The following is a 68,988-nucleotide window of genomic DNA, read 5'->3' on the forward strand; positions in this document are numbered from 1 at the left end:
TCCCTCTATTGTCCGTCCTAAGCCGCTTGATTTTCTTGCCGGTCGGTTTTCGATCATAGTTTTCCATTTAAGAAAAACTCCAAGCACTTCATCCTTAGTTCTCATGGTATACACCCAAACTCTTCTGGAAAAGTCATCAACAAAAGTAACAAAGTAGTGTTTTCCTCCCAATGAAGGTGTCTTGGAAGGCCCTCACACATCTGAGTGAACATATTCCAAAATACCTTTTGTATTATGGATAGCAAGTCTTGAATTTCACTCTCTTTGCTTTCCCGTAACACAATGCTCGCAAAATTTTAATTTGCAAACCTTTGCACCTTTCAACAATCCTTGCTTTGCCAGAATTTGCAAGGATTTTTCGCTGGCATGTCCCAACTTCATATGCCACAACTGCATTGAGTCCAATTCTTTGTTATCAGAAGCTGCAGCGACTGCTCTAATAACTGTACTACTTTGGTAGTAATACAAGTTATTTTTCCTGATGCCCTTCAATATCACAAGTGCGCCAGATGTCACTTTCAAAATTCCATCTCTCATAGTAACAACTGAACCATTGGATTCCAAGGCTCCCAATGAGATGAGATTTTTCTTCAAACTGGGCACGTACCGAAAATCAGTCAAAGCTCTGATTGATTCATCTTGGTTCTTTAATTGGATTGAACCTATCCCAACAGTTTTACAGGCATTGTCATTGCCCATATAAACAACTCCTCCATTTAGTTCTACTAAATCAGAGAACCACTCCTTGTTAGGGACATATGATAGGTACAACCCGAATCCAATATCCACTCATCTGAATGGAACGACAATGATGATGCAACCAGTGATAGTTCAGAGTCACTGGTATCATGCTTTGCAACACAAGCATCTACAGCAGCTTTTCCCTTATTCTTCAGCTTTGGACAATTTTTCTTCCAGTGGCCTTTCTCATGACAAAAGGCACATTCATCTTTCCCGAGTCTGGACTTTGACTTTGATCTCCCTTTCTGAGTTTTCTTCCGAGTGTATGAATGAACTTGGACTACTAAAGCTTCTGTATCTCTGATTGAGTTTTTCTGTTTGTCATTCTTTCTCTGTTCATAATCAGATAAGGCCGCATGCATTTCGCCGAGATATATCACTCTCGCCATGAAGTAGAGTAGTTTCTAGGAACTCAAACTCCTCGTGAAGTGACCCCAACAAGATCAAAGCCAAATCTTCATCTTTGAATGTCTCATCCAGATTTAGCAAATCAAGAATTAACGATTAAATTTGGTGATGTGATCATTCATTGTGGTACTGGGACGTAAGTGAAGTTAAACAGTCTTTTCTTCAAGTGGAGCTTATTTTGACTGCTTTTTCTTCAAAAATTTTCTTCAATGCCACCCACAACTTATTTGCGAAGTTTCCTTTGAAAAGCATACCTCTGCTCTCGAGAAAGGCATGATCGAATTGTGCCACATGCTAATCGATTGATCGCCTTCCAATCTTTCTCCTGACATCATCCGGTTTCTCTTCATCAATGGCAATGTCTAGACCCTCTGAAAAGGGCATCTAGAACCTCACTTTGCCACATACCAAAATGGCCCGTGCCATCAAAGATCTCCACGGCCAATCTTGCATTTGCAATTATCGGTCTTGTCCACATGGACGATGTTGAAGCTCCTACACCAACCGTTTTCTCCATAATCTTTCAATATACCTAAGGAAGTCTTTTCTGATGTGGAAGATCAGTTTAAACTGCAACCATAGAGCATACTACGATTAACCTTCAGCTCTGATACCACTTGTAATTCCAATAAGGTGGGAAGCGTGTAAATTATTGTACTAAAAAATCACACAAAGTTCAATTCCCAAGGACGAGAGGTGGATCACAAGGATCTCTTAAATACCAAGTCTTTCCTTAGTCAGAATATCCCTTCTATAGTAATTTAATAGCACAATTAAATACTACTATTATACCCTCAAATATTGAAAGAAAAATAGGACAAGAAAGAACACAAGAGTTTAACGAGGTTCGTAAATTATACCTACGCCCCGGCACTAACACCAGATGATAACTTTACTATTTCCAAAATATTACAAACAAATAGAATTCCTTAAGAATTCTCAAATGGGAGAAGAGAGAAAACTAAGAGAGAAAGATTGGTTGGGATAGTTGAAATGAAAAATGAGAAGGTCTATTTATAGTTGAAGTTCAGGGACTAACTTACAAATGGCCTAAAAAATTAGGGACCAAAATTGCAATTATCCCATTCAACTTTTCAACATTCGATGCAACTTGCTTCACCTTTTTAACAAGTTGCTTCCTACCTTTGTTGACTTTTCAACAGTTTTCACTTACTTGTTCATATCAATGATTTTATTATGTTCTCGATCTTATAGGTTCTTGTTATGACACCCCAAATTCTGTTGGATGCCTTGTGGAAAGCATTCTTGAGTTTAGAGATGGTGTCCTTAATGATAATCGACGAGTGCCACCATGCTACCGGTAACCATCCGTACGTGAAAATAATGAAGGTCGGGAATCCGAAGGTCGGGAATCCGAACCCTGTTATTTTTGATATTTTCATCTGTTTGTTTTCTGATTAATAGTGGTGAGATTGTTGTGTTCTTATTTTGGGTTAGGAATTCTATCACAAATTGAACAACAAACCGAAGATTTTCGGGATGACGGCATCGCCCGTAGTTAGCAAAGGTAAGTTTTTGTTATTACTTTTTTCTTTCCATCTTATATTGAATTGATCTTATGCTTTTAATGGTTTTTGGTAACTCAACTTTGTGTAGGTGCATTATCCAACAATGATTATGAGGATCAAATTTCAGAACTTGAAAATGTTATGGATTGCACGATATTCATTATTTCTGTTCCTTTAAAATCTTTTTCGTTAGATTGAATCGGTTTGCTCGAAAAATCGTATGTTAATATGTGTTGATACATATATATACAATTGAAGATATGACAGAGATGGAAACATATGTTCCTACAGCAAAAAAAAGTTGTAGGTTTTTCGATCCAACACGATTTTATAGTTCGGGTTTGAAAGCAATGATCGAAGCCTCATGGTTAAAGGTATCTTTTCACTTAATATAAGTGATGCAAATACAAGTAGGAATATACTTTGTTAATGTGAATGTGAATGCATCTTGCAAATGTATATAGATGGATGCTTTATTGTCAACGTTGCAAGGCTCGATTCATACTTCTTATACAGATATGGATGATAAGTTTCAGGCCCTCCATAAACGGTCATCCAATGACCATGCTAAGATTCTGCATTGTTTCGACGATCTTGGTCTCATATGTGCTTATGAGGTATGATCATGTTATGCTCTTGTAACACAAACACGGTTTGTTCAGGCTTTACATTGTTTGTTTCGTGTTTCATAGGCTGTTAAAGTCTGTCTTGAGAACATCCCTGATACAAAAGAGGAGAATGAAGCACATAGAGTAGGTGTATTGCAGTGTAAAAGGTTCCTCAACGAAGTGCTACAGATAATCGGGGAATCCCTTCCCCTCGGTATACTATGCTGTAACTCTTATCCTACTTCATTTGGTTCGCACCGTATTTAGAGAAGTTAACTCATCTCATCTCTTCAGGTGATGAAAATTTTCTGAATTCCGGGTTTGACTACTTAAAGGCGGTAGATTCAGGCTATATATCTCCGAAACTGCATGAACTAATTGAACTTTTATTATCACTCGGGTAATAGGAAGCCTTAATGGTTAGTTTCTTTGAATATGATAACAATGTTGGCTTAATCTTACTTACTTTTCGATGTTGCAGAGAACCTAGTCAAGTATTGTGCCTCGTTTTTGTTGAAAGAATTGTTACCGCTAAAGTAATCGAAAGATTTGTGAAGAAAGTAAGTTGTTTATCGTGTTTTGTGGTTTCGTGTTTGACTGGAAGTAATACGTCAGTTGATTCCATGGCACCAAAGATCCAAAAGGAAACTTTGGAGTCATGTCAATCCGGGAAGGTATGTGATCTATATGATAGCTAACTTATATGCACTGATGATTAGATATTTTATGGTCAATGATTGTGGAGTTTGCTCAGGTGAATCTATTATTTGCTACCGATGTGGTCGACGAGGGAATTCATATACCAAACTGTTCATGTGTGATACGTTTTGACTTGCCGAAAACAGTGTGGAGTTATGTACAATCTCGAGGAAGAGCTAGGCAAAGTGGTTCCCAATTCATCATGATGCTAGAGAGGTTAAATCGTGTTCCTTGTTATGCATGCATGCAATGCTCGTCCATTATACTTCTGACTCTATTTACGGTACTACAGTGTAGAATCTAACCGATGGATTGACAGGGGAAATGAGAAACAAAGAGATCAACTATATGATATAATTCGGAGTGAACATTCAGTGACGAATACAGCTATGAATAGAGATCCTGATATATCTCTCCCGGAAAACCGTACATTGGAAGAAGCAAATGTTTCTATCGTGGCTGCTACTGGAGCTTCTGTTACTGAAGCTTCCATTGAAGAAACTTCCAAAAATCGTTGTGCTTCTAAAGGAAAAGATCCCATTTTCGATTCAGGTCTAGGTATATATAGATAAACTTTCAAAGTCTAAAACTTGTGTTTAACGATAGAATATGGCATGTAATAAGTATTGTTGTCTTGAGTTCAAACCGGAACCATATGGCTCATTACTATGATCGATTTCCGTGTTCACTTGTTTAATTTCCGCATGTAAAATTGTGTCCAGGTCGCCTTACTTATTGCTTTTGCTTTTCATAGTAAATTAGCTTCATATTCCTTTCTTTTGTGTGGTTCAAAGGAACTACAAGACGGAAGGAGCTGCACGGAACAACTCAGATTCGTGCATTATCCGGGAGCTGGGGAGAAAAAGCCGATGCTTCGGTTTTCTTTGCCTATAAAATTGACTTTTCATGCAATGTTGTTAGCGATGTTTACTCCGAATCTGTTCTTCTAATTGAATCGAAGCTTGCTGATGATGTGGGGAACATTGAAGTAGATCTTTACTTGATCGGAAAGATAGCTAAGGCTCGTGTTTCTTTTTATGGGAAAGTACATTTGGATGCTGTACAGGTATAACCATAGTGTTAACATTGTTCATGTTTTTGTTGGGTATGGGTCCCACTACGTGGGAAACCATATTTTCTGCCATAATATTTTGTCTTTCTTTGATTTTGTCAAAAGTCAAATTTTTTTGGCAGCCTTTCTATTATTATTGAGTGTCAAATTCTCAATTTAAAAGAAGAGAAAAACAGAGAGTGAGATTGAAGCTCGTTGGAGAAAAAGAGAGAATAGAAAAATCAGTATTTCAAGCTTGGTGCAGCAGTGATCAACTCCTCGATCGAAGGTCCATCCGTGGTTCGATTGAGCTGATTTTTGGACAGCAGCTAGGTGATAAGGTGTTCTTGACTTTGTACGGTCGGATTTTTCATCCGAGACTTGTAGAGTCGGAAATACCCATTTTTCAGTAGCTACGTTTTTGGTGATGTTCTCTCATTTTTCTCTCTTTTGCTAAAGATTACATATTGTTAGCCTTGTCGGAGTTGAATGCTTGTTGTAGGCTTGATATTGTGATCTTGTAGTCGAACATTTGATGATAGTAGAGCTCTTTATCGGACTCTAAAGTCCCGTGGTTCTTACCCTTGATTTAGAGGGGTTTACCACGTAAAAATATCGGTGTCTCTATTTATTTTTGTTGTGGTTGCATTAGTTGATTTGTGGTTGATTAAGGTTGCTAGAGAACATATCTTGTGCTATTGTGCTTGCCATAATTTTTGACAGGAGTTATAAGGAGAGAAAGAACACCGGTTGTGCTTTCGCTTTGTTTCGGTTGTTCGGTTTCTTCCCAACAGTTTTTAACCCCTGATGAAGTACTTACAGTTAATCTTGTTATTTGTTTTTAATTTTCTTCACTCTAGATTACGGCAGCAAAGCGTTTTCAGGAAATTTTCTTTAATGGCTTGTTCGGGAGGCTGTTTGTTGGATCATCCGGAACATCAAGGGAACTTTTATTTCATAGTAAAACGAGCTTGTTGTGGCATCCATCGAACATGTATTTGCTTCTGCCCCTAGAGGATAGTTTGAGTAATGAACTGAGAATAAACTGGCCTGGGATAACAGCTTGTACATTTGCTGTAGAGTTTTTAACTGCTGACGGTAACAGAGGTAATCCGTCATTGAACCAAACTGATTCATCCGTGACAGAACACAAGGAGACCAATGTAATCCACTTTGCTAACAGATCTATAGATGTTAACAATATCAGCAACATCGTAGTATTGGCAATTCATACCGGAAGAATCTATTCCACCATTGAATTAGTTCATGATACATCCGCCAAAAGTTCTTTCAATGACATTGCTGATTTGAACTCATCGAAGTTAGCGACCTTCTCCGAATATTACAACAGAAAGTAAGTCATTGGTGATTTTAGCAAGTGTTGTTTTATCCACATGGTTTTTAGGGTTCCACTGACAACAATAGCTTTGATCAGGTACCGCATCGTGCTGAAACATCCAGGACAACCTTTATTGCTGTTAAAGCAGAGTCATAACCCGCACAACTTGCTGGTTGATTTTAACGATGAAGGTTGGTTCATTTGCTACCTGTAATCTGTCGAAAAATAGTACTAACTTATTATACCTTATGTTCTACTGATTTCTAATATTTTCCCTTTACTAAGCAGATTTTTCAGCACAAGCATTACAAGCAAGCTCGGTTAATGAAAAGTCATGGAATAATATCCACATGCCACCTGAGCTTTTGCTCGTCCTTGATGTCCCGATCTATGTTCTAAAAGCCTTTTACTTACTACCATCATTGATGCACCGGCTCGAGTCCTTAATGTTGGCTAGCCAACTTAGGGAAGAGATTGATTTTCATTCAAGCAACTTCGATATACCGAGCTCATTGGTTTGCTTTATTGCTTTCATAACTTTGATTGTTTTGGAAACAAGTCCTTCCTTTAATAATAATTTAATATCTTTTTATGCTATAGATCCTGGAAGCGTTAACAACGCTTAGATGTTGTGAAAGCTTTTCGATGGAGAGGCTGGAATTGCTCGGGGATTCAGTTCTGAAGTATGCTGTGAGCTGCCACCTCTTTCTTAGAGATCCCGAGAAACATGAAGGAGAATTATCAATGATACGTTCATTGGCACTGAGTAACTCGACGCTGCATAAGCTGGGAACTGACCGCAAATTACAGGTTCGTATTTTGTTGTATCTGCTTGAACCCTTCTTGCTCATTACCAGGATATCATGGTTTTTAATGCTCATTGTGCGTCTAATATCTCGATATATTGTCGCCTGTATAATATGTTTACTTCCCATTGTTGCTATTATCGAATATTGGAGTCTATAACTAGGCAATGAAGTATCTGCTAATTGGCTACATTGCTTTGATTTCCTATATAATAGGGTTACATTAGAGACAGTGCTTTTGACCCCCGACGTTGGGTAGCTCCAGGACAACTACGTCTTCGGTCTTTTCCTTGTAACTGCAGGGTGGACTCTCGAGAAGTTCCTTTAGATAAAAAGTTTCAGACTGAAGACCTGGAAATTAAGGTCAGTATATCTTGTGATAGAGGCCACCGATGGATGTGTTCGAAAACCATATCAGATTGTGTTGAAGCTCTCATAGGAGCATACTATGTAAGTGGTGGACTCATTGCTGCTCTTCATATGATGAAATGGCTCGGGATCGATGCTGAACTTGATCCCTCTTTGGTAGCTGAAGTCATTAATCGTGCATCCCTACAATCTTATGTCCCTAATGATGAAATCCAGATTATAGAATCGAAAATTGGATACAAATTTTCTATGAAGTTTTTCTTACAGGAGGCCTTGACACATGCATCGGCGAACGAGTTTTACTGTTACCAGGTAGTTATGGAACTTCTCTACTTGTCATTAAAACTTCATTGAGTTGTCAAATTGGCCGAATGATATAAATGCAAGTGCATGGTTCGTATGTGAACTCACCTTCTTTTACTTGTTTAAAATTATCTATAGAGGCTTGAATTTCTTGGTGATTCCGTGTTGGACTTGCTGATAACCCGATATCTCTACTGCAATCACACCGATATAGATTCAGGAGAATTGACTGACCTCCGATCGGCTTCAGTTAGTAACGAAACTTTTGCTCAAGTTGCTGTCCGTAATGACCTTCATAAGCATCTTCGACATTGTTCACCTTTACTATTGGACCAAATAAGTGAATATGCACGGTCCTTCCCTGAATCTTGGGACACTACACGATCAGTACCCGGCATAAAAGGTCCAAAGGTATGTTCAAGTGTCATCTTTTTTATACTAAAGAATTAGAGATACAGTTTCCATTTTTTATGCAACTTCCATGTAAACCATTTGGCTACTAGAACATTTATCAGCCATTTGAGATTGTACTTTACGGTCTCTACTTTCTTTGCAACAGGCTCTTGGAGAACTTATTGAAAGTATCGTCACGGCAATCTTGATCGATACAAACCTGAACCTTGACGAAGTTTGGAGAATTGTTGAGCCATTGTTATCTCCGATCGTGACTCCCGATAAGCTCGAGTTGCCTCCACTTCAAGAACTGAATGAATTATGTGACTCTCTCGGGTATTTCATAAGGGAAAAGTGTGTTAATACGGGAGAAATGGTGCATGCCAAGCTTTGGTTACAGCTGGATGATATTTTGTTGGTCGGAGAGGCATTCAATCGAAGCAAAAAGGTAGCAAAAGGAAAAGCAGCTTTATATCTATTGAAGGAACTCGAGGTATGTGCCTATTACGATTTACAGCTTTCCAAGATACGGAAAATGAGTGAGGGTAGTAATGTTGAGATCAACAATTGATCCATAAGTATTTTTCAGGATAGAGGGATCTCCCGAAAGAGAACGAAACAGGGTCATGCCGGTTCGAGTGGAACCACTGATGATGGTTTGTTAGAGCCAAAAATGTGTAAGAAGCAGAAGATAGCTGAGATTCCTTCTCCGACTAACGATTCTTCAAGGACAGCATATGGAGTTGAGATTCCTTCTCCGGCTAACGATTCTTCAAGGACAGCATATGGTTTTAGCTCCGACGCCCTAGGTATGCAACATTCAGTTTAGAATTTGGTATTGAAACCGTATGATTTTCAACTTTTCGTCATCACGAAGATCTGCATTATGCAATCTACCATAGTGAATTTAGAACATAACGAGTACATTTCTCTCTTTCCGTTTTTATAGTTATTGCAAGGATAAACACGAATAAAGGACAACCGAGGGCCACTCTTTACGAGACTTGTCGGAAACAGTTATGGCCTAGGCCTACATTCGAAACAACAGAAGAAAGATCACGGTATGTCCTTCTCGTTTCTTTATTTTAAGGTTTTGGTTTTTGATCTGCTACCGCTTTGCCCTGCAGTTCTCCCATGGAAATCGGCAAAGGTGCAGACCGAAAAATCGGGTTTAACAGCTTTGTAACGAAGATCACCTTGAATGTACCGAGTTCAGGCATTATTGAATGCACCGGAGATGTAAGAGCCGATAAAAAGAGCTCTTGGGACTCTGCAGCAATCCTTATGCTTTACAGCCTTAAAGAGCTAGGGAAGCTCATCATCCGCGAATCCTACTTCCGAGACATCAAGAACGGTGTAGTATCGTCCGGCAGTCATCGACCACTGCCTTACAATAATAAAATAATTTTTTTCAATTTAGACAATCATATTTATTTTTGACCCGAATTCGAATAACATTAGTTTTCTATCATATTTAGCGGCTTACATTAATTAAGTTTAAATACTTTGCTAGTGAAATATATTGAATGCTTTGATGGCAGCCATTGATGACTTTGATTAAACCTTAACTGCCAACTACAATTAAACATTAACCAGCCAATACATGGACCATTAAAATCTTGAAAGCTACTTTTCTCTAATTGCTGTCAATTTGTCCGCTGGTTTTTTTCTGACTTTTTTTTTTTTTTACAATATTGATGATGAGACACGTAATATTCGGACATAAATACGAAAATATGAGTGTGATTTTTTGAAGGTAAATAGTTAGTGAGCATGTAAAGTACCATAGCATGAAAATGAAATTGAAAATTTATCCAATAAGGAGTTTATAGGAATGCGACGTTTGTGAGACTATTGAAAAAGATCGAATAGATAAGATATTAAATTTAATTTTGATAGTCATGTTCACGGTGAGCAATGCCCGCAGTCACTCTCGCTTAACTTCTTCAAACGTACTTGGTTTCATTATTTTGTGTGGCAGCCTGCACGGCACTTTTCAAAAAAAAGGAAAGAGAGCTTTCGATTATCGATTGGTGTTAGTGGTGCAAACAAAGAAGGGCATATAACAGCGCTTTTAACAACCTAGTAACTTAAATAAAAACTTTTCTATAGTTAGTGATCATTTTACAATAATATTTTGAAGTTGAGTGACCAAAATGTAAATTTATTAATAGTTAGTGACTTTAAGTATACCTTGCCCTACAAAATGTGTCTCAACACAATTTTACTAAAAAGAATTTTACACATGTTCTTAACATACATAACATGATGTATTATTAAAGTCTTATCAAAATATCCATTGAAATAGAGGAGGAAAAAGAATGCAACTCGAATTTGTTCTCCTTGTGACAATATGATGTAAGATCTTTGAGTTTACGTATTTCAATTTTGTATATTAACTTTTCAAATATTGAAGTAACCAATGCTTTAGTGATTATATGAGCCAAATTATCACTTGAATGGATTTGTTGAACATCTCTATCATTATTATTTTAAAGGTACACCTAAAGAAAAACTTTAGGAAAATATGTTTCATTTGATCTCTTTTAATATGCATTGTTCTTTCAATTTGTCTTTATAACTGTTGTCGAATTTTTTTTATTGGTAAGAAAGAGTAACTTAGGCTAAGGACTATCTAACATAATAAACAGCGGTTATCTCAGATAGCGCATGATGCATGCCTGTTTCTAAAATTTGTCGCACATAATCATAAAAAATAATCAATTGATCCAAATTTCTATTTGGCCTTAATTTTTTTTCCATTTATCTTTATAACTGTTGTTGAATTTTTTTTATTGGTAAGAAAGAGTAACTTAGGCTAAGGATTATCTAGCATAATAAATAGTGGTTATCTCAGATAGCGCATGATGCATGCCTGCTTCAAAAATTCGTCGCACATAGCAAGGTGGATCATAAAAAATAATCAATTGATCCAAATTACCTGTAGCTTCCTTCACCATACAGTCAATAACTTTGTTATTATCTCTCGAGATGAGTCTATACCTCTTGTCAATTTTTTGTATCTCATGTATGAATCATCCTAACTTCAACAACACTGTTGGTTCCAGCTAATCCATTTCGCAGGATATCGACTAAAAAAGCATTATCACTCTCCATTTCCACCTGATGGAAACCACGTGCCCAAGCTATCTTTAGACCTTCAAGCATTACTCTAACTTCAACCTGAAATATATCAGTCATCTTCTCACAATTCTAAATCCCACAAGCCAGCCTCCAATAGGTCCTCTTATTGCTCCACCTAAGGCAGCCTTCGATCTTACCATTGAAATTGAGCCATCCACATTAACCTTGGCCCATCTGACATCTAGAAGTTGCCACCACCTCCTTAAAGCAAATGTAGCTGCCCAAGCTTGAGACAAACCTTTGGTGTTCAAAAACTCAGTCCAAGTGGCCACCGAAGCAATAAGATCATGATTATTACCACTAGCATGATTGAAGATAAACTCATTTCGATTCTCCTAAAGGAATCAACAGACAATTGAATAGAAAGAACCCCACTCACCACTTTGGAAATTCAATTTCCCCGCATTTCTAATATTCCAAATAATCCATTTGACAAGTGAAAGGTTAAAGAAAACATTCCAATTAAACCTTGAAACCACAGATTTCCAAATGACATGAGCCAACCGACAATCTCTAACAACATGAGTTGTAGATTCCACAGACAAGCCACAACATTCACAGAAGGGATAATTGGACATACCTCGCATTGTACGTTCCTTATCAGTTAAGAGTTTTCCCTGGGCAAATAACAAAAGAAAAAAAATGAACTTTTTGTCGTGCCAAAACTTTCCAAGTGAATGAGTCACTTTCGAACTTCCTTTAGACGTTAGGAGCAAGCAGATTCTTGTACATTTGTGTAATAGAGAAAACACTTGCCGACATCTATATCCAAGTTAAATAATCTTGACCAACAGCTTCCATTGGTGGATGGCAACCCAATATCTGCTCAACAATCTCACAAGAAAGAACCGAATGTAGCCAATCTACATCCCACGAACCATCAGTATTTATAACATCACAGACACGTAGGGAAACTTGAATAGGTTCGTTGCCGATGTAATATTGTGCCAAAGGCGTCGACTCATTAAGCCAAGTATCAAGCCAGAAATTAACCAGAGGACCATCTCGAACCGCTCAGATGAGACCCTTCTTTACATCCTCCCAAACATTAGCTATGGACCACCAAATGTAAGAGCAGTTATTATGATGAATATCATCGGTCAAGATCCCATGAATATTATATTTATTCCTCAAGATCCGAAGCTAGAGCATTTAAGTATTAGTCATCAGGTTGAACCCTAACTTTAAAAGGAAGAGTTTTTTATGATCTTGAAGTCTCTTAATCCCTAAACCCCCATTAAAACTTGGTGTACAACAAGCATCCCAGTTAACCAGTAACACTTTCTTTTCTGATGTTGATGATCCCTACAAAATAACTACTAGCCAACTTATTAATTTCATAGCAGACTAACATTGGAATTCTAACAGTAGTCATAAAATAGTTAAGGATCATAACTAATACACTCTTAACCAGAGTAAGACGACTAGCCAACGAAAGTTTTCGAAAATCCCAGCCACTAAGTATAGATCGACCTTTGTCAACTAGAAATTGAAAAGTGCCAACCTCACTTTATTATGAAAGAAAAGGACACCAAGATACTTGCCTAGATTGCCGACTTTAGTAAAACCAAGTTTAGAATTTAACCTTGAAGATACCTCATCAGAAACATTCCTTGAGAAAAATACTTGGGTCATCAATCTATTCACACGATGATCTGAGTAATGACAGAAGGTATCTAGGACATGTTTGAGACAATCAACTCCCCTATCATCAGCTCTACAAAAGAGCAGAAGGTCCTCTACAAAAAAAAAGAGATAAAAGAAGACCTCTACGAGAAAGTAACAAAAGTTTCCAAAACCCCTTTTCCATAGCCACTTCAATCATATGCCCAAGCCTTTTCATTACTAACACAAACAAATAAGGAGAGAGGGGATCCCTCTGTCTGACTCATTTCGATGGAATGAATTTCTCTATTAGAACATTGTTCTATCAAATTTACATAGATGATGACGTGACACAATTCATTATTACACGAACCATAACTTCAGGCAAACTAGCATCGTATAAGGTATCTTGTAAGAAATCCCATTAAACCCGGTCATAGGCTTTATCCAAATCATCATTGATTGTCGTTCATCCCTTTTTGCTTTTAGTTGTCTTCATCGTGTGAAGAGCCTCTTGAGCAATAATGATGTTATCAGAAATAGAGCTTGAAGCTATAAAACTTGATTGACTCTTTTTCACAATAACTTTCATCATCTATCGAAGACGAATAACGATCATTTTAGTAATGATCTTATACAAAACAGTACAAAGACTGATAGGTCAAAATTGGCTTATAGAATCTACATCGATAACTTTCGAAATCAAAACCAAAAGGGTCCTATTAAGATCCAAATCCAGCTGCCCACCCGTGAGGACATGCCTAACCATCTTCAAATTAACAATCGATCTAAATTAAATTATACCGTTGGATCTGAGTGACATTAATTATAAATAGAGACTTTCCCCTCATTTGTAATAATCCATTGTATTCCATTCAAAGCTAGCAAATATATTTTGAGAGAATTTACTCAAACACCTTGTGAGTGATGTTTTCTTATGGAATTTTCTGTTCTTTCGTTGCTTTTTTATCTTTGAGTTGCTTTCACTTTATTTTTGGTGCCTTGGAGAATTTCTATTGAAAATTCTCATTTTGCGAGAGGTAGGTTAACTTAAACGGATTTGAAATAAAAAAATCGCCTAATGTCACACAGATTGTAAGACTACCGTTCTAACTCCATAATACAATAAATAAATTGACAAAAACTAAAAGGTGTTTAGGAATCCAATTGTCTTCAATATTATACCCGATACTCTTTCCAACTTCATCTGAAAATAAATATGTATTAAATAAATATAACTTTTAAAAATTTTAAAAATATATTTAAATGTTTTCATAAATATTTTATAAAATAACTTTACAAAATATATATTACAATAATAAATCTGATTTAATATATGAAAATTGAAAATACCCATTAAAAATTGAAGGGATAATATTATATGTATCTTAGTGCATAAATCTCATACACTATCAATGAATCATATTAAGTCACATCATTAATAAATAAAACAGAAAAATATTAAACAACTTAAAATAAATATTGATAAGTTTATTTAAATATAATTAACATGTAAAACCTAAAGAAAATAAGGACAAACCTTCTAAACTCACTCATCTCTTTTCTAGTTCATTATGCAATTCAATTTTTGTTGAAAGTATTTATTGACAAGCATGATTTAGCACGTACATAGTTTTGGGATTTTAGGTTTTAGGATTTCTTTTGAAAAGATATAATTATTTCATTAATTTTTAATCATTGTTAAGCTATTTTAATAGAGATCTAAACTTAGTAAGTATGGCTCTTCTAATTGATTCTTTTCCAATATTTTAGAAAATAGTTATATGTGTGAACTATAAATCACATGGGTTTTATGGAGTTATGCTTCGTATTTTTTTGGCTTTTCTTCTTCTACTTAAATTATATTTTGGTACTTTGATTAGCATATGTTATTTTAATATTATTTAGCTTACAGAGATAAGAAACTTGCCTCTATTCCTGAAAACACCCATAGTTAAACAGAGGAGACATTGAGATCAAAGGTACTGTTTGATGTAGCCTTCAATGGGAGAAATTTTCGATCGGCCTCAGGGGTAGTGGTGCGGGACCAGATGAGGATGTTTAAAGCTTCAAAGACGACTCTCCATGAAAATATCTCCTCTTCATTCGTAGCCGAAGCTCTTGCAGGGTTAGAGGCCATCAAGTTAGTAACATCAATGAGTTTATCTTCAGTAATAATAAAGGGAGACTCGAAGACAGTTATTAAGAAATGTAAATCGCAAAAAGTAGACAAATCCGTTCTTGGAGCAATTATTCCAGATATTCAGAGCAAAAGAGTCAGTTTTCAAGATGTTATTTTCCAGTTTATTCCTAGACCGGAGAATGTTCAAGCAAATAACCTAGCAACAGGAGCACTAGAGAAAAGGGAAGCATCATACCTGGGGAGGAAAGGGAGGAGTCACAGCACGACAGATCCAGAAGGAAGATGGAGAGAAGAACCAGATTGATTTGCTTTGAAATGGGGAAATGAGAAGTCATAATAGCTGATATCTGGAAAATCTTAGAAAAGTTATCTTGGAATCGATGTGACTATTGACAGGAAGAGAAGATCGATGTAATGTTGGCTAGGCTATCTTTGATTTGACTAGGTTTATTAATTAGTTTTACTTTTTCTCCAGATATTTTAGTTTGAGCACTAAGTTTTCTGTTTTTTGGTTTTTTTTCAATGTTCGGGCTCCTTCCTTTAGTTAAAAAGTAAGTCTAGTTTTCTTTTATTTATGTTTTTTCATATGGTCCTAAGCTCAGACGTTAATTGTTTTGGGTTTTGTTTTTATTATTCTCAATAAATAAAAGCCCAGTCTCTATATTCAAAAAAAATTATTTAACTTACAAATTTAGCTTATAAATAGGTTATTTTTCTACCTTAGAAAGATAACTCATTACACATTTAGGTATTAGTATTTACAAGCTTTTAGAGAATTTTGTATTTATGTTTTGAGGGTTCTTATTTTGGGTTTTGGGGTTTAGTTTATCTCTATTTTTTGTACTATTCATTTTTGCCGTTTTAGTGAAATTATCTTTGCCCGTGATTTTTATCCTCTTCGGAGAGGTTTTTCCACGTAAAGATTTGTGTTCGATATTTTTAATCACTTCATTATTTTACTTGTTTATTGCTTAAATTGGGTTTATTCCCAATAAATTGGTATTAGAACTAGTTTGATTTCTATAATCAACCCGGTGAGAAATGGTAACAACAATATTTGATATTGATAAATTCAATGACATCACAAATTTCAAACTGTGACAAGTTTGGATAATGGCAAATTTGATTTAGAATAATCTTGAGAATGTCCTTACAGTGGAGAAACTTGCAGACATGGATAAATCAAAATGGGATAGGTTAGATAAAAAAGGCTTTATCCATAATTCAATTATGTCTAACAAATAATGTGTTGCAGGAGGTTTTGATGGAGAAAATGACATTCACCTTATGGAAAAAGTTAGAAACCCTTTAAGCGAAAAAGTATCTGACTAATCGATTAGTACTGAAACAATAGTTGTACACGTTTCGCATGAACGAAGGTGAGCACCTTAGATATCACATCAGTCAATTTATTACTCATTTGAATGATTTAAAGAATTTTGAAGTTCAGATTAACGATGAAGATCAGGCTATATTATTATTGTGCTATTTACCTTATTCATACAATTCTTTCAGAAAGACCCTAATTTATGGCAAAGATAATCTCTCATTCGAAGATGTGAAGGATCATCTGTTGAGTAATGACAAACACAACAATTAGTTTGGTTTGACTAGGAAATCAGATAGGCAAGTCTCGATATTGGTAGCATCAAAGAAGCAAGACAAGAGATGTCGCTATTGTAAGAAGTGAAGTCACATCAAGGCATATTGTTGCAAACTGTGAAATAAAAAGGCTGCTGAAAGCAACAAGGAAGATTTAACTGGTGCTAATTTAGCTAATGACAAGGGTGATGATTCATTGTTGGTGTCAACAAGTAAAAACTCTGAGCTTACGTCCGAGTGGATCTTAGGTTTAGGGTGTTCTTTTCACATGTGTCTCAACAGGGATTGGTTCTCTACATGCAGTTCGGTTGAAAGTGGAGTTATGGCATGGGGAATGATTCACCCAATAAGGTAATCAATATTGATACTTTTCAGATTAGGATGTACGATAAGATAATTAGGACATTGTCAGATGTTAGGCATGTGTCTGATTTAAAGAAAAATCTCATCTCCTAGGAAATTTTGGATTTGAAGGGCTATAAAATTAACATCGAGTTAATGTATCCTATGGGGATCTTTTTTTGATGAAAGATAAAAATATTTGACAATCTTTATATTTTGGAAGGGTCAATGGTGACCGGTGAAACAGGATGCCCCTCGTCTGTTAAGGAGTTGAAGTCGACTCATTTGAAGTAGAGACAACTTGGTCATCGGATAGAAAAATGTATGATTGTTTCGTATAAGAGAGGTTCTTTTTTGGATGCAGGTTTTGAAAAGATAAGGCACTATATTAGTGGAAATCAGACCCGAGTAAATTTTGATTTGGCAGTGCACAAGTCGAAGACTAGAAGACTTCTAGCTTCTAAGCACATCTTCGACTCAGTTAATATCCTGCATAGTTTGAGATAAGCTCGTGGTGGGCTTTGGCAAAGGAAACATTGTAGAAATACGAGTTAAGGTGGAGATTTGTAGAGTTATGGCTCGTACTTTTCAGTTTTTGTTCTCCCAATTAAACTTTATTTTTAGTTTCTCACTTAAACTCTGATTAGTGGAGGTTATTTTAATATTATTTTACCTACAAATTTAGCTTATAAATAAGTCATTTTTCCACCCTAAAAAGATAACTCATTACACATTTAGATATTAGCTTTTATAAGCTTTCAGAGAATTTTGTGTTTACGTTATGAGGGTTCTTATTTCGGGTTTCAGGGGTTTAGTTTTATCTCCATGTTTTGTACTATTCATTTCTGTTGTTTTAGTGAATTTATCTTTACCCATAGTTTTTATCCTCTTTTGAAGGTTTTTTCTACGTAAAATATTTGTGTTCGATCTTTTTAATCTCTTCGTTGTTTTACTTGTTCATTGTTTAAATCAGGTTTATCCCAACATTTTTTTTATGGATTATTTGTAATTAGATATTCCTATTATTGTCAATTGAGTCTTAACTCAATTGGTATGTGTATTGTTGTCAATGCAGGAGGATGTGAGTTTCAGTGCACTGAAGCGCATTATCCTCCTATTTATGGGTTAAGAAGAGATTTGATAAGTCGAAATTTATATATATTTTTATCTCATGCTTAGTACATTTTCGGATGAATTATCATTAGATTTGTGAAATTTGATACTCCTAATCCTTTAATTTTATGTTTTATACTTAAGTGAGCATAGGAGAGTAAAAAGAGCGAGAAACGGGCCAAAAACAGAGAAAATGGGTCAACATGGAAAATCAACACGGCCTGGACTTCCTCACACGGGTAGACCACACGCCCGTGTCTATTTAGCAGACTCTAACACGGCCTAAACCACCCCATACGGGCCTGTCACACGGGCGAGTCCCTGTCGAGCCCAAGTCTAGTTCTACTCAAAAAAGGTCACTTTTGAAGGTTTTGAAGCATTCTAAAGTCTGTATAAACACCCGAAGAGGCACCTAAAGAAAACACACGGAGTGAGAGGGAAAAAATTACTCGAAGAAAGCCGACTGATCCATCTCAGAAGCCAGATTCTCCTTCAAGACTGAATATCTCCCTTCAATTTTCTTCAGGGTTTTTGGGTTTCTTTATGTTTTGTTATTATTATTCTTCTGAGATGTTATCTTTTACACATATGAACTAAATCCCCTAAATACCTAAGGGGGATGAAACCTAAGACGGATCTTATTACTATTTTCTGAATTATATAATAAATACTTGATTTGTTCTTAATTATGTGTTCGTAATTCTTGCTTTAATATTCCAGGATATTGATTCAAGTGTTGATGTGCTTATTCAGAGGAGCAAAAGTCCCTGCCTAAGAGTATATCTAGTATAATTAAGCGCAGTTGATTGCACCCTTAGACATAGGGCGACATAAATCTGTCGGATTAAGGTCAAACCTAATAAGGGAATCCATAGATCGAGTTAATGCAACACTAGGGGTTTTAATTAGAAAGAGATTTCAATTAATCAACCTAGGGTTAGACGTTGTTAGTCTTGAGAGAGATAATAATATAAATTAGGGATTTCGACGGATCAAGTCAAGTGAATAAATCGTCTAATTCAGAATCAAATAACAAGTGAAGTCTAGGTGGATTCTTTCTTGGGTATTGTCTAAATCAATTAGTTTTCCCAAAAGTATTTCCCCAATTTACTTCCTGTGCATTCTTAGTTTAGTTAATTAGTTTAGATAAAGCAAATCCCCTTATTTTTAGGCTAAATAATAAAAAGAAGGTTAATTCTAGTACTTTTAGTTGCTGTGGGTTCGACATTCTGGTCTTGCTATAAACTATACTACTGTTCAATAGGTGCGCTTGCCTTTATCGTGATAATAGTTAGTCTTCAAGTACGATCAATCATAATTATAAAACTTACCATGAACATCAAAGCTATAGGTAGTTCTATGTATTGTGTCAAAAAGAAAAGATATGAGTAAAACCTATAATAAGATTATTTAAAAAAAAACTATTCTTATTATTGATTTTCTTTTTAAGATTTTAGAGAACTTTAACTGAAACTTATCAATTTTGTCCATTGAGTAGGAAGGAGATGAGAAAATAATACTTTAAATTATTTTAATTATACTTAAATAAATTTATCAAGATTTATTTTAAGTCCTCAAAATTTTTTATTTTACTTATTGATGAGGTGATTGAATATGATTCATTGATAGTGCATAAGACTCATACAATAACGATTCATTAAATATTATCCCTTATATTTATTTATTAAGTTGCATTAGGGATGGCAATGGGGCAAGACAAGGGCAAAGGTGAATGTTGCTAAATCCACCATCGTTCTATAGTTGGCTGTTATGCTCCACTATGGATGTATAACCACCTCTATAGATGTTGCACGCATCCATCCAACTTCACTTCACTTCAATTTAATTTTTGCTATTTATTTTAATATTTCTAATCTTTTAAATTCAAGTAAAGATTCAATGATAATTCTTTAAAAGAATTTGAACATAAAATATATGAATTTTTTCTATAATACGTTACTATATTTCTACCCTTCTAATACGTTATATATAAAAATAAAATGATAATTTCATATAATATAATGAGATGGGACAAAATGAGATAAGACAAGTAATTATTATAACCGTTTCATATCTAAAATCAAAAAAATGAAAATCCACAACACCTTGCTCGGCAGTCATTTTCGAGAAAAAAATATCTTAATTCGAAATTTATTGGATAGTTTAAGTTTTGTGGCATATACATTTTAACCAAATAAAAAAAACCATGCAGTGGGTTATTAATGGAAATCCAACCGATTGCCTGAATCTGAACCATACCCTGAACTTGAAATCGGGCAGGATTTCCTGTTCCACAAACCCAACATGTTGAACCAAAGAATCCAGAACCTTCTCTATTCGGTGTGCAAGTGGTGCTTTGTGGTTTAGACCTTTAAGTCTGCTGCTTTACTACTACCTATTTATTTCAAGTAAAGATGGTGGTTATGTATTTTTATAGATATGTGCAACTAAGGCTTAAACAGCTTATGCCAGCTGCTACCTCCAAAAGGAGAACCTCCCAACTACTCCCTCCAATGCAATCTTAATTATGGGTTTATTTGTCTTTGCACATTATTTGAGTGCAAAAACAAAATGGAAGGCAAAGGATAAGACTGAATATCCAAAAAAAAATTCACAAGAAAATGTAGGTTCCACAAACAACTTTATATCACACATACATGTATTACCAGTTGGTAATCGTAATAAACCAAACAAAAACCCTGTTTTATTGCCTTTGAATTGGACTAGATTTCATTTAATGAAAGAATTCATGGCGATTTCAAAACCTTTCAACTACTTACCACCGGTCCAAGTTGGTGTAAACATTAACTATATCCACCCACCACCTTTCATCCCACATTAATGCATCCCTCTCTCTATATATATATGTATGTATGGTGGTGGTTCTTCACCGTTACACCAGGTCTTTTAATATGGCTAGAAATGAGCAAGATCTGTTGTCAACTGAGATTGTCAACCGTGGGATCGAATCATCGGGACCGAACGCCGGTTCGTTAACGTTCTCGGTTCGGGTTCGAAGACGACTACCTGATTTTCTTCAGTCAGTTAACTTGAAGTATGTGAAGTTAGGGTACCATTATTTGATCAACCATGGTATATATTTGGCTACCATACCTGTTTTGGTACTCGTTTTTAGTGCCGAAGTGGGTAGTCTTAGTAGGGAAGAGCTTTGGAAAAAGCTTTGGGAAGATGCTCGTTATGATCTCGCCACCGTGCTGTCTTTTTTCGCTGTTTTTGTGTTCACCGTTTCCGTTTACTTCATGTCACGCCCTCGTTCCATTTATCTAATTGATTTCGCTTGTTATCGTCCTCACGATGACTTAAAGGTGAAAAATAATGAACAATAATGAACATATGTTCATGCATGCATCTCGTCAACTATATTTCTCTATTTGGCCTTAAATTTTTTTTTTCCATTTTTAGGTGACGAAAGATCAGTTCATTGAGCTTGCAAGAGCATCAGGCAAGTTCGATGAAGCGAGTCTTGAATTCCAGAAAAAGATACTGAAATCTTCAGGGATTGGGGACGAAACATATGTTCCGAAGGTGATTATGTCTAAAGAAAACTGTGCCACAATGAAAGAAGGCCGTCTCGAGGCGTCGACTGTGATGTTTGGTGCCTTGGATGAGCTCTTTGAGAAAACCAGGATCCGACCCAAGGATGTTGGGGTCCTCGTTGTGAACTGTAGCATATTCAACCCGACTCCGTCCCTCTCGGCGATGATCATCAACCATTATAAGATGAGAGGTAATATTTTGAGCTACAACCTCGGCGGGATGGGGTGCAGTGCGGGGATTATTGCGGTGGATTTGGCTCGAGATATGTTGCAAGCTAACCCGAATAACTATGCGGTGGTGGTGAGCACTGAAATGGTGGGTTATAATTGGTACCCTGGACGGGACCGGTCCATGCTTGTTCCGAATTGTTTTTTCAGGATGGGATGCTCCGCTGTGCTTTTGTCTAACCGCCGTCGTGACTACCGCCGTGCTAAGTATCGTCTTGAACACCTTGTACGGACGCATAAAGGTGCCGATGACCGGAGTTTCAGGTTTGTTTCCCTGTTTACCTGTTCATGCGGGATTAATTACAGCTAACGTTACAATGTATAGCTTGGTAGATGGTTAAATAAATGCAAAACAAGATATAAATATTTTAATATTATAATTATTGTAGTAAATATAAATATAAATTAATTTAAGCAAAATTATAATATAATAAAATACATTAATAACTACATTTATGAGATCCTTAAATATTTGTGAAATTCATACTTATATACTAATTTTATTTAAAGAATTACTTGGAATACTTGGAGAAAATTTTAACTTTTCCAGTATTTATTATAATATAATAAATATTTTATTCAAAATATTATTTATTTTGGATAAACATTTGGATCAGGTCAATCTACCAGGAAGAAGATGAACAAGGTTTCAAAGGTCTTAAAGTCAGCAAAGACCTAATGGAAATCGGCGGCGACGCCCTCAAAACCAACATCACAACATTGGGTCCACTCGTCCTCCCCTTCTCCGAACAACTCTTCTTCTTCGCCACCCTTATTTGGCGCCATTTCTTCGGCGGCGATAAATCCAAAACCTCCCTATCACCGTCGTCGAAGCCATACATCCCCGACTACAAGCTCGCCTTCGAACACTTCTGCGTCCACGCCGCAAGCAAGACGGTGCTAGACGAGCTGCAAAAGAACTTGGAACTCAGCGAAAACAACATGGAAGCATCGAGGATGACCTTACACCGATTCGGCAACACATCGAGCAGCAGCATATGGTACGAATTGGCTTATTTGGAAGCTAAAGAAAGGGTTAAAAGAGGGGATAGGATCTGGCAAATAGCATTCGGTTCTGGGTTTAAATGCAACAGTGTGGTTTGGCGATCCATGCGTCGTGTGAGGAAGCCTTCAAGGGATAACCCATGGCTTGATTGCATTGATAGATACCCTGTGAGAGCTTAGATTTACTTGAATGGCCGCTGGTTGATAATAATTATGATCTTTTTGTGTTTATCATTCTCTAGTTGGTTTATATTTTCAGAAGAAAGGGGGGCGGGAGAACGATTGGAAAATTGGCATATCTTTGTTTCATGGTTTCTGGAAACTTTTCTCGATGAATTTAATTGTATGAAAAAAGTGTTGAAATTGTGTAGTCTAATGTTTTATATTTTAAAAGAAAGAAATGAAGAAAACATTGTATTGTTATTTCTTTTTTATTTTAATATGTTCACATTTTGAAATTAGTAAACCAATATTTTCAAAATTGTTTCCACTATGGATTCATTTAGTTTTTAATCGATTTATATCGAATTTTGATTTAATCACTTCAAAATATTTTTGATTTGATATTTCTATTGATTTGATATTTTAATTTATGTTCAAATAACATTATAAAAACTGTTTATTTAATAGTTGTATAATTAAAAAAATGTAATTAATTTAAACTTAACAAAAAAATTATCAATATTAATAATTAAATGTAATGTAAATTCCTAGAAACAGAAATATAGGGATTGAATTCTTAATTATCGAAAAGTAGAGACTATATGTATAGTTTAACCTTAATTTAATTGTATGAGGCAATGGGCCTTGAAGATAAACAATTGGGCTCAGTGTGGGTCGGATTAATGGGTACTTACAAACATTTTGGTAAAACATTTCTATAGTCCCTCTAAATTTTGATATTGAACAAATTAATTTTATTAAAAGAAATTAAAGTAATTTAGTCCTTTTCAATTGATTTTATTTATTTATTGTTGGGATAATAGGACTTCATGGTTACATAATTCTAGTTCTAATTCTAAAAATTAATAAATTTACTCTCAATATTTACATATTCTATCAATTTAGTTCTGATTTTAGATTTATTAGATATCCAATTTATTATTATTTTAATAATAAAATATTTGTTGAGGACTTTTTGAAAAAACTCTTGAAATTTTATACCATGAAATTCCAACTGAATGATGAAACCAATAATAGTCTCAAAGCATAATCTCATGAATACATTCAACAAATTACATCATAATATGATTGTATGCCAACTTTTGTGGGCTAATCTGCTTAAACAATTCAAATAACAGAACAAATACTCAATGAATACTAGAAATAACAAAATAAAATGAAGCAATGTCCTTTTAAACCATTGCTTACAATTCACACCATTGTTTTTTTCATACCGAAGCCTCAATCCTCGGCTCAAACGACAACGCAGACATGAACTCCAACGATTCACCGTTCACCGAGCATTCGGGCAATTCCACCCATCGGTTCGTCACGAAATTGTACAGAACATAGCTGCAAAGCTCAGCAGAGCTTAAGCAGATAAAGATCTGATCACCAGCACCAACACAGTTTATGTCCAACTTCTTGTCGTAAAACTCGTGTGACATTGCAGGCGGCATCACTGCAATCTGATTCCATGTCTTCGTTTTTGGATCACATTGCCATACCCTAAGGCTAGCACTTTCGAAGAATTCGGATAACACTACGACCAACATCTCTCCTTTACACTCCACCACATCGATGGAGTACTCAGAGAAGACCGGCAACAGTCTTGGGTATTCGGAGAAACACTTTTGGGTAAGATTGCAAGCAATTACTCTGCCTGAGGAGGTGAGGAAATAAACAATCTCTTCACCATCTTTAAGTGTAAACACTGATGAATATTGCTTGGAAGGGCTTCTTTGCATGTTGGTTACCACTACGTTTCCGGCTGTACTAAGGAAGTAAACGGCATCATCATCGTTGTCGTTGGATTTGGTACAATCATCGGCGTTTCTTCTCAACATAATCTCTTCTTCCCAGCAATTGGTAATCGAGTTATAAACTTTAAACGAAAGTTTTGGAAGATCACCAGATACCAAAACTAGCTTATATGAACCATGGTAGTTGGAATATGCATTCATTGCAATAGCAAGAAGGGACTGACCCGGATCCACAGGAGGCAGTTCGCGACAAGATCCAGTCACGGGATTGCATACGATGTAACCACCAGACATGTTTCTAAAACAAACAAGGCCACCGGACGCTGCAACCGGGATGGAGTCGCGGTTATGATCACGCAATAGTAGAGACGGATGGTTGAGTCTTTTCCAACTACTCTTGGCGGAATCAAAGACAATCGATCGATTAAGATCGGCGTCCACCATGTAAAACCATGGATCCCTTGAAGGAATCCTTGAGCAAGCAAGCTTGAAACTTTGAGAATCCGCCATTGATTTCCATCTCTTGCACACTGAACCGAGGCGAAACAACGTTGAAGTTGGCAGCCATGAGAGTACCCTTTCTAAAAGGTCTTCATTAAGCTCATCCAAGGACCCTTCTTCAACTAACTTTCTCTTCTTTGAAATGCAGCCATTACCAATCTCCATTATTTCAGAAAATTAACTGCAATCAACAATAGATTATCAAATTATACCATTAAACAAAGGAATCAAAAGCAAAAAAAGAAAAGTTATCCTAATCAATCACCATTTTAGAGAATAAATGTAACAAGGCAAATGAGGGCTTGAATATCACATCGTTAATTATAAAGATTAGGCAAAATTTGACAACCTAACTAACACGTTAGCCATTAAAGGTCCACACACATGATAAAAAGCACTAAGAGACTCTAGTTTTGTTCCTATTTTCTCGTATTAAAACCGAAAATTTAGTTCCTATCAAAAAGGTACTGTAATGAAGCGCTGAAAATAGTGCTAACATTAAAGAAGTGATAACAACACCACCATACCACTTGGGTAAGAACAAAAAAAGACCATAAAAAAGTCATTGTTTCAAAGCTCCACTTGATTTTCACTTCTAAATTCTTGAAAAGAAGATTGGGTATCCATCAATTGAAGTGGGAAAACTCAAAAAACTAAAAAAAAAAAGTTTTTTTCTTTAAATTGTAACAAAAGATAAAACGTAACCCATTAAAGAAATAAGGTTGGAATGAGAGGGGAAGTACCTGAGATGAGAGTGTAAGAGAGATTGCAAGCGGGTGGAAGGAGAGCATTAAGTGAACCTTGGTGTGACTTTTGTGGGTTTTAAAGAGTTGAAACAGACCCTAAAGCAAAGCCTAAAAAAGAGAAAGCAACAGTAAAGATAAACAAAGTAAAAGGGGGTATTTTTAGAGGGAGGGGAGGGGAGGAAACTTCCGTTGAGGGGGTGGCTGTTGCTCTTTTTGTAAGCGTTGACACACTATAAGACAAGGAGCGAGCATAACGAAGCAAAGCAAAGATTTTTTTTATACTTTTAACCAAAGAAACAGGAGTGAAAGTGAAGCCTCACTCACCTCACACACATACATACACACGGGTAAAGAGATAAAGAGAGAGACAGCAAATGAAACAAAAAAAAATTCTAGGTTAAATTATCTTGATTAAGTCCTTATACTTTAATTTAATTGTTTTTAATTCATATATTTTTAAATTTTTAAATTCTAGTTCTAATTAACTAAAACTGATGGAATTGGAAGGTAAAAACTAAATCTACAACTTTATATGCATGACCACAATTACAGATTTTAATCAAAGCGGATTTAGTCACTAACATTTGGGTCAAAACTCAAATTCTAAAGTTCAAAAAAGTATGGGACTAAAACTGACCAATTCTAAAAGAATAAAAACTAAATCTATAATTCATACATAATACAAGGACTAATAGCAAAATTTAACCAAAAATCTAGTAGAAGTTGACTCTTGGAACTGGACAGTGCATTTGATTCTGGGTTAGGGCCAACCAACCTATGAACTTGAAAAGAAAAGAAAAAAAGCAGGAGGATTTGGATTGAGCTGTTTTCTTTGAACTTTAAGCATAAAAGAAAGAGAAAACACACGTAGGTTTAGGGTTGAGTAAAAGAGAAGGAAGGAGAAAAAAAAATTGGGGTTTGGGCATTTCCATGTCAAAGCCTGACTCAAGAGCCTCTCTCGGCTGCATTGCTGACCTTTGTAAAGCAAAAGCATAGAAAGAAAGATACTTTGGTGTAGCGTTTTGCTTTCTTTTGTTTTTCGCCTTCCTCGTTGAGGAATCTCTTTTGGTTCTTTTTCTCTTTCTTTCTTTCTTTCTTTCTTTCTTTTCTTTTCTTTTCTTTTCTTTTCTTTTCATTTTTCTGTATTAAAAGTCAAAATGTTCCCCAGAAACAAGAATCCATTCATATATCCATGAAACCCTACTGATAATAATGAAATCAACCATTAAGCTAAAAACTATCAAATAATCACCGGTGAGGGATTGAAGTAATAGATATTATGTATGGATTCAAGTATCTGAGCCTAGTGTAATAACAATGACGATGAGATTAAATACGATAAAATAGTATAAATTTATGTTGTAATTATGAGTGTATTAGAAGAATTGATTAACTTTTTAATAATTATTTGAATGTGGTTATTGGAACTGTAACTAAAAAGAAAAAAAGGAAAGAAGAAAAGCCGTTAATTACGTTTGTTTCCTTTGTTTAGGCATTGCGTTTTTCAAAGAGACACGGATTGCGATGCTTTTATGTTACATGGTCGGGTCAGCCTGCTTTCTTCTATTTAGCCCATTTTCCTGGCCCTCTCCATCTTATCATATCATTTACCAACAAAAATTTAATATTTAATATTTTTAAAATATCGATAGAGTCTTAGTTCGATTAATATAAGTATTATTGTTAATATAAAAATACATGAATTTGAGTGCATTAAAACACATTATCTTTTTATTTATGGGTTGGAAAGGAGTTATGGGTAGTTTTAGATATTGTTTAAAAAACACACTCGATGTAATCAAAACCTATAATTAGATTGTTAAAATTAATGTTTCATTTAAAAATCTGAATTCAATCATTAATATTATTAGTATCTTTTAAAAAATTTATCAACTTAATATATTAATTAGGTTACCTTTATATGACCTAATATGTAATTGATGAAAAATAAAACATGTTGAAGTTGATAAATTCTTATGGAAATTACCAATGATGATGATAATTGTATTAGGATTTTAAAATTTAAAGTTTACAGTACTTGAATTTTATAATTTTTAAAATATAAGGATTAAATCTTAAGTTTTATAGAAGTATAAGGACTAACAACATATTTTAACCACATATATATAAATTTTATGTTGCCAATGAGGTGTTTGTACTACAGGGAAAGTTTAAGGCTAAGGACTTAAATCCTAAATTATTTTGATTTAATACTATTTATTCTCATATGTTTTGCTTTTAATTGTATCTATACTTGTAAAGTTAAAAAAAATGTTAGTAATGTTTTTTTTTTTGCAATATTAAGGATAGGAGATAAGAAAAATATGGTTTAAACCCAGTATTAAATGAGTGTCGACAAAAATTTAATCAATCTTTTATTCAAATCAAAAACAAATGTTAATAATGTTCTAATATAATTTGTCAATAATTGCATTTATGATATATGTAATGTTTTGAATGGAGATGCTATATTAATCACACAAAATAACTTAAATTCATTTGCAAAAAAGGATTCCCTGATCGGTGTGAATGGGTCGAGTTGGTTTGGTTTCAGGCTGAGTCCAACCAAATTTTTTAACTCATTTGTTAGACCCAAATTCAGTCCATTCAATAAATTAAGAGTTATGCAATATCTAAATAATAACAATAAAATAGTAATAATATAATAGTAAAATAGTAATAAAATAATGACAAAACAACAAGAAAATAGCATTAAAATAATAAAATGGAGCAAGAAAACAACAGTTTTTTTTTTTTTTGTAAATTAGCGTTGGGCTGAGCTCAAGCTAAAAAAGTCTTATCCAAAACCTGATCCGTTTTTTAAATGTGCTTTATTTTTTATCTAATTCTATTTTTCGAATTTATATTTTTACCCAAACTTTCTCATATTTTAAACAATTTTAGTGACAGTTATAAACTTAACCCATAACTTATAGTCTTTTGCAGGCCTGAGTCCAATAAAAGAACAGTTGAAGGTTGAAACAGAGAAAGGAATAATTGAACAGAAAGCTATCCATGATCATTTGATATTACAGGGAATTCTACCTCAAACCAATACCAAAGCAACAAATATTAGACCAGTTGTTAAACAAAGGCTGAATCCGAACAAAATTTTAAAGGATAAGAAAAAGACCTTTTTTCATGATCAAACCAGACAATGATGCGTAGTCCTTGTTGGAAAGTTTTTACAAACATTCCTTCCATGTTGGTTTTCGACATTTGTCTCAAAATATTACACACACGTAATGTTTCTTCCAACATCTTCACACTCTATACCTTTCGTGATTTGCATTTTCTCTTTATATATTATTTAAATTGATGATTCAAACTTGGGTTTTTGCATTTGGAATCCAGTTCCTTCCCCTTTTCTTATCCCTCTCGTAAAAGCACATTTTTCCTCAATCCTTCATATATATATATATATATATATATATATGTGTGGCTTTAAACTTCAAAACCAGACATCCAAGAACAACTCAACTTTTTCCTTTTTTCAGACAGTGATTGCTGTTTAAAAAGAATGGGTGAAATTCGTTTGTTTTGGTTATTGTTTGTTTGGGTGTTGGGAATTGAGAGGGGTGTATCTGGTTTGGCCTGCAACTGGGGGTTGCAATCGACTCATCCATTGCCGCCTAACATAGTGGTGAAGCTACTTAAGGACAATGGATTCGATAAAGTGAAGCTGTTTGAAGCTGATCCAGGTGCACTTAAGGCACTTGGGAAATCAGGAATTCAGGTTATGGTGGGGATACCGAATGATATGTTGGCATCGCTTGCTGGAAGTGCTGGAAATGCTGAAGCTTGGGTTCAACAAAATGTTTCTAATTATGTTTCCAAATATGGAACTGATATAAGGTGAAAACCTCTCTTCTTTCCAATGTTTATTTTTTGGGTTAATTTCGTTATATGTTCTTGAAATATAGGTTAAATTTTAAATTGATCCTTAAATTTTAAAATATTCTGGTTGAATCTTCAAATTAAAGTGTTTTCTATTAGGTCCTTCCATCGGTTTAGAATTTTTGCGTTTAAGCTGACATTTTACTAATAAAATTTTTTTGATTGGAATGATATTTTAGTTCAAGGATTCAATTAAAACCTTTTAAAATTTAAGATCAATATAGAATTTCTTTTATAATTTATGGATGTTTGGTGGAATTAAAAAAATCTAAGAATTCGATACCCAATAGTTACATTTAGTGATCAAATATGCCGAAATGACCCAACAGAAAAATTTTAATTATAAAAATATATACAATTTTTAATTCTATACCTAAGAAAGAAGTGAATTTTTGAGGTATTTATTTTGAAAAAGACTAGGTAAACTATTAAAGCAGTCACTTTTGTTTACCTCATGTTATATTTTAGTCATTTATATTTGAAGTATTATGTTTTACTCACTTACATTAACGTGTTGTAATATTTTAGTCACTGAGCCGTTAATTGCCATTAACGGTGTAACGATAAGCTAACGTGGCATGTTAAATTATCATTTCAAATAAAAATTTTAGGTTAAATTATATAATTGGTTCTTATATCTTTTCGTTTTGAGTAATTTAATTTTTTTCTTTTATGTTTTTTTTAATTTTCCTTTTTTTTCATAATCTTCCGATGCTTCCTCTGTTTTTCTCCCTTCTCCATCTCTTTTAATGTAGTTGTTTTTATATTTTCCATTTGTTAAAACTAAAGGGGAAGAAGAAAAAAAAATAAAGAAATAAAAAGAAAAATTAAATTGTTCCAAAAAAAGTATAGGTTTTAACAATTGAAAACCATTGAAAAACTAAATTAAAAGAGACGGAGAAAGTAGGAAAACAAATATAAAAGAAAAAAATTAAATTTGCTCAAAACGAAAAAATATGGAGACCAATTGTATAATTTAACTTAAAATTTTTGTTTAAAATGATTATTTAACGTGTCACGTCAACTTACTATTGCATTGTTAATGACAATTAACGGCTTAGTGACTAAAATGTTACAACACGTTAACGTAATTGATTAAAATGTAACATTTCAAGCATAAGTGACTAAAATGTAATCTGAGGTAAACAAAAGTGACTATTTTGATAGTTTATCCAAATTATGTGTATTTGTTTTAGTTTAATTTAGAAGGTGAATCGAGAATGGGATTTGTGATTTTTCAGGGTTGTAGCCATTGGCAATGAACCTTTTCTTCATTCTTACAAAGATATGTTCACCCAAACAACATTACCAGCCCTTCAAAACATTCAAGCAGCTCTGGCCAAAGCTGGCCTAGGCAAGAAGGTGAAGACAACAGTACCTTTAAACGCGGATGTCTACCAGACCGACAGTGGCTTACCGTCCGGTGGTGATTTCCGACCCGATGTCCGTGACCTAATGCTTAAGATCATCAAGTTCATTCAAGACAATGGTGGCATTCTCACAATTAATATCTACCCTTTTCTTAGTCTCCAAGCTGACCCCAATTTCCCTAAAGAATTTGCTTTCTTTGACAACAAGGCTAATCCCGTCGTCGATGGTCCCATTGTTTACACCAATGTTTATGATGCCAACTTCGATACCCTCATTTCGGCTCTCGAAAAGAATGGATTCGGACAAATGCCGGTTGTCATTGGGGAAGTAGGTTGGCCAACTGACTGTGACCCTAACGCGAACATAGACAACGCCCGCAGGTTCAACCAAGGCCTTCTCGACCGTATCATTCGAGGCCAAGGCACCCCAAAACGTCGTGCCCCACCTGACGTGTACATATTTTCTCTCATCGACGAAGACAACAAGAGTGTTGAGCCTGGGAACTTCGAGAGGCATTGGGGTATCTTCAATTACGATGGAAGCATCAAATATCCGTTAGATTTGGGAAAAGGCAAAGCACTCGCCCCGGCCAAAGGCGTCAAGTACTTGGCCAGGCAATGGTGCGTGTTATCGCCTTCAGCGGGCGTTTCCGACCCCAACGCGTTGGCTCAAAGCATTAGCCAAGCTTGCCAGTACGCCGATTGCACAAGCATTGGCCCCGGATCCTCGTGTTCTAATCTAGACCCCCAACGCAACGCTTCATATGCGTTCAATATGTATTATCAAACCATGGATCAAAGGAAAGATGCATGTTCGTTTAATAACTTATCAACGGTTACAACCGTGGATCCATCTCAGCCACCTTGTCGTTTCGAGATCATGATCGACATTGGAAAACACGAACTCTCTCTGTCTAACAAAATTCCAGCTGCCGGATTTGGAACCCTGCTACTTGTATCTCTGATGCTGGTACTGGGTTTGGCTAATGGTGTCCACTGATTGGAGTCCATCCTTTGCCTTTGATGCAGAGTCAAGCAGGCAAATGATATGATCAGTTTCATTTCTTTTGTTTGTTGATTTTAAAATTTTCCTAGAACTGCATTGATTATTTAATGTGACTCCTCTTTACATTGTAAAATAACCATTGATTCTATAAATTTATTGTTGAATTTTTAATTATTTTTAGGTAGGCATGTGTGAATTTTTTTAAAGATTTTTATATATTCAAAAAAGTTATAATAAATTATACCATCATCATAATCCTTGGAACTGGATTAATGGTCGAATCGGTCAAACTATCAATCTTCAATTAAATTGTCGGTCCAGTTTAAATTAAAATAAATTATTAAAAATTCATAAAAATTAAAGTGGTTCATCCAATTCAAATTAATTCACAGTCCGACCAGTTACGATTCAACAGATTCAACCGGATTATCCAATCCGATTCCAACAACTATAATCCTCTTATCTATTTTGAAATATTCTAAATGTAAAAAAAAAAAAAAAAAGAAGTTAAAAGTCCCAACAATTTGGCTTATCTGTTCTACTTGAGTCTATAAAACAAAGGAAAAAAATCCTCTTAGTTCAATGGCTTCCCCCATTAAAACAATATCCATCGTGTTCATCACCATCTTCTTCTCGTCAACTTTGGGTCTCAACATTTCTTCAACAAATTCTCTAAGCCCAAATCTCACTTCCATACAAAGCATCTGCCAATCCACTCCATACCCAGATTCTTGTTTCGATTCATTGAAGCTTTCCATTTCAATAAACATCAGTCCCGACATACTCACTTACTTACTCCAAACCCTCCACTCTGCACTATCCGAAGCTACAAACTAACGAATCTCTTCTCCAATGGCGGAAACAGCAACGATATTGTGGAAAAACAAAGAGGGACACTGCAAGACTGCAAAGAGCTCCATGAAACCACACTATCTATATTGGAGAAAACAGTGTCAAGCATCAAAGATGGGGATTCAAAGAAGCTAGCCGATGCAAGAGTTTACCTTAGTGCAGCATTAACAAACAAGAACACATGTTTAGAAGGGTTGGATTCAGCTTTGGGTCCATTGAAGCCGGTTATGAATCATTGATTGGTACTTATAAGCACGTTAGTAACTCTCTTTCTATGCTTCCTAAGTTGGGAAAACGGCATCGGAATAGTCGACTATCTCGTCGGGTTTTGCGAGGAGTTGACGACGAATATGATCCGAGGGAAGTGGTGACCGTTGCGGTCGATGGGACTGGGAATTTCAGCACCATTGGTGATGCTATAAGGTTCGCTCCGAATAAGAGTAAAGAAAGGGTGATGATCTATGTTAGGGAAGGGGTTTACGAAGACAATGTGGTGATCCCCAGCTGTAAAACCAACATTGTTTTGATCGGAGATGGCAGTGATGTCACTTTCATCACTGGGAACCGAAGTGTAGTTGATGGTTGGACCACCTTCAGATCTGCAACTCTTGGTAAATCCTCCATAACTCCTTGCTCTTCTTGCTTATGAATTTTTGTTTTAGTTGAATGCTCGAAACTATCAACTTTCAGTGACAAAACCACAGCTTGGCACGAACCGTGATACTAGACTTATCCATAGGTCACACATGTTCCATTAAATTTAACTCGTTGCGTTTGTAACTTTATGTTGCAGCGGTATCAGGGGAAGGATTTTTAGCTCGGGACATAACAATAGAGAACAGGGCAGGGCCAGAGAAGCACCAAGCAGTTGCATTCAGAGTAAGTGCAGATTTAGCTGCATTCTACAGATGTACCATCAGTGGCTACCAGGATACATTATACGTCCATTCTTTTCGACAATTTTACCGCGAATGCAACATATCTGGCACCATAGATTATATATTTGGGAACGCTGCTGCAGTGTTCCAGGCATATAACATAATATCCAGGATGCCGATGCCGGGTCAGTTCACTGTCATTACATCTCAATCTCGAGACACCCTGGATCAATACACTGGAATTTCGATACAGAGCTGTTTGATTCTCGCCACGAATGAACTGTACCGAAACTCTTAACAATGTTAAAAGCTACCTTGGGAGACCATGGCGGCTATATTCCACAGCAGTTTTTCTAGAATCCTACATTGATGACTTCATTGATCCTAATGGGTGGAGAAAGTGGTCTAGTGATGAAGGCTTAGACACCCTTTACTACGGAGAGTACAATAATTACGGACCAGGTTCAGTCACGGATGATCGGGTTGCTTGGCCTGGGTACCATATAATGGATTATGAGAGCGCTTATGATTTCGCTGTCTAGGAGTTTATCACCGGTGAAGCTTGGCTGGATTCTACTTGGTTTCCATATGATTATGGTATTTGAATTTTACCAGTCTACATTATTGTGATGGGTGATGAGAATCTAGCAGATAAGCCAATCAAAGAGTTTTTCACTTTTAGAGGTCAGGCCCACGTGTATGTCGAGTCCTGTCTCTTAGTAGGTTCCAGTTTTCAAAGCATTAATTTGTACCTTAGAAGTGTAACAAGTGAAAAATGCCAAGCAGAATTTGTCCATGGCGACTTGATTTAACTGCAAACACTGTACATTGTTCTGGCTTTAGCTTTGCTTTGTCCGAACATATTACTACCCGTGAAAATGTTTGATAAAATACATCATGTGAGTCTTCAGCCTTGAAACCTGTGTCCACCTTTTTAGAGACGGGTACCGTTGAACATATGACTGTACTTACACTCACCAAGTCCGTTCATGATGGGATTTTTTAAGAAGCTTAGGTGGGTGTACAGTGTTAAGGTTGAACTTAGGATGGACGTATAAAAATCAGATAAACATATACTAAGCGGTAAAACTATCATAGAAGCCGTTGTATTAGGAGTTAGATTATATTCTACTCCGTTTACTCAACAAATGAGCAAATTAGTCCTTATATGATATATCAAAAAGCAAATTAGTCCTTCCTAACGTACAGGGATTAATTTGCCTATTTTTTTTAGTATAAGTAAAATGCAATTCAACTCCTAATACAATGGCTTCTATGATACTTTTACCTATTCTAGGCTGATGAAGCGAAAATATAAAACTTTATAAAATGAAAAATATGATCAACAATGGTAGCCAATATATGAACGTGAGAAATGAAAATTCTGAAGACCGGACAATTTTGTATGACTACTTTTTTCTACTTATCTATCAGTATAACCTTATGAACAGACTAAACCAGGGTGTGTATTAGCCAAAATTTACTAAAGAAATCCGAGTCGAGTTGAAAGAATTTGATTGACCTTTTGTTAGCTCCTTACAAGAGATTGTCGAGCTGTGATTCCAGTTCTTCTATTGGGACCATGTTGATTGTACGTTTCTCTTCTGGAGAATACTCTGCTTTTAAAAGAGATTGAATCTGGATATGGGCTTCCACAATATTTGTCCTGCATTAATAAAAGAATCACCATGTTGCTCCGACAGATTACAAGACTTAAACATGAAAGAACAAGTTATTCTTTCCTCAGGTCTTTCTTAGTCTTAGATTATGTTACTCAGACTTGAACGTGTTTTTTTTCAAGTTTTTCATGTATTTGGAGAGTCCATTGTAGGATTATATCTCATCCATGTCCGGATATGCTTCGAACATGAGTGTTGGACAGAAGAACTTCATAGATACATAGGTCTTAGATACACAAATATAAAGTTCATTTTGATTTTGAGAGAAACAGCTTACTTGATAGGTTTGAAAAGAATTGTTCTTGTTGATGGGTTCTGTAAATAAAGTTTCATCTTTGCTATCACAACCGGAAGTTCTCGCTGAATAGCTGAATGTACCTGTTTAAGAAACGTAAACAGTCAATCCCGTGAACCTAAACATAGAAATTATCAACAAATTTGTCGCTGAGTGCTGCAATTTTAATTCAGACAATTATACATCTTGATGCATACTCTAAACATATATATTGATGAATGAAAATTGTCTATGACAATATCAGCCTTACAAGTCAACAAGAAAGGTAACAAATAAGTAGTTCCAAAGAAAAAAAAAAGGGATTACCGTAGAAAACTCCATGAATGTAAAACTCATTCATGCTACATATCAGATGAAAGGGCCCGACACAATGGTATTTTTAAGGATAAATAGGCATGGCATTAATGCTATTTTAGGGAAGATATATACTTAATTCCGGTTTATACTTAAAATTTTAATCATGCTCTCATTCTGTCTTGAAGCCGTCCACAATAGGAGTTGGTTTCATGCTTGTTATAATCAGTATTTCATTCAATTGGGAGTTAAATCTATCATGGATTAATTCTTTTATATGCATAGAGATACGTATACATACATCTAGATACAGACAAGCTCTACATGCATAAATAAAGTTTGTATGTATCCATACATGTATGCTCCAATGGCATACTGTAATGACCAAGTACACTGGCAAAACATGAATTAAAAATGTGACACCTTCTGAACAAGTTCAGCCACTGCTTCTGGTGTAGCAAAGGCTTGTTCCTTGAGTGGCTTAGCCATTACTGAGTCTCTTTTTTGATTCTGCGTGCCAGAAGATAATGCAACTTTTACAGCTGTTACCTGTAGGAACAAATAGAAACCTTAGACAATCATGCATCAATGCAGGAAAAAGAACATCACTATCAAAGTTATGTTTTGATTCACAGAAGTATGAATACAAGGTATTCTGTTAAATATCACACCACTAGTTGAAGTAAATATTCATATCCAAGCTCAAATTTCTGACATTTCAACTGGACTTAATACTTTTTCAAGCTGTTCCAATCAAAGGGAACTGGACTTATTTCACTAGCAAGAAATATCTACTCCTTTTAGCTTCTAATATCTTAAGTAGTGGAAAGGCTAATTGAGGAGAAAAATATGAACCTTGGTAACAAATGCAAGCATAGGATCCACTACTTGCTTAGTGACTGCCATAATAAACTCTTCACAAGTTGCCTTTAAGATTTTCTCCAGTTCCTGCATGCAAACGAGCCCAGAAGACATGTTATGCTAATGATAAAAGCAGAATGTCAAGCCTTGAGATTACTAGATAATAAAATCATAGTTTAGAAAAGCAACAGTTTCTGAATGCTGAATGGCATTAATTAATGGTGAATTATAACTAAAATAATGCCTAAGGCAATGAGGAGTTTTGACAAAAGGGGAGAAAAGAGGAAAAGGTGGGATGCAGCAGTGAAATAGTATAATAGTTGCAGGACCAAATAACTTCACAAAAATATAGGTTATTTGCTAATAAGCAATAATTTGCTTCAGGGAATAAGAATTAAAATTCATATATTACTTTATTAACTTTTCACAAACGCTACAATTTTTCATTTCCTAGACCTAAGAATTAATGCGTTGGGTTGAGGATTATTTTAGCAACACATGCACCCAAGATGGCAAATGGCACTTCAACTCATTAAGGACGGTAAATAAAGTTATCAAAAGGTAAAAAATGGTAACCTTCTTGGCATCTACTTGACTTTCCAAAACACGGGGAGATAAGGTCCTTGCTAATGATGTTGATCCAGACCAGTCAAATAATGAGGTCTGGCCTCTAAGTATGCGTCTCAGGTTCTCCTGCCAAAGACATTTGAAAACAAATCTGGCTTTAATTCCATGTAAAAGAACGGTAAAATATGAATGAAATTTCAGAAATGGAAAAAACTGAAGGTTGAACAACCTAAACAACAAAGGAATCTTAAGAAAATAAGTATTGTACTATTTTTTATTTGTCCCACTATCATGCTGAAACAAAAAAAAAAGCTTCCTCCTAGGAATGCTAACGACATAGAAAAGATTGTAAACACCAAGCAGTGTGTTTCAGTTAAAAGAAAGTTTAGCCTACCAGCAAATGAGAGAAATCAAGTTCTTTGTGTGTAACTGAGAACTCTATGTCAAATGGTGCTATCTGCAAGGCCAAAATCCATTAAAAGTTACATCTTATTAATTTTTGAAAAAAGAAAAAGAGGGGTAAAAAAGATAACCTGTTCCCTTAATATCAAAAGGTGCTTTATAAGGAAGAGTTGCCCATCCATAGGTGTGGATCTCTTTGCAACTAGTTTGCTTGCTTTCTATTTACAATTGAAGGATAAAAGAGGGACAAATACAAATAGTTAGAAAACCAACCAAGCCCATGGCATGTATGACATCATGTTAAAGAGGGAATAAGCCTTCAAATTCATCATAGAAGGGATAACATGATTTTGTTAAAAATCTAAAACCAAACTTTTCCGCATATAAAATTTGTTTGAAGTATAGAGCAAAAACACACTCATAAAAACAAAAAACTTAAGAACTTAAACAGTTTGATTAACTGTTTGTATAGCTAACTTACTTGGATTGAGACAGAACAAACTTCCACAGCTTCCTGAGAGAAAAAAAAAAACAGCGCAAAATTAATCCTTTAAAAGACAAATCAGCAAAGGAAATAGTACTAGAAATTCAGTAGATAAGAACTAAACAGGAGTGAAAATCCAAAGACTCAAGGCACCTGTGCCAAGCCAGTGAAGACAGCTGGTTCCAAAGAACGATACAGTTTTGAGAGAAAGGATATGGTTTTCTCCAAGGGTGGATACCAAGTTTTGAATACATCTGGGTTTGCATTAGTCTGCAGACAGAAAGGAAAAATCAATGCAATTAGTAGTGTTAATTGTGGCCCAATTATATTTTCAGAAAAGGGAAAGAGAAATTCAAGCAGACATGAGCAATGTACTGCTAATTGTGCCAATGTCAATATCCAGATATGTCGAAGATCAGGGGCAAAGCCAGAAAATTTTTTTAGGGGGGGCTGGATGAAATTTTAATTTTTTATAGTTTATATTTTTATAATTTGTAAAGGATTAAATTAAATTTTTATAATTTTAGGGGGTGCCAAAGTGGAATTTCACCTTTACTAATTTAAAATTTTTAAAAAATTTCAAGGGCCTAAAAATGAAATTTTCCATTTTAGGGGGGGCCGGGGCCCATGCCAGCCCCCCCCTCTGGCTGCGCCCCTGTCGAAGATGCAGTAATTGACATAGCATACTTCACTAAGTGATTATGGTAACATGTCATCAATTAGGTTGTTTCCAACCAACTAGGACAAGCCCATAAAAAATTTCAACAGTGTACCGGCAACTACATGTACAACTGTTAGGGTGTTAAACAATCCAACAAATTGGCTAAACACTTAAAGTTGAGAACAGGAGGAGGAGAATAACTCAACACAAATTGTAGAAATCAAGTTAGGTCCTATAAATAATGGTAATAAAGAGCATTTACATGAGGGTCTGAATTGACTTGCAGGAAAGTAGCTTTCCATTATCTGACAATCGATGACAAATGCAGAATGCTCCAGTTTTGTAGGATAATCCAATCTATAAGAGAAGCAAAGAATTGTTAAGAAAACTTACAGCAGTTACTGACACCACGTCTACAGAATGCTCCAGTTTTGCAGGATAATCCAAGTCTTCGTTAATCGGGATATAATTTGCAATCTGAGTATTCAAGAAGACAATATGTTCAGTGTTGGGATGAGTGGTATTAACTCAGACAGGCACATTCAGAAAGCACAATACAGTTTCTCCCAACATAGTAAAACATGGAGTGCAACTGTATGCAATTTTATTTTTATATCTCAAAAGATTGACAACTAAAATAATTTGTTCTTTCAAAAACAGAGAATAAAGTGTTATGCGCCTTGGCATAGGATCTAATCACAGGTCTAGACGAGAAAGAATTCTTGCTTCGACCTATGGTTACTCAAAAGGCAGATTCGTCCTTGACTGAACCCCCTCTCAAAATAACGTTTCTTTTTGATAGAATAATTGCTTCTCTCTTTATTTCATATTGGCAGCCTTTTATAGACTGTTAATAACAAAGGAATGACTCCTAATAGAATTCCTAATATGAAGGAAATAAAAACCTAATATAATAGAGAAATTAAGTAAAACTAAAACTCTTAATAAAACCTGATATAATAAATAAATAAAACTAAAATTCCTATTGCAATAAAAGCATCCATATCATAAAGTCGGAAACATATACATGAAAGCACACATAAGCAATAACAAACCTCATCACGGATATATGTTCGAGCACGAAAAGTCAAGCGTTCATGAATGTCTGCCAAAATTCTTTCTAATGATGGGCGTAAACCTGCCAATGACTCACTCTTTCTACTAAGCTGTTCTCCCAAGACTTCAGCTTTGAGGATATCAACCATTTCACAAAGAAAATCAACATTTGCTTCATGAATGAGTTTTGGCCGCAATGTGTCATACAAGTATGTAGACCTGCAACAAATCCAACTTAGTAATACAGCAAAATAATTGATACTTAAGTCAAACTCTGGATATTATTTTGATAAATTTCAATAAAGCATCATTAAGTGAACTAAAGGAAACCATAAAAAAATGGAAACAGGGAAAAGAAAGCTGTGCAACATTGAACTACAAGAGTACTTACAAAGGATCTATTAATGGAGCCAAACTTGAAACATCCTCAGAAGAAGATGGGAAAAAATGATGAAAGAGTTGATGCTCAAGTTGACAGACCTACATCAATCAAAACATGTAGGATGAAGTTAATAAAGACAGTGCACGTTTCTTCAATTGAAAAACACCAGTTTAAATAGAAAGCAAACGGCTGGGATAGATTTTATCATCTCTAAATATCACCAAATAAAATCATCAATGCAAAGGACGCAAAACTCAAATAACAAATCTAGCTTTAATTGAACAAAATTTCCAAAAATCAACTCCATATTCAACTGCTAAATATGACAGTAAGTTCACTATACCTGCATTAAGTATGCACATCCTGATCTAGTCAATGATGGCAAACCCTCTTTCTTGGCAAATTCAGATATGCGCTGATGCACTGTACCTTTTATCTTTAAAAAAATAGTATATTAACAGACATTAAAAACCAATTTGAATATTGAAATAATGGTGCATGCATGTGCGGGGGTAATCACTCACCAAAGAAAGCCTCTGTTCACAGTACAATTTATGGCATTCTGCAAGAAGATAAATATATTCTTTCCTTGATGCTTTGCTTTCAATTTCCTCTAATATAGGCTTAAGCTGCAAATGTTTAAAAATGTTAATTACCTCTGCTGAGGGGGGATCTAATTGTAGTATGTGGTCCCACTTCATATAGAAGAGACATAACTCTACTTGCCATTAAATTGGGAAAATATTCAGATTTGACAAAATGTGACAGTTTCCACATCAAAAAATGAAATCATTACCTCACTAGCAGCTGCCTTGAAACGAACATAAATTATAGATGCCTCAACACCCTCAGAAAGAGATTCTTTGTTGCCACCGCTGCTCCAAATTGCTGCCTGGACCTAAAGAGAGAAAGAACAAGCATTTTGGGAGGCATTCATTCCATACAGAAATACATGCCGATATACGCAAATTTCATCTATAGGTGGATATTTTACCTGAGAAGATGCGCTTTTGAGAACAGATACTACATGAGAGCGGATCATACCAAGAGCCCGAGACTGTAAAAAAAGGTTCCAGGAGCATTTAGTCAAAACATCTACTTATATGCATGCATTTCATTCACTTACCAAAAGATTAAAAAAAAAAAAAAAAAAAGGTCCAAGATTGTACCATTCCTTCCTTACCTGGAGTTGACGGAATTTTAGCAAATAAACACTGGATTCTGCATATTGTGGATTATTCTCAACATACCTACAAGGGAAAATTTTGATTAAAATATTCTGATGATATGTGCTCATATGAACAGTTATTACACGATTGTCCAACAGTTTGCACATGCAAACTAAGTTCAAATGCCAACTTACAATATGCACTCATCGAGCCGTTTAAGAAGTGGGAGAAAGTTTGCATTTCCAACATTCATGTTTGGAGAATAAAAGTTGGAAGTAATCTGTATAGAAGACGTAAAATTAGACAAACCATAAATTTCAGAACTACTGCACCAACAGCAATTCATCAAGAAACATAAAGTTAAGCATAAACCCTAAAGGATAATAGGATAATAAGCAAAGACAAGGAAGTAACACTTAATTACTGATTTCTAGTTAAGATAGCATTCAAACCTTACATTCTCCAACTCATCAAAATACTTGAGCTTACTGCGAAGTGCTTCAGCAAACTCAATCAGCCTTTGCTTCTCCATTACCTGCAATGAGAACAAGCTTGTGAGGCAATGAATCAACCAACTCAAGACAAATTTTCCATCTCAAAAATAAGTGGATTACAGCCATTTAACATAAAGCCAAAGTGAATAAGCTAGAAACAAGAAGATGAAACTAGATCCAAAGTCTTCCAAATGAAAACCATACCAATCGATTACATGCATCATGAAGAGTTTTAGTTTTTGTTTCTACAGCTTGGTGTTGCAGCTGTAGTTCATTAAATAGGTCCAACGTCTCATCCACCTACACAGAAGTACTTGCTAGCTATAAAATCTTTGCGTAAAATATAGACATAACCAATAAAATAACTAGCAAAGCATATGAGAATGCATGGAGATATAAAAGAAAAAGAACATACTTGTCGAAGTATATCATCACAAGTCTGAATGCGATCTACTAGAGTATCAACATAGTGCTGATACTTCTCCTCAGTCTGAAGGAAGAGAAACAATGAGATGCAATAAATAGATATCTAATTAAATCACTCCATGTTCATAAATATCGCACCAAAAAATTGCTACTAACCTCAGACCTCAGGGCTGATTCAAGATCCGTGAACCATTTATAAAACTGTACCAGAAAGTGTGGAAACAAGAAAAAAGAATCAAATGCATTAGATCCAAATCTCATCGATGTCATAAAACCATGGTAGCACTAGATCATTCAAAGAGGAAAATAAAATACCATCCACAAAAGTTCAGATCTCCTCATCTCCATTTCACTCAAGAAATACAACTAAACTAATATACCTGATTTGAATTAACCAAAATTTCATCAATAGCTTCAGAATCTCTAAAATTGTCATCCTTTGTAGAAACGGACAAACCTTTATCTTGCCCTGAAGTTCGCTCTTGAGCCTAAACACCAACATAATCCAGCCAAAACATTCAGAATGAAATTTAACACCCACACACACACATATTACCAACAAGAAACAGAATTCCTCACCAAATTGGCTGGAAACGGCCGTTCAGCAACTGCATGAGATAGCATCTGTATTGCTCGTTGCTGCTGCTCCGTCAAAGGTGCATTCTACGGAGAAAAATCCCCAAAAGAAATTAAATTAAACATAAATAATCCAAATTAAAGCTTCCAGTTCCACTCCACAGATCTAGTATTCAAACTAAATGTTTTTCAGCTCTTCAGATTATAATTATAAAATATTATTATCACATTTCGGTTACTTCTATGGCTCGAGTGAAGATAGGATCCATTAATTACTAAAATTAAGAATGAAATGAGAGAAAGAAATCGAAATAGAAAAGAGCTAGTCGATTAAAAAGCTGGTTTTCCTCTTCTCTTGAAATTCACAGTTATAAGGTGAAAGTTATAAGTTCACTGAGATCAAATTATGACAGATATAAACTATAAGAGAGTCAATTCGTACCGTGAAGGCAAACATCTGTGTGTTCGAAGAGCAAGTTATGTAAAAAGAAAACATACCTGTTCCCAAGTAGAAGCAAAATTGTAGCCTTTGGAGATGGCTCCGGATTTAGGAAGTTTCGAGGATGCCGTTGCCGGATTCGTTGCCATTTTCTCTATCACGGAAGGGGTCTGGTTCTGATAGACCGGACGAACTTTAGTTAACTTGCTCGCTAAACGACGGCGTTTTCTAAAAAGCAAATAACCTTTCAAGACGCATCATTCTATTTAGCAGAGCGCGGTTTCTGGTTTGCGCCATTTATTTTCTGGGTCAAATAATATAGGTTTAGATTGGAGACAACGTAAAGAATATTCAGCCATTGAACCCATTCTAGATATGTTTGGGCAAAGTCGAGTCTGAAAACAAAGCCCAAAAGTAATTGACCCAGAAATTATTTTTTTTCTTTGAACATCGTCTACTTGAAACTTCGTATTTTTGCTAAATGATTAACTGTCACAGATGATAATAATTGTAGAATATACTCATATGTTACTCTACTAAATTTTATCATTAGCTGATGTGCAAGCCTTTTTAGTTTTTTTTCTCTCTTTTCGAATACAATGTTGCAAATTTCATGTTTTTTTGGAGGGCATTTGGAAGATCTTCCATTCAAAGTAACTGAAAACATTGAATCACCAAGAATAAGAAACATTTACAGTTGACTGGTTTATTTCACAAATGTTTAATGCATATTTGGTACAATGCTTAATTTGGCTTATAAAAGGTACTCGTCCTTGAATTGCATGTTTACTTCATGCACATCCACATAACCATGAAAGGCAGCTACATTTTGTACAGTCAACAAGGCAAGATGTGCAACATGTCGGTCAAGTTGTTGCTTGTTTCGAGATGCAGAGCTAGATAATGTACCCAAATGGTCTGAACTAACAATTTAGGCTAGAGTAGAGATCATCCAGAGCAACATACAAGGGCTCAGCAGCCTTTGGCCGGCTCACAGTCCCAAGTAATATGTCAGTACTGGTGAGATAAGGATCACCATAGAACCGTAGGTTGGTATCCATTCTTGTTGCAACGATGTTCCCTTCCAGTGACACACCAACAAATGCCCCTGCAAAATTTTGTGATAAATTGGATAGCTGAATCCACAAACTAGTGAAAGGAGTGCAATACATTGCAGGATGGAATACCTTTACTACAACTGTATGTGTAACACATGCCAGAGCCTCTATCTCCTGCCCGAAGATCTGCTTCCAGCACTCTCCCCATAGGTCCTGCAGCAGCACTGCAGCCAGCACCAAGAGAAAAATGCATGCGACTACAAAATGTCTTCACGGCTTGTAAATCATGAAGCACGATTATGAAATCCATGAGTTCACCCCCAATCTATGAAATGCATAAAAATGGCATTTAGCTAATAGATTATACATATAAATACTACGGAACGTGGGAGGGAATCACTCCTTAGCTGCCTAGATGTGTAAATTCTGCTTGAACAGGTATATATTTTTCTCAGTCAAAAGTTTACCTGAGCACCCCATCCTAAACCAACAGAGAATATAGCTGATGGAGCAGACCATGTTCCATCGGACCTTTGAGCAATAACAAGACCAGTCCCGAGCTTGTATGCTAAAAGAACTCCAGCTTTAACAACAGTTAAAATAGCTAAGCCTTTGGCTCCTTTAAGAACAGCCAGTGGTATAGATTTCTCTGGACTCAACTGAGCAACCTGTCCGTTTGAACTACTGTTATTCGAAGCATCTCACCATGCCAAAATATATTCAATTATGTAGCTCCAATATGTGAGAAATTAGTTTAACTCGATTTTTAAAACTGAAGAACTGGCATGTGCTCCGGTTGAGCAAGACCAATCACATGAAAGCTCAATCTAGCTGGTAAGTATGATCTAGACAGAAAAACAAAGCTATTGTCTTGTATGAATAATTAAAACTAGGCTCAAACCTGGCAATAGCTTCTCAAGGTGGTGGATGCTTTGTAGATCTCATGTTCCATGGACAAACCAACCGGCAAGTTCAACCAACCTCGAGTGCACGTCCAATCCATGACATCATGTTTTGCTACTTGTGCAGCATTGCTAATGGAGTTAATAAGAACACCCTGCAATGGATCAAGTCTATCATAGCAAGAATCACACACCCTCTGGGGATTTCTATCCCTAAATTTAACAGGTAGCAAGCACCTTCCCTTAGAACATGCTCTACAGAAAATCCCTCCACAAAACCGGCAATGATGTCTGCCACGCGTAATTGCTGTAAATAGAGAACTGCACTGCATGCAAACAGTGGTAGAACTATCTGGAAGCCACTCCGGAGGCTCAGCTTCCAGCACTTCTTTATATGCATTATAATTTATCCCACTTGGCTCCATAAGCGGCGGGGCACTCGGTATATAAACAGAGGATTGCAAACAGGTATCCCCATTGTTTCCAGACCCCAGAAATGAGACATTAGAACTTTGGCACTGCTGATTCACCGAAACACTCGGGGAGCCTTTATTAGTCCCAGTTACAATTGCAATTAAGCCACTCAACACATTCTTCAAGTTCACCTCTGGTTCCAAGCCATTCGGCATGGATACACGGACATCATCGCTTGAATCATATCCTCCATCGATGAACTCATCAGAATCAGCAGGAAACTGATAAGGATTACCTTTCTTTATCGACTTTGAGCCTAATGAGACGATACTTTTATCTTCTGGCACAGTCCAATCAGAATCAATATAATCATCATCAAATTGATAGGCGTTATTATTTTTCTCCTTTTCTACCTCTGAAAGCGACGAATACGAAACCCTACCCTCAAATCTTGCCATTCAACCACACAACCAAGAACCTGATTCCTAAATCCAACAACAACAAGTAATTTCACTGAAATTCAAAAATTAACACCCGTCTTAGCCGCCTATCAAAAAGAAACCCTAAACAACAAATTAAGTCACGAAATAAATATATCTCATCAACCCAAAAGAAAATAGAGGACCCAACAAATATTTTTTTTCCGTTCTCCTATGCACAATTCAAACGTAATTGTTTAACAAAATCAAAATACAATAACGTCGTTTAGAACTAGGGTTTCACAAATCATGGTTGATTTTTCATCCTAATTCATTGTTTGAAGGAGGAAAATAAAAATAGAAATTGAGATTAAAAATAAAAATAAAAATAAAATTCGTACCTTTTTCGCTTGCATATGGGAATTAGTATTACACGGTTGAAATCTTTAATTTCGAAACGCCACGAGAAAGAGAGGGTGACAATAGGGGTTGACGATGAGGGAAATTGTGAAGGGGAGTTGGAGGCGGTAACAATTCAATTGAGATCAATTTTGTAAATAATAATAATAATAATTATGATTATGATTATGATATAATATTATGGTTCTTTAGAAAATGAATCCAAAAGTTGATTGGGATAATATAATTTTTGGCCCCTTAATTTAGTAATTAGATTCAATTCGGTACTTGTACCTTTTTTCTTTTGTTCAGTTTGATATCTCAATTTGGCAATTAAATCCATTTTGACTCCTGAACTTAGATTCTGTCAAGATTTGATTATATTATAATTTCCTTGGAACTTGGCTGGATTGGTTGGTAAAACCAATTAGACCGAGAATCAACCAATATACCGATTCAAACAAAGAGGTTGAACCAATTAAATAGTAAACTGTTCAAAATTGATAAAAGCGAAAACTGAGACAAAAATCAGTAGTTGAATTTAATGATCTTTTGTATTTTTTTAAGTTTTTTTTATGAATTTTTAATTATCGTTGGTTTTACAGTTGAACCAATTAAATTGACTAAATCGAGAATCAGTGATTTGATCGGTTCAACTAGTGATTCGATTATTAGAACAATATATGTGACATTCTAAGGTTGTATCATGTCATCAATTGAAATTTTATATGTATATTTTTTAATTTTTAAGTGATGTTGTGGCACAATATCATAGTACCACGTCATTGAACTTGTATATTTTTCAAGTTCAGGGACCAAAACGACTCTAGTTGCCAAGTTCAGGTACCAAAGTGGATAAACATACAAGTACAAACAAATGCCAAAAATTATATTATCCCTATAAAAAATTATCGAATTAAATTCTATTAATTTGGATTAGTTCAATAAACGAGACATCGATTCTAATAAACTATTTGAAATTTATTTAAAAAAATTGAATTCAAAATGGTAATTATAGAGTTGAGTTCAAGTTCAAACAACTACATTTGAGTAAGGTAATATTTGATTTGAAAGGCTCATCAGTTTAATTGAACTTTTTATTTTAATTGCCCATAATAGATAGAAAAAACAAGTACAAAAGAATTTAATCAAGCTCGAATTTGAACTTGAGTATGACAATTGATAAACAACTTTAGTCAAACTCAAGTAGCTCAATTAAGTCTCAAACCAAGCTCTCGCTTAGAAATTGATGTTTGATAAAACTCGAATTGAGTACAGAACCTTGAAGTTCAAACCCAACTTGAGCTCGATTTTGCTATTATTCAAGTTCAATTAAAATTTTAAACTAATTTTTATATAATATTTTATGTTTTTAATTATTTTAAATATAAAATAATTATTTTAAATTGTAAAAGATAAAATAATAATAAACAATACCGATGAAAATATTTATTTAATAAATTTTATTAAATTAAAATAGTTCAGAATTTAATGTATAGGATTCAAATATCCAGTTATATTTATATACATGTATTTTTAATTTTAAAATAATATTTTATATAGTTATAGATCTATATAATAAGAAAATGGAATGGCAAATTAAGGTTAGCACCACAAAAGCCCAAAGAGTGTCTTAGATCTTACTTAGATTAAAATTAGATATTGATCATGGATCGGATTTCAATAAAATTTTAGGCCTATTTTTATGTTTAGACTTGGTTTGACTCGAAAAATATGTTTAGAATTTTACTCAAGTCTACTAAAATCCTATCATGTCCACTCGTATTAGAATTTGTTTATATTACTATTTTATATAAAATAAAATTTAAAAATATAATAAATTAAATACACTAAAATAAATATTTCCCAATAAATTTAAAAATTATTTATACTTAAATAATAACAACTGAACAAATAAATGCTCTAAAATAATAACAAAATAAATAATATAACAAAAATTATACAATATCAAACAATAACAATAAAATAAGTAATAATATAATAGCAACACCAAATCAATGACAAAACAATATAATAACAAATTTGGGCCGGGCCCAAATCAAAATATTTACCCAAAACTTCTCATATTTTTATCTAAATTTATTTTTTAAATTTATATTTTTATTAAAATTTTCTCACTTTTCAAACTTCGAGTTGAACTAGAATGAGGTATAGGCTAAAGAAATAAAGAATGCCTTTCCCTTTCCCCACAATAAACAAATAATAAGGATTTGCTTTGCTTAACTGCCTGAAACAGAAACACGCAACCCCGAAAGGTAAAAGAAACTTGGATTCTCGCCAAGTTTAAGGTTGTCTACTCCTCTTGACTTCAAAAAGGACTCCTCCTTAGATTTCGCTTCTCTTCTATTAACCTCTTTTCAACTTTTGACTTACTGCTACTAATTATTCCATTAAATTTAATTATTGTATTTATAGATTATGAGTTTGAATTTAAATGTAATTATAAAGTTGAGGTGAAAGTAAAAAGTAATCACTTTAATTATTTTTTAAGGTAAATATGAATGGTTTTGTTAATTAAATTTTGATTGTATTAATAAATTGAAATCTGATTTAAAAAAAATTGTTCACTCAAGTTTTAAAATTTTAAAAGACTTACTTTTTTATTTTATTTTTAAATAATTAAATTTTCTATATGTGATTTTTGTTTTAAAAATTTGGTATTACTTGATGTTAGGTTGAGATAGAGGTGTCAATATGCTAGGCCGGATTCAACTAAATTTTATGTTTGTTTGTTAGGTTAGGGCTCAACCTAAAAATTGAGTTTAAAATTTTATCTTAGGTTGGTCCAAATAAAAATGTTAAAACTCAAGCTCGGTCTGGCCTGCTCATATTTATTTTTTTATATTATTTAAATATATATATATGATATATCAAAAATGCTAAAATATTTAAAAAATAATTTTAGGTGCCGCTTGTGACAAAAAAAATGTTTAGATATCAAAATAGAAAAAATTATAGTTTAAGTACCAATTTATGAATTAACTGTTAAAAGATAATTTAAATATCACTTATGAAAAAAAAAGGAAAAAGGTATAATTTAAGTAAGTCAAATGAAAGAAAAATTGAAATGTTAAAAATGTGGAGCAATCAACTACAATGATTGAAGGCTTAAATGCAAAATTAATCCTCAAACTTATACCCTTATTTCACTTAAGCATTTAAAAATTTTTTATGTCAAAAGTAGTAGGGCAAATCTCAAGATTATGTATGAATTTTAATTTATTGTGTAATTTAATATATGAATTTTAATTTGGTCTAATTATACACACGATTTTTTATCGTAGTTCTAATTTATACATGAAACTTTAATTATGATTAAATTATATACATTTAAATAAATAAATATATCAATTTTTTATATTAGAGAAATATAATTATTAGCGATTTGCAGTTTATAAACGAAAATAGAATTGAATCAAATAAAATTACACATATGAAATTGCACAAAATTAAAATTCATATATAATATTGCATATTGATAAAACATTCATGTGTAGTTTTGATATTTATCTCAAAATAATACTTAAACCGATAAAAACATTACACATAACATGTTCTTGTTTTTGTTTTAATTTTATATTATGCATGTTCATTTTATTTTCCATGTTCGGGTTTACCTCTCCTAACAATGTTGTCTCTAAGTTTTGAACCTATATTCTTTCTTTGGAAGAACAATGTGTCTTACCATTATATCTAATTACTTATTGGTCATAACATGTATTTATTGAACATAGTACACTTTTAATAAAATAAAACAAAATTAATAATTTAAGTATAATTTTATAAAAATATTTAAATAAAAAATATAATTTAGGAGTCAATTTCGTAACCATGATGGAAAGGTATCAATAATTGAGCACATGGTGATGGTGGCATATACCAGGAATCGAAGCAGCCATTAAAAGGTATTTAGGTGAGAGTCCCCTACCTCCGTCCCTACCCAAATGGTTGCCTCATATTTGGTGCAGATGCGTCTATGGAAATATACATAATTAATTCTTTATTCAATATGTAATATAATATATAGAATTTTAATTTGATGTGATATAATTTATGCATATAAATTTTATGATATTTTTATTTATTTTACGGTTCATATTTTATGTTTATTATTATTTCTTTTAATAATATTATTTTTAAAATTCAATTAATATATATTTCTTTAAAATGTTATATATCTCATCACTGCACTTGACAGTATAAAATTGACTTAATGGTTTAAAAGGTTTTCAAAATTTTTGAAAAAATTAATTAAGCCCTACCATATTTTTGTACTCAATTGAACCCCTAAACTAACAGAACTTATTAAATAAGCCCTTTGACTAGCATTAATTGTTATAATGTTGATGTGGCCTTTAACGGTACTAACGTGGTACTCTATGTCAGCGACAGTTGTTGACATAGTAATGCCACATAGCAAAAGATAAAAAAATTAAAAGGAATATTTATTTTTTTACTGGAATGAATCTGGATAAATATTTGTCTAGCAAAAATAAGAAAATCAAAACTTAATTTTTTTAAATGAGTTTTATTAATTTTTTATTTATTTAATATTTTATAATTTCATTAATGATTTAGAAATCTATAAAATTAAAAATATATATTGAATTTTTAAAAGAAATGAAACTTGAAATGAATGAATCTTGACATCCATGTGTCTAAGTTCATTTCGCAAAATTAATTTTTTATTTTTTATTGACATGACAATTGTTACTGACATGAAACGTTACTTTAATACTGTTAAAATATTCCATAATAAAAATAAATAAACTAAATATTTAGAAATAAAATATCATATTCCAAACCTACGAAGACATAATAAAGATTTATAGTATATTTTAATATAATATATTTAATAATTAAACTTAAATAAAAAATTTATTATTATTAAACAATAATTCAAGCCGCCAATCAAATATTCAGGTCAGATCAATTCTAACATGAAAAGCCTTTGTCTAGAATTTAACCTTTCGACAAGTCTTTTCAAACAATTAAAATCTACATGATTGAAACTCTTTTTTATTGACAATTTTATTTTTATAATGAAAATCAAATAACATTTTATTGTTTAACGTTTATCGGCATAATCACAAATTTAACCTTTAATATATTTTGTTAATTTGATTCTTAATAATTTTAATTAAATTAAACTCTTAACATTTTAAAATGAATTAAATTTGATGATTAGTTTTTCAAAAATAGTTAAAATATTGTTTTAAAGAAAATACTGATTAAAATGTTAAATTGTTAAACATGGCAACACACATGACAATTCACAGTATTTCATGCAATTTTTAATTTTTATTTTTAAATTTTATGATTTTTAAATATTTTATAAATTTTAAATTATTTGTTAGCGTAGCATATAAGACGGATAATATCATATTTGCACGAAGCATATGTGAATTGTCATGCCAATATCATTAAAAATTAAATATTTTAGTCAGGATTTGATTTATATGAACAATTATAATTGATGCATATAACAATTGAAGAACAACAATACAAGACAATTGGTTACTCAATTCAGTAATTATCAATGTTTGTCGGTGAGGACGAATGTAAAAGGGCAAGAGCGTGCCTTGATCCCCATAAATGGATAATTATAATTTTGCTCCCTATAAATTATTAAATTATAAATTTATACATGGTAAATTTACACTTTGACCTCTAACTGGGAAAAATTATGTTGTCTTTTTTAAAAAAAATGATGAAATCATAAATGAATATATGATAAAAGTTATATTTTGACCTCTTAAAAATTTATAACTCAATTTTGACCCTCCTAAATTTTTTTCTAGATTTGTCCTTATTTATGGGCCAAGAAAGCTAGTTCACTATCTTCAACCTCGTAGAAAGAATGATTTAAGTTCTATCACTCACCGGTGTAGTAAGCTCAAACTTGAACTTAAAATCTAGAATTCTCTCCACTAAATTCTCTCTCTGAAAACTTAGTTTATAAAATCAAATGACTCAATGTTTTACTTACAGAATGCATTTACTAAAACGAGCTCCAAATGAACTACGCGCTAAAACCCTCAATTCATATACCCTATACAAGTCTTGAATAAGTATTATTGGACTTTTTGATATACAAATCAATTACAATGCTAATCCCCACCAAAGTAGCCAATAAATTAGGAGACTAACATCCTAATAAAGTCTAGGGAAAAAAAAGAAGTTAACTTTGGATATTATACAAAAGGGTTAACATGATTTTTGATCCATGTCAATTAGATCTATTTTTATTTATACGTTTTTTTGTTCACTTTAGTATCTGAACTTAAAAATTATGTCCATTTTGATACCTAAAATTTGTACTTCATAAAAGTCCGATGACATGACACTATTGTGTTATATTACCACCTTTTTTAAAAATATATATAATTTAAATTTTTTAAAAACATAGATATTTTTTTAAGTTTTAGGTGATGGCACTACACAATCTCAAAGTGTTATGTCATCACATCTACAAAATCTAAGTTCAAGTACCAAAATGGGCAAAGCTACAAAGTTCATGTACTCAAATAGACAAAAATGGACTAGTTGTCAAATTTAGGCACAAAAAAATACATTAACCCTGGACAAAATAAGATGCAAACATATACGATAAATTTGATAAAAACAACACATACATTAGAGTTAATTTCATCATATATTCTCAAACTATAATCTTCATTCTAAATTGGTCCCCAGATGTGAAATATTCTAATTACATTCTTAAATTATCGAAGTTATATTAATAAGGTCATTTCATTGCTTAAATTGTTAACTTAATCAATAAATGAGATGTAAAATCTTATGTGTCATAGCTTAAAATGAAAAATTTAAATAAAAATGAATATTGTAAAGATATTAGTTTTGAGTTTTTGAAACTTTTATAAAAGCTTTATTGTTTACTATCTATTTTTCAGTTTTACTTTATTTGCAGTGTAACTATTAAAAGTAGTGCAACAATGCTTTACTTTTTATTTATTTTTTTACTTTAAATTATGTCACATAATGTCATTTAACAGTTAAATTAATATTTTAATAATAGAATAACCTAATTGATATAACATTAATAATTTAATATGTAATTAGAACGTTTGAAGCTTGAGAACCAATTTAGAATGAAAATAATATTTTAGGAAGCTCTAGTATATTTAACTCAATACACTAAATTAGTGAAAGAAACAATATGTTTAAGTAACACTAATATAATAGTAACAACATCCATTATGCAGACGAAAAAATATATATATAAAAAGTGAATTTATATTAAAAAAAGTGAATTTAAGTTATGTCTTATTGATTGGGTGTTGATCGCTATCACATGTGTGTGTAAAAGCAAACAATTTTAAAGGTGCAATTTTAACTGTAAGATGACAATATCAATTATAATATTTACAGTGTCCAATGGAACACCTGAGTATTCCAGGGGGTCGAACCCAAAGGAGTCGGTGATTAAGTAATTCCTAAACTATAAACATGCAATTAAAGGAGTCTAGCTAACTACTCACTAGGAACTCTATTACGACAGACCATTCACGAGTTGAATTACACTAATTAATTACTTAACAATAACGAAGGACTAAATTGTAAATGAAACAAAATATGAAACTAGCAAACAATTAGCGGTTGGTTGATTTCCATAACGTTAGTTAACATTTGAATTAGTGACCTAAATCGCTATTATTCCTAAATTGGTTCAATTTTACCTCTCGGCCTCAACTTTACTAATTTTGACAAATTAGTCTGGTCTATCTCTCGACCCCACTAAACTAACTGGGGACTATTAAATTGATGCCCGATAAGACCTCTTCTTAGTCTCACTTATCTTAATTTCCCCTTTGGATCGTCAATCCAAAGTTTTGAAGTCCATTTGATTTAGTCCAATTTTTACGATGTAGTTCTTGAACCTAGAAATCAATTACCCATCACTTCCATCAACCAACCACTTTGAATTTTGCTACACATAAACATATTTAAGCAAAAAAAAATCCAACAATCATAAAAACTGAGCATAAATATTAAATGCAAAGAAAATGATAAAGGTTTGGGCTTTTATTGAAAAAGCTTGAAGGCAATAAAAATGGTAGCAAAGGAAATGTAAAATAGCACTTAAAAATTAGATTTTTAATGGCGAAACAAAAACGAAACTGAGCTATATTAATACTAAGGATTGAATTGATAATACAAGAAGTTTAAGGGGCTAAGCAAGTAAATAAAGTCTAACTATAATAATAATTAGGTTAACTAACTACCACAATATAACGAAAAACCAAAAGGAAGCATAAAACTAAACCCTAAAAGATGAAGAGAATGAGAAAGCTAAGCTAAAGTATCATGTCTTGTGTGTCTTCTCTCAGAAGCCAAAATTTGGCCTTTTTTAGCGGGCACCAAACCATATTTTTGTTGATCAAAATGTCCCTTGACATGTGTTTTTTTTTTTTTGTGTGTTAAAATTGGATAATGACTACTGTTGTAGTCATTTTTTGTCCCCTCACGATAGTGGTATCACTATACCTTCGTTAGTTTTGAAATAGGGGGTCCTTGGGAGGTTGGGTATCACGATACTATTGTAGATGGCTTCAACCCTCTTCGTTTCAGTACTGTTAGGGGTTTCACAACTTCCATGCTTTGATTTCGAGATGCCCCCCTTCTAGGTGATGTTTTTGTTCACGCTTGGGCTACCATTGACTCCCTATAACACTTAATCAACCGTTAGGGTCCTTATAACATATTTGGCTAATTCGGATCTCAAAAGTAGCGTAAAACACCTTAAATCACTTATTAAATCGAAATTTTAAAATTAAGTAAAAACATGACAAAAACACATAACTTGCTCGAGAATGAGCTCTTTAAACGTAATGGGAGCCTAATTTGACATATCAAATTACAACACATAAGATGTTTATATTTTTCAAAAATAGCACGACCTCACATCTTAGTTGTAATAAAATATAAAAAATATAAAAATAAAAATATTGTGAAAATATTTAAATACACTTAAATATAAATAATTAATGAAGTGAATATTTTTTCTAATCACTGAAAAGAAACTAAAAGAAATGAGAAAATAAGAGAAAATTATATGAGAGGATGAAGGAAAATAGAGAAGTGATTTTTATTTTTAAATTTTATTTAACTCCACTAATTTTTTATATAAATTTAAATTTTTATTTTTATTTGAGTCAGTATCTAATCAATTAGCAATATAAACTCAAATTTTAATATAATTTAAGTCAAAATATGTCAAAATTTATTTATTTTTACAAATTTAAAATTTAATTTTATATTTTTATTTTAAGAATTTAATATTTAAAATTTAAAATTTAAAATTTAAAATTTAAGTTACATTGTTAAATTCTCTTAGTATAATATAAATTGTATTTATGTTTTAAAATAGTGAATATTTAAAATATAATTACATATATATTTGATAAAGATATTTTATTTACCTTTTAATTTCATTTTATAAAATTAAAAAAATAATTAGCAGTCAGCGAGGTTGTGGTTTTCGTTTGTCCTTCTTCAGATCTGAGGAAGAATAAATAAGGGGGAGAATTTCAGTTTTTAATTTTTCTTTTCAAAAATAATTTTTTAAACCCGACATCATCATCATCATCATCAATATTATTTAAAAAAAAAAGAAAAAAAAAACAGCTATACGGAAGCTAAAAAACGAATAACATAAAAAATGAGCCTTGCAGCTACCTGTTCATCCAAATAAATAAATAAAGGAAAATAATTTTTCCTAACCTGGGAAATTTTATTTTAATTTAATCGTCGTGTAATCTTTTGTTTCCATTATTTTCGTTTATAAGCGTTTTTTAATTTTTTTTCATGTTCAATAAATAAATAAATTTGTTTTGATTTATTCGATCTCTGCAATTTCATCCGTGACTGGAGAAGATCACAAATTCTTGTGGAAAATCTGCTTTTAGCATTTGTTTTGTTTGGTTGTGAATGGAAAGATAATCGGGGCTGGAATAAGGAAAGGTCAAACATCAGTTTTATTTTTTTTTTCCTGAATTTCCATTTCGGTCAAAGAAGAAAAATGTTGTATTTGAAGCAGCCCAGCTCCATTATTTGCAGGTACGATTGTTGTTTGCCAAGAGCAAGGTAATTTTTGGAACAAGTTATGGAAATTTCTTTCAACGGAAACGAAGAATAATAGAATTTCCGTCGTTAGTGCATGCTAATCTGATAAATTCCCTGAGCCTGGGGCTCGGGGAGATCTGAAGCAAGAGATTGAAAACGGACACCGAAGAAGCTTATCATGGAACCAATTGCAGCAGAAAATAATAGTGATAATATTAACAACAAGGAGAGCTCCTTCCAATTTCAAACGTCTACCTATATGCAGAAATTCAGACTCTATGAAACTTTATCGGTAATTTTTTATCCTTTTTATTATTTTTATTATTTGCTTTGATCTCATTGTGATCTCATTGAATTTTGTTCTTAGTAACTTAAATTTTTTATGTAATTTTACTGAAAATAGCGTTGTTTTAATGTTGAATTATCAAATTAATGGCTGAACTTTGTTCTGAATAAATTGCATTGTGATTTTTCTTTCATCAGAATTTTTATATGATTGGAAGGAATAAGAGTAGAACTTATTGGAGAGTATTAAAAATTGACCGGCTTGATCCTTCCGAGCTGAACATTCGTGAAGATTCTACCATTTATACTGAGAGTGAATGTTCTGAGTTGCTGAGGCGAGTACATGAAGGAAATATATCCACTGGGGGATTGAAATTTGTTACTACTTGTTATGGAATTGTTGGTATGGGTGGTGTAATTTTGTCATTAATTTTTAGAGGACTAATTCATGTTATGTAAATGCTTATCTAATTATTTATTTTTCTTTTGTGTTTTAGGATTTATTAAATTTTTGGGACCTTACTACATGCTGCTTATTACGAAACGAAGACGGATTGGTGTGATTTGTGGTCACAATGTATATGCGGTTTTGAAGAGTGAGATGATTCCCCTCCCAAATTCGACTGTTAACTTGAGTATAAATGACAAGAATGAGATCAGGTCTGCTTCTATTCTATGAGCATTATGCTTTGTCTGCTGCTTGGAAGTCATGAAAATTATGTTGATGATGTTCTTTTCTTGTCTTTCTTTATGTTCATTGTTTAAGCTAAGTGTTTTTCTTCTATGCATTTCATGCATGTATATGTTTTAATTTGTATTAATTGTTTTTTTCATTATTTAGATACAAGAAGCTCCTGTGCTCAGTGGATCTTACAAAGGACTTCTTCTTTAGCTATTCATACCATGTTATGCGTAGTCTTCAAAAGAACTTGTGCAATAGTGACCCAGACCAAGTTATTTATGAGACCATGTTTGTTTGGAATGAGTTCTTGACTCAAGGGATCCGCAAGCACCTCAAGAATACTTTATGGACAGTTGCATTGGTGTATGGCTTCTTTAAGCAGGTTAAGGATGCTGCTGATTTGACATTATAATTTGCAAATTTTTATTTCTGTTTCTGTTGTGCTCCTTAAATGGATGGTTGCTTCAATGTTTGACATTGAACTATGTGAATGTAGACAACACTTTCTGTATCTGGACGGGATTTGAAACTTATACTCATTGCAAGGCGATCCCGACACTATGCAGGTACCAGGTAAGAGTTATCTGCCATTAGAGGGAAAAAAAAGAGCTTAGTTTTGCTAGTGCAGTGCTATGAAGATGAAATAAACTTAGTTACCCTTATTCTGTAATATAGTTTTGGGAGGTTAAGAGTTTGAATTTATTGTCTTCATGCGCAACTGAATTGCATTTAGGTATTTGAAACGAGGAGTAAATGAAAAAGGCAGAGTAGCTAATGATGTTGAGACAGAGCAGATTGTCTTTGAGGATGTCTCTGATGGGCTTCCCACACAAATAACTTCAATTGTCCAGAATAGAGGCTCAATCCCACTCTTTTGGTCACAAGAAACTTCACGATTGAATATTAAACCAGATATTATATGTATGTGCTTGTAATCTATGAGAGTACTTCAAGTATTACTGCAGGCATGCTTCCTTTGCTAGGAAAAAAACACTGATCCTTTTCTCTTTTTCCAGTGTCAAAGAAGGACCAAAATTATGAAGCAACTAGACTTCATTTTGAAAATCTTGTTGAGAGATACGGCAATCCTATAATTATTTTGAATTTGATTAAGGTTAGTTTTCATAATATAACCTTGTATCGTCTTAAGGTCTTTCGACAGCATGCCTTAGTTCCTTTATAAATCAGTCTATTCCATCCCTTTAAAATTATTTCATTCTTTCACAAAATTGCTAAATTTCATAAAGATATTGCATGTGGCAGAAAATCTTCAAATAGTACCATTTCTACAAGGACAAAGAAGGCCACTTGGGCTTGGGAGTTTATTGATGTAGATATGATATGAGTTATGATTGATTTGATAGTAAGATTCTATGTAATTGCTTTTGTGCGATGAGCAGACACAAGAAAAGAAGCCTCGAGAGTCAATACTTCGTCAAGAATTTGCGCATGTGATTGATTTTATCAATAAAGATATGTCAGAAGAGACTTGTTTGAGGTTCCTTCATTGGGATCTACACAAACATTTTCGGAGGTATATGTCCTAATCCTTTTATTCTCCACGGGAACTTGCATGTATTTTTACTTACTTTTCTTATTCTTCCATTTCTGTTTGCTCTTTGGTATTATTCATTTTTATTTTGAGTTTTCCTAACCAGCTGAAAAACTTATATTTTTGTTCCTTCCAGCCAAGCGACAAATGTTTTGCTACTTTTGGGTAAGGTGGCTGCATATGCATTAACACTAACAGGTTTCTTTTATTGCCGGGTGACGTCGACCTTGAGACCTGACGAGTGTACGGCTTGGCCTTCCTCTGAGTAAGCTTTTCATTTTTACTAACTTCCATTTTTGTATAAGAAATGTTTGGAAATATGGTTGTAATTAGCTTTCTAGTTATGATTCTTTTGATGTGGGAAAAGAACTTGACTGAAAAGAGCATGTAGTCCAGATAGCAAATACAATCTCTCTCTCAGTTAAGTAGTTATATTTTTTAAACCCCGTCACGAGTTAGTATTTCAAATTGTCAGGTCTTAGATTCTTGTATTAGGTAAATACTTGGTTTTATGAATTACTTATGGCTTTTTTATCTTACAGTAATGGTGAGAATTATTTATTTATTTATTTGTGTTTTTCTTTTTTGCTATGTTTTGAATATGGATTTTGATTCTCATAATATGAGCAGGAATATTGATGATGGTGACATGTCACCCCCAAAATACTGTGACAATGTTAACGAGGGTGCTGACAGATTGGAGGGGAATCATTTTGGTGATAATAATACTGCTAATGGAAATCATTCTGTCAAGCCTCCCACTTTCCAAAGAGGTGTGCTTAGGACCAACTGCATAGATTGTCTGGATCGGACTAATGTTGCGCAATATGCATATGGATTGGCTGCTCTTGGATATCAGCTTAATACTTTAGGGGTTAAAGATACCCCGAAGATAGACCTTGACGATCCTTTGGCAGATGAATTAATGGTTTTTTATGAGAGAATGGGTGACACACTTGCACACCAATACAGTGGTTCTGCAGCTCACAATAAGGTAATTCCAACTTCTGGTGCTATTTGCAACCACATACATTCTCCAAAGTTGGAATAGGAGAGGCTTCTTTAGTTGCTGTATCTTTGGTTTGCATTTTTCTTTCTTTCTTTTTCTTTTCTTGGTTGAATCTGGCATTGCCAAATATTCATGGTGCATTTGGAATTTAATGTCATTGATGTAAGCTGCTTTACAATTAATGGTGAATTTATTCAGGAATCACATTATTGACAAATTTTGGTAGAAAATAACATTGGCTCTTTTGCTAGAGTTCAAAGCGCCTCGCATGCATTCTATGCTCCATGATTTTCTCTGTCTGATTTGACAGCGAGAAATTATTGTAGGCATGGTCTAACTTCACTTATTTTGAAATAATAAAAAGTAAAAATCAAAAACCATTGAGAATTTTATGTGGTTGTTATATCTGCACTTGAGAAGTGATGGTCAATGGATGATGGGAAGAAATAGTAATTGCATTGGTTGTTAAGACACTCATTCTGGTATCAGAATTTAGTTCTAATACAATCCTTAGTTTTCTTTTCTTTTTCTATGCAGGTATTCTCTGAGAGACGGGGTCAGTGGAGAGCAGCAACCCAGTCCCAGGAGTTCTTTAGAACTCTTCAACGATATTATAGCAATGCATATATGGATGCACAGAAACAAGATGCAATTAATTTGTAAGTTACAATCTTTGTTGTATTACTTCTTAGGTGAAAATCGATGGCTGCCTTAGCACTGAATGATATTTGAGTATCATGTTCTACAAACTGGAAGTCTGCATGAAATTTGCCTGTTTTGGGTTAATACATCCTACCGCAATGGAATAAAAGACTTACATTATTTGGTTTGGAGTTTAGTCAATTTGACATTTCAGTTGTAACTTTTTTCCTAATTCTTTTCTAAAGTATGTGCTATTAATAAGATCTTAAGCAAAATTTGTATAATTCCTCTTGCAGATTCCTCGGGAATTTCCAACCCCAGCCTGGAAAACCTGCTCTTTGGGAATTGGATTCAAATCAGCATTACGGGTAAGAAATTGGGATACAATTGTGGATGAAGATGGAAGGTGGCTTTATTTTTAAAAAATCTTGAAATGTATTCATTGAGGCATGAAGTGTGACCACAGACATCATTCATTGTTCCTGGGATTATGCATCTTACTGTTTCTATTTTTGAATGCTCAACTTTTTTGTTGTTTCGAAAATTCTGGTTATGGGGGCTTGATTTGAGTTTTGACAGTAAGCTGGTACGAGCAGCCCATTAGGGCTTGTGAGAATGCAAGTCCAAACAGTTGTATCACTGTGCTACCATCTGGTATAGATATTTTGTCATAAATCTTGTTGCCTTAGGGAATGGGGATGGATTAAATTCCCTGGTTTTGTTTGTTAGTGATGGATGGTTTTACCCCATTGAAGTTTTAAATATATTTTTTCCTGGAGAAGCTTTTCTTCGTTAAAGTCTTTATACAGAGTCTTGTTGGAAGTGATCGGACAGATTTGCTGTTATGTTTGATTGGTTTTACCTGCCTATTATTATTTCTCGTTGAAGTTTTAATTTTCCACAATGAATGTATTCTTGGTTGCGCTATGATGGGTTGATGGTGCTCCTTTCACTGCATGCATTCTGTTGCTTCAGTCACCATGAGAAAAAAAGTCTACAATCCTTGTTCACGGTTTTACATGCTTGATATGACGTAATGAAATAATAGGTGATATATGATGCTGGTTTATCAACATGTTATTTGCATTTGATTTTTTTCTTCATTTTGGTTTTTGATTTCCTATTTTGTCATCTGGTTATTTGCCTACTCGTTTGACGCCTGGGAAGAGGATCTCACTGCTTTTATCTCTTCACTTGCTAATCCTTATTGTCAGGTCATTTTTCCCAAGATCTCTTTCTGATGGAAACATTCTTCGTCAAAGTGAGTCGCCTATGTCAGCCAGGAATGACAAGCAAGAGAAACTTACCAACTCAACTTTGCCTAATCGATCACAAGGAGCAAGTAATGGCCATTCAGAGTCATCACCTGAGATTTCAACTTGTGGAAGAAAGATATCATATTCAAGGTTCCTTGCTTTCCATTCTCATTGTTGCATGTCCTCTACTTGGAAGTGTCATTTGTTTCTAATTGATGGCCACAGCTATCTATTCTCCATGGGAGATGAGATGGATTCTGCGGTTTTTTTTGTATGGATCCTTTAATCTGCATGTTTGGCCGTGCTACTGTTTATATCAATGCTTTCATAAATTTAAGTATTGTTTAAAACTTGCTGCACGATTCAGATTGGAACCATCTGTTTTATGGTTTACTGTATCAATGATTCTCATGTAGCATTTTGTATTTATGATTGTTCCATTAAATTTTTGATTGATCTGGTTCAGGTATACGCCCTCAATGCCCCAAAGGCAACTGTTCGGACAGGTGCAAATAGATCGCTCCCTTGGATCTGACAATGTTTGCTCCGAACATGGGGATGGATTCAGCTGTTCTAACTTTGTTGACATAGACTGGCTTTCATCTGCCGGAAATTCATGTGACGGCGAACCATTTGAGAGGTACTTTTTCATTTTCTATAATCCATGTATGCTCTAAAGCTTGATCTTTGAAGCTACAGTAGCATGAGATGTTCGCATAGAAAATGCATAAACCTTTAGCTCTATGGTATTTTCTGTTGTAAACTTGTCCTCAATCCTGCCACGTATTTTCTATTCATGAATCAAGGTAGAGTTTAGTACCATAATGTACAACAAGGATGCACACGCACAAAAAGGGCATTGTTAATACCCGGCTTGCTCAATGTTGTACATGGATGTTAAGGGTAGATATTCTGCATTTTTTAGACTAATAAGCCAGGTTTCTCAATTTTTAATCGCTATAAACTATGTTACTCTCTCAGGTGTGTATGCTAGATATGAATACGTGCCCGACAAGAATTTATTCAAAATTTTATTAGTTTTACTGTTATTTAGAGGATCATAATCATATGCCCATTTCTGGATATGCATCAGCCACAGGTGCTTAAAAGAAAAATGAAGAGTCGGAGCAACAAAGACTACAAACAGTATAAATTTTCCACATTGACATGGATATTTTGCAGGTCACTAGTGCTCACAAGCTCTCTAGTTGATGGCCGTTCATCTGAAAATGTTGTCAATGGAATATTAGGCGAAACCACCCCATCCACCTGTGAAAATGGATCGAGTATGAAGGTTTGTACTCGTAATAGTGGTAGAAAGTTTTTGACATATTACTACAACTTAGGGTACCAGGAAAGGCAGCTATGAATTTGTTGTTCATACACCAGATAATGGCTAACCGTTTTTTTATATTATGTAGGAAACACAGCAGAAAGCAACCGAGCTATCCTTTGCTGATATGCCAAATTCCAATATTCCTGAGCAATTCTCCGATAGTTTTGTGCAGTGGGTAAATGGCGGACAGATGCTTTGCCATTAAAGTTTTGCTCGTTTTCGGTACCAAAAGTTGAGGGAGAAGCAGAACCAGCTATTCGAGTACTCGGTATGTAAGATATCCTCCTCAAGCACTCATTTTGGCCGCTCATGTATGTCTACAAACATTAATTCCTACAAAAAGAAAAGGGTAAATAGTCAACAGTTAAAAAAGAAATGCTTTCAGAAGCTCATCCATTCTTCTAATTCCTTCTTAGGGTTCTTCAGTTTTGTAAATATATATTTTTTCCCCTTCGCTTTTCAAGGAGCTCCAATTCTAGGATTTCAGATCATTGATTCTTTGTTTCCTTTTTCGGCTATACCCCCATGAAAACTAACATTTGCAGTTCAAAAAGGTATTCGGAAGAAGGAACAATTATAGGTAGACCTGGCAATTGGTGTAATCGTGTCGTGTGTGTATTTTGTTATATCATAATCATGTTTAAGATATTTTATATTTATATAAATTTTGATATCGGAACATTATATAAATTTTGAAACATTCATGTTGTTTCTGTTCTTTTTATATAATACTTAGAATTACCTATAGTTCCTCACTAATTTTTAAGGATAACATGTCTTCTTGCATTGATAACAATGTTGATATAAATCAAATTAAAACTCGATCGGCTTAATTTACTTTTTTTCTTTTTTATTATGAAATAATGTCATGTCAAATATTTCTTTGTCTAATTATAGGATGGATTCATTTTAGAACTTTAATTTTCAGCCTCTTGAGAATATATATCTTTTAATAACAACTTTGTTAATATAATGAAAAGTATTTATATTAAATGCATCGTGTTAGTGTTATTAATCGTAGTTAAAGATGTCATTATCATGGTTATTGAAAGTAAGTTTGATGTAAAATGTAATTACACCTTCATGTAAGTACAAAGAAGATACTTACAAAGAAGATATAACGGCACAATTACATAATTTTAAATTTTAAAAGTTTATTATTAAAATTAACAGGTCATTCAATAAAAAAATACAAAATAATCATTGAATTATTTAAAAATTATATATTTTTGTCTTTTGGTTAAAATACATTGATAATGTTTATTTTCTTTATTTCAATCATTCAAAAAATATTTTATATAATATATATTATTCATTTTTGATTAATATAAAAATAATAGTTCAAAAATACATTATTAATATAAAAATATATAATATATATTATTTGTTTCGGTTAATTATTTAATTTTGAACCGAATGAACCGATAATCTAAATTTTAAAAACTTATTAACCGATCTCCTACCAAATTAAATTTGAAATTAAATTTGATCGGTAGTTGGTTCTGATATGAAGGTTCTTGATTGTTGAGATAGTAGGAACTTGGTTGATTGACCATGGAATTGGCCATTACATGCTGCAACAGGAGAGCAATTGAATAACAACTTATTCCAAAGCATCAACCCCTTAAATAATTGTACCTAATGCTAGTTCTGACTTCAAGTTGCTTGGCTTGATGGAGTCTCTGTTGGTTTCAAAACTATAACTCAATTAAACAGTAGCATGGAACAATAAAAAAATCAATATGACTTATTTAATTCAGTCATTGGGAAATATTTGAACTGATCAAAAAACCAATTGAATCGATAAAAAACCGGATTGAATCCCGAGAATTGTCTGATCGTTTAACCTCTCATATGATCTTTTCAACATTTTCAAAGATCATCCGTTATTTTTTTGCATAACATTTTGAAGGTAAAAAAATTGACATGGTAACAGGGGTTAAATGACAAAATAAACCCTATTTAATCAAATATAACAAAGAATCAATAGCTATAAAACATGTTATTTTATTGTTTTTTTTTACAAATGCAAGAGATTGGAAATCAAATTCCAGCCCATCCATGACTTTTTATCAGAAGGGTTAACAAAGTTTAGTTCAAACATCTCTTTGCTAAGATGTTCACCTGACTCACAAAACCCAACCAGCTTGGCCACCAACTCGGCACTCTCTTGCACATGTTGCATGTTCAGTGGGTCAGTCCATAATTTGTTAACCAATTGCAGTCTCCTTTGTTTGCCTACTGCTGGAACATCCCATTTCAAATACAGCAATTCCCTTTCTTCTACTGTCAGTTTTGAGCTCACCCTCTTTGCTAGATACTCTCTTTCTTGCTTCAGTGCTTTGATGCTGCAAGTATTCAACACCATACAACAACATGAGTATGGCTGTATTTGGAGTGTGCTTAAAGGGTTATATTTCTTTATGCATGTCTACATATGCGTTCGACATGAGGCTCAAACATGGTTAAGAGTTTTCATACAAGGAACAATCATGGACACAAGTCTGAATCTACAGGTAGTAGAAACGACTTAACTAACCTTGATGCAACTAAACCTGCCGGTTCATCGCCTAAAAGAGCTGGGCTAGCATTGCCAAGCTCTGCAAACTGCTGCTCCAACCATGTCAACCTTCTAAGCTCAACTTCCATATATATCTGATCAGCTGGGTCTCCCCTGAACAGCAAATAAAACTGTGTACGATGTATGATTGAAACATGGCACAAGTGCCATAACATGACAATCTGCTTCCTTTGATCCTCGAACACCATGTGCCATGGCATCGGGGATTGAAGATCACTTTCTGCATCATCTGTTCCAGACTCCTTTGCTTCTTCCAGCTCCAACACCTAAGCAATGGTGGAGTTAGAGACATTTTTTTCGAACAAAATATCAATAACAAGATGTTTAAGTGTTAAGAGTTCTCACCTGGCAAACCAGAAGCTGCTTCTGATATTGTAGCTTTGCAACTCGTTCTTTCAACTCAGTGACGTAAGATCTGATGCTGCGTATGTTCTCCTCAGCTGCATTCTTGAACATCCTCTGCATTTTCTTAACATCAACTGAATTGGTTTGCTTCGTAGCTGGAGTTCCCTCTCTAGATGAGACCTGTCTAGCATCAGCCTTTGAAGGAGGAGTTTTAAACAAGCCCGGCGATTTATGGCTGCGAGAGGAGACATTTTCATTATCCTCAGGGGCCTTGTTCTCAATATCTTGTTCCATTATCTTATGAGATGAAGATAATGGCGAGCATGGAGCCCTTATTATATTTTGCATGTTCGTGCTGTTCTTCAACATGAAAGGAAGAATTTTCTTTTTCTTCAACTGGGTCTTAAACTCAGGCGTCTCTTCACCATTCGAAATAGATGAAACCAGAATGTCTATAGATTTCTGAACATTCTCAAGCTTCTTCTCTAATGATTCAATAGTGCACCCTTGAGAGTTTAACCGAGTAATCTCTTCTTTCAAGTTAGCCCCATTCCCTATCATAACATCTTCAGGAATAGAGCTAATTGCCTGCATATCCTTGATTTCGAACAGCATCTTTGCTATTGCTTCAGCAGTTTCTTTATTCCCTAATCTATGGGAAGAAACTTCTTTATGTAGTACTTCAAGTGCCCGATTTGCTTCCTCACCAAGCTGTCTCTGTCGCTGCTCGAGCTTCCGAATTTCATGCACAAGCATGGATGGATCTGTTGATGTAGCTGACTTCCTTAGTGTCGAATATCTTCCAACTGTTTTCCTAGGCCGAGCATCCGGAGAGCCTGGAACTGGTTCACTATCAAAAGAGAGACATCTAACTCCTTTGCTAGAAGGTCCACGTTGATTCAATCCCTGGAAACAACATAACAAGATTGAGAATTGCAAAATGATGGAACTGAACATTAGTGTCAGACACAGGTATACTTAAAAAAAAATGAAAAATCCTAATAACATATGACACGATAGTTGGCTAATATTTACCTTTTGTACCTTGCGTGCTTTTCTTTCTTGTTCTAGCTGGGAATGTGCAATGTCTCTCTGGCGCTTTAACTCTTCCATTTCCCTCTCCATCTGTAAGTTATCTTTTAACAGTTAAATTACAAAGACCACAATAATCCTTGTACTAACAACTCTCATAAAGAAGTGTTCTTTTTTTTTTCCTGCTTTCTTCGTAGAACATAAGGAAGAATCGGAGTAATGTAATCTATACCTCTTGGATTTTCAATTCCTTTTCCATCAATAAAGATTGTAAGCATGAGGCAGAAGTAGGCTCCGGACTTCGTAGTTTAGCTTCAAGCCTTGCCACTTCTTTCTGCAAATGCTTTACTAATCTTTTGTCTGAAATAATCTGCAAAGAGAGCTCAGAAAGAATAATAAAGAAGTTTGTCAGAAACAATTTAAGTTATCAGAATGAAGAGCACAATGTGCCATGCAGAATGCATCATACAAAGTGATACTCTGTTACTTGAACCTAGTTGTTTGCGATATGGGTACGTGTGCTATGCAGATATCTCCAGTTTTTAAAATTATCTAATCCTTGGAGGTTAATATCACATACACTTGTCAGGCATGGATACTTAAACAGGAAGTCAGAACAACATAGATGATACATCAAATTTGTGAAGCTATTTGGCACACCAAGCTGACAAGTATACCTAATATTGTTTGTTTATAATATAAGCATGCTTTAGACATGTAACTCGATAGAATAGTTTCATCAAAAGCAGAAAATCTAGATCAGAGTTCCTTAACCAAATAATCCCCCTAGAACAAAACAGAGCTAAGTGTCATCTACGGCATGGAGTAGATCTACCTGTACATATGCTTTCTTATACTCTACCGTTCTCTACTCTAGTGTAAGCAATCCAATAATATAACATACAGAAATTGGAACATACTAATTTTTGCTAGTTATATCTATGATCTTACCATGTTTACATGAGCATTGTTGATTACTTCCTTTGCACTAGTTGCGAAAGTGAGAGTATTCCTAGTTTGCTCG

General features: G+C 34.0%; 8 protein-coding genes and 1 pseudogene across 15 annotated transcripts in view; 5 read left to right on the forward strand and 4 right to left on the reverse strand.

The window, feature by feature from the left end:
- The window catches only part of LOC108462471 (endoribonuclease Dicer homolog 3-like), a 13,553-nt gene extending 3,836 nt beyond the window's left edge, over positions 1-9,717 (forward strand). The window contains exons 3-23 of the mRNA XM_053024611.1: positions 2,365-2,499; positions 2,608-2,677; positions 2,767-2,830; positions 2,920-3,052; positions 3,143-3,295; positions 3,371-3,500; positions 3,581-3,686; positions 3,768-3,960; positions 4,041-4,201; positions 4,305-4,543; positions 4,780-5,051; positions 5,897-6,390; positions 6,472-6,566; positions 6,664-6,890; positions 6,976-7,185; positions 7,398-7,862; positions 7,992-8,264; positions 8,413-8,739; positions 8,836-9,055; positions 9,196-9,307; positions 9,374-9,717. Coding sequence (XP_052880571.1) covers positions 2,365-2,499; positions 2,608-2,677; positions 2,767-2,830; positions 2,920-3,052; positions 3,143-3,295; positions 3,371-3,500; positions 3,581-3,686; positions 3,768-3,960; positions 4,041-4,201; positions 4,305-4,543; positions 4,780-5,051; positions 5,897-6,390; positions 6,472-6,566; positions 6,664-6,890; positions 6,976-7,185; positions 7,398-7,862; positions 7,992-8,264; positions 8,413-8,739; positions 8,836-9,055; positions 9,196-9,307; positions 9,374-9,686 — 4,392 coding nt within the window. The 3' untranslated portion in view covers positions 9,687-9,717. The remainder of the gene's footprint in view (positions 1-2,364; positions 2,500-2,607; positions 2,678-2,766; positions 2,831-2,919; positions 3,053-3,142; positions 3,296-3,370; positions 3,501-3,580; positions 3,687-3,767; positions 3,961-4,040; positions 4,202-4,304; positions 4,544-4,779; positions 5,052-5,896; positions 6,391-6,471; positions 6,567-6,663; positions 6,891-6,975; positions 7,186-7,397; positions 7,863-7,991; positions 8,265-8,412; positions 8,740-8,835; positions 9,056-9,195; positions 9,308-9,373) is intronic.
- An 11,080-nt stretch (positions 9,718-20,797) lies between these two features.
- Positions 20,798-23,395, forward strand: LOC108464129 (3-ketoacyl-CoA synthase 10). The gene is made up of 3 exons (XM_017764240.2): positions 20,798-21,521; positions 21,619-22,244; positions 22,598-23,395. Exons 1-3 carry the CDS (start codon positions 21,069-21,071, stop codon positions 23,163-23,165), a joined length of 1,647 nt encoding a protein of 548 aa, XP_017619729.1. The 5' UTR covers positions 20,798-21,068; the 3' UTR covers positions 23,166-23,395.
- A 725-nt stretch (positions 23,396-24,120) lies between these two features.
- LOC108461907 (F-box only protein 13-like) lies at positions 24,121-26,500 on the reverse strand. Of its 2 annotated transcripts, none has more exons than XM_017761885.2 (2): positions 26,155-26,500; positions 24,121-25,592 (listed from the first exon to the last, which is right to left on the reverse strand). In XM_017761885.2, the coding sequence occupies exon 2, from the start codon at positions 25,574-25,576 to the stop codon at positions 24,377-24,379; it is 1,200 nt and encodes a 399-aa protein (XP_017617374.1). In that variant the 5' UTR covers positions 25,577-25,592; positions 26,155-26,500; the 3' UTR covers positions 24,121-24,376. The 2 variants fall into 2 exon arrangements, with proteins under 2 accessions (XP_017617374.1, XP_052879713.1); XM_053023753.1 differs by having other exon boundaries at positions 25,677-26,500.
- A 2,994-nt stretch (positions 26,501-29,494) lies between these two features.
- LOC108463097 (glucan endo-1,3-beta-glucosidase 5-like) lies at positions 29,495-32,668 on the forward strand. The gene is made up of 2 exons (XM_017763041.2): positions 29,495-30,012; positions 31,296-32,668. The coding sequence occupies exons 1-2, from the start codon at positions 29,678-29,680 to the stop codon at positions 32,422-32,424; spliced, it is 1,464 nt and encodes a 487-aa protein (XP_017618530.1). The 5' UTR covers positions 29,495-29,677; the 3' UTR covers positions 32,425-32,668.
- A 121-nt stretch (positions 32,669-32,789) lies between these two features.
- LOC108463138 (probable pectinesterase/pectinesterase inhibitor 12) lies at positions 32,790-35,775 on the forward strand (annotated as a pseudogene).
- On the reverse strand, positions 35,463-44,339 carry LOC108461401 (conserved oligomeric Golgi complex subunit 3-like). Its single transcript, XM_017761245.2, has 25 exons — positions 44,005-44,339; positions 43,510-43,593; positions 43,311-43,418; positions 43,087-43,131; positions 42,920-42,994; positions 42,709-42,804; positions 42,468-42,545; positions 42,205-42,290; positions 42,025-42,091; positions 41,836-41,898; positions 41,638-41,739; positions 41,366-41,470; positions 41,185-41,277; positions 40,851-40,939; positions 40,459-40,678; positions 39,797-39,880; positions 38,896-39,012; positions 38,740-38,772; positions 38,390-38,476; positions 38,251-38,313; positions 37,866-37,982; positions 37,284-37,376; positions 36,852-36,977; positions 36,117-36,217; positions 35,463-35,826 (listed from the first exon to the last, which is right to left on the reverse strand). Exons 1-25 carry the CDS (start codon positions 44,092-44,094, stop codon positions 35,697-35,699), a joined length of 2,352 nt encoding a protein of 783 aa, XP_017616734.1. The 5' UTR covers positions 44,095-44,339; the 3' UTR covers positions 35,463-35,696.
- Positions 44,340-44,587: 248 nt separating this feature from the next.
- On the reverse strand, positions 44,588-47,324 carry LOC108461378 (uncharacterized). Of its 5 annotated transcripts, none has more exons than XM_017761215.2 (5): positions 47,140-47,324; positions 45,905-46,797; positions 45,471-45,671; positions 45,133-45,328; positions 44,588-45,053 (listed from the first exon to the last, which is right to left on the reverse strand). In XM_017761215.2, exons 2-5 carry the CDS (start codon positions 46,775-46,777, stop codon positions 44,869-44,871), a joined length of 1,455 nt encoding a protein of 484 aa, XP_017616704.1. In that variant the 5' UTR covers positions 46,778-46,797; positions 47,140-47,324; the 3' UTR covers positions 44,588-44,868. The 5 variants fall into 5 exon arrangements, with proteins under 5 accessions (XP_017616704.1, XP_052880699.1, XP_017616702.1 ...); XM_053024739.1 differs by having other exon boundaries at positions 45,471-45,662; positions 45,905-46,804; XM_017761213.2 differs by having other exon boundaries at positions 45,905-46,804.
- Positions 47,325-56,605: 9,281 nt separating this feature from the next.
- On the forward strand, positions 56,606-64,696 carry LOC108464627 (phosphoinositide phosphatase SAC3-like). 2 transcript variants are annotated; one of them, XM_053023946.1, is made up of 17 exons: positions 56,606-57,142; positions 57,219-57,536; positions 57,728-57,932; positions 58,027-58,189; positions 58,371-58,593; positions 58,708-58,784; positions 58,945-59,132; positions 59,228-59,325; positions 59,612-59,745; positions 59,900-60,028; positions 60,394-60,757; positions 61,310-61,431; positions 61,711-61,782; positions 62,629-62,820; positions 63,137-63,310; positions 63,853-63,964; positions 64,092-64,696. In XM_053023946.1, the coding sequence occupies exons 2-17, from the start codon at positions 57,423-57,425 to the stop codon at positions 64,209-64,211; spliced, it is 2,487 nt and encodes an 828-aa protein (XP_052879906.1). In that variant the 5' UTR covers positions 56,606-57,142; positions 57,219-57,422; the 3' UTR covers positions 64,212-64,696. The 2 variants fall into 2 exon arrangements, with proteins under 2 accessions (XP_052879906.1, XP_017620486.1); XM_017764997.2 differs by having other exon boundaries at positions 57,239-57,536.
- Positions 64,697-65,967: 1,271 nt separating this feature from the next.
- The window catches only part of LOC108461699 (kinesin-like protein KIN-7B), a 6,259-nt gene continuing 3,238 nt past the window's right edge, over positions 65,968-68,988 (reverse strand). For both annotated transcript variants that reach the window (XM_017761615.2, XM_017761614.2), the window contains exons 10-15: positions 68,916-68,988; positions 68,197-68,334; positions 67,968-68,057; positions 66,933-67,838; positions 66,546-66,853; positions 65,968-66,354 (exon numbers count right to left, since the gene is read on the reverse strand). The exon at positions 68,916-68,988 is cut by the window's right edge. In XM_017761615.2, coding sequence (XP_017617104.1) covers positions 66,027-66,354; positions 66,546-66,853; positions 66,933-67,838; positions 67,968-68,057; positions 68,197-68,334; positions 68,916-68,988 — 1,843 coding nt within the window. In that variant the 3' untranslated portion in view covers positions 65,968-66,026. The remainder of the gene's footprint in view (positions 66,355-66,545; positions 66,854-66,932; positions 67,839-67,967; positions 68,058-68,196; positions 68,335-68,915) is intronic.

The sequence above is a fragment of the Gossypium arboreum genome, chromosome 13 (genome assembly GCF_025698485.1).
Source record: "Gossypium arboreum isolate Shixiya-1 chromosome 13, ASM2569848v2, whole genome shotgun sequence".
Classification (NCBI taxonomy): Eukaryota; Viridiplantae; Streptophyta; class Magnoliopsida; order Malvales; family Malvaceae; genus Gossypium; species Gossypium arboreum.

Excerpts from the sequence above, each read along its gene's own strand:
- LOC108461378 (XM_017761215.2), bottom strand. The coding sequence starts at position 46,777 with ATGGCAAGATTTGAGGGTAGGGTTTCGTATTCGTCGCTTTCAGAGGTA. Across the intron at positions 45,329-45,470 it reads GTTTAGGATGGGGTGCTCAG|ATTGGGGGTGAACTCATGGA; the intron begins GTAAACTTTTGA and ends TGCATTTCATAG. Across the intron at positions 45,054-45,132 it reads CACATACAGTTGTAGTAAAG|GGGCATTTGTTGGTGTGTCA; the intron begins GTATTCCATCCT and ends AAAATTTTGCAG.
- LOC108463097 (XM_017763041.2), top strand. The coding sequence starts at position 29,678 with ATGGGTGAAATTCGTTTGTTTTGGTTATTGTTTGTTTGGGTGTTGGGA. Across the intron at positions 30,013-31,295 it reads AAATATGGAACTGATATAAG|GGTTGTAGCCATTGGCAATG; the intron begins GTGAAAACCTCT and ends GTGATTTTTCAG.
- LOC108461401 (XM_017761245.2), bottom strand. The coding sequence starts at position 44,094 with ATGGCAACGAATCCGGCAACGGCATCCTCGAAACTTCCTAAATCCGGA. Across the intron at positions 43,419-43,509 it reads GGCCGTTTCCAGCCAATTTG|GCTCAAGAGCGAACTTCAGG; the intron begins GTGAGGAATTCT and ends GTTGGTGTTTAG. Across the intron at positions 38,773-38,895 it reads TCTTCACTGGCTTGGCACAG|GAAGCTGTGGAAGTTTGTTC; the intron begins GTGCCTTGAGTC and ends TTTTTCTCTCAG.
- LOC108461907 (XM_017761885.2), bottom strand. The coding sequence starts at position 25,576 with ATGGAGATTGGTAATGGCTGCATTTCAAAGAAGAGAAAGTTAGTTGAA.
- LOC108464627 (XM_053023946.1), top strand. The coding sequence starts at position 57,423 with ATGGAACCAATTGCAGCAGAAAATAATAGTGATAATATTAACAACAAG. Across the intron at positions 59,746-59,899 it reads CTACACAAACATTTTCGGAG|CCAAGCGACAAATGTTTTGC; the intron begins GTATATGTCCTA and ends TGTTCCTTCCAG. Across the intron at positions 60,758-61,309 it reads GTTCTGCAGCTCACAATAAG|GTATTCTCTGAGAGACGGGG; the intron begins GTAATTCCAACT and ends TTTTCTATGCAG.
- LOC108464129 (XM_017764240.2), top strand. The coding sequence starts at position 21,069 with ATGGTGGTGGTTCTTCACCGTTACACCAGGTCTTTTAATATGGCTAGA. Across the intron at positions 21,522-21,618 it reads GTCCTCACGATGACTTAAAG|GTGACGAAAGATCAGTTCAT; the intron begins GTGAAAAATAAT and ends TTCCATTTTTAG. Across the intron at positions 22,245-22,597 it reads GCCGATGACCGGAGTTTCAG|GTCAATCTACCAGGAAGAAG; the intron begins GTTTGTTTCCCT and ends CATTTGGATCAG.